This window comes from Ambystoma mexicanum, chromosome 5q, assembly GCF_040938575.1.
Source record: "Ambystoma mexicanum isolate Mex_15411 chromosome 5q, UKY_AmexF1_1, whole genome shotgun sequence".
NCBI classification, from domain to species: Eukaryota; Metazoa; Chordata; class Amphibia; order Caudata; family Ambystomatidae; genus Ambystoma; species Ambystoma mexicanum.
In genome coordinates this window covers 913,810,655-913,882,743 of record NC_090933.1, presented here as the reverse complement: position 1 = coordinate 913,882,743, position 72,089 = coordinate 913,810,655, and positions in this window count along the sequence as shown.

Genomic DNA, 72,089 nt, shown 5'->3' with positions numbered 1-72,089 from the left:
CCCACTCATGTCTCCCTGCACCCCCACCCCTCAGCCACCAGGGGCAGCCTCCACCAGGCCCCCACTCATGTCTCCCACCACCCCCACCCCCCAGCCACCAGGGGCAGCCTCCACCAGGCCCCCACTCATGTCTCCCATCACCCCCACCCCCCAGCAGTGCAGGGGCAGCCTCCACCAGGCCCCCACTCATGTCTCCCATCACCCCCACCCCCCAGCAGTGCAGGGGCAGCCTCCACCAGGCCCCCACTCATGTCTCCCATCACCCCCACCCTCCAGCAGTGCAGGGGCAGCCTCCACCAGGCCCCCACTCATGTCTCCCATCACCCCCACCCCCCAGCAGTGCAGGGGCAGCCTCCACCAGGCCCCCACTCATGTCCAACTCATGTCTCCCTGCACCCCCACCCCCCAGCCACCAGGGGCAGCCTCCACCAGGCCCCCACTCATGTCCCCTATCACCCCCACCCACCAGCAGTGCAGGGGCAGCCTCCACCAGGCCCCCACTCATGACCCCCATCACCCCCACCCCCCAGCAGTGCAGGGGCAGCCTCCACCAGGCCCCCACTCATGTCTCCCATCACCCCCATCCCCCAGCAGTGCAGGGGCAGCCTCCACCAGGCCCCCACTCATGTCTCCCATCACCCCCACCCTCCAGCAGTGCAGGGGCAGCCTCCACCAGGCCCCCACTCATGTCTCCCATCACCCCCACCCCCCAGCAGTGCAGGGGCAGCCTCCACCAGGCCCCCACTCATGTCTCCCATCACCCCCACCTCCCAGCAGTGCAGGGGCAGCCTCCACCAGGCCCCCACTCATGTCTCCCTGCACCCCCACCCCCCAGCCACCAGGGGCAGCCTCCACCAGGCCCCCACTCATGTCTCCCATCACCCCCACCCCCCAGCAGTGCAGGGGCAGCCTCCACCAGGCCCCAACTCATGTCCCCTATTGCCCCCACCCCCCAGCAGTGCAGGGGCAGCCTCCACCAGGCCCCCACTCATGTCTCCCTGCACCCCTACCCCCCAGCCACCAGGGGCAGCCTCCACCAGGCCCCCACTCATGTCCCCTATCACCCCCACCCCCCAGCAGTGCAGGGGCAGCCTCCACCAGGCCCCCACTCATGTCTCCCTGCACCCCCACCCCCCCAGCCACCAGGGGCAGCCTCCACCAAGCCCCCACTCATGTCTCCCATCACCCCCACCCCCCAGCAGTGCAGGGGCAGCCTCCACCAGGCCCCCACTCATGCCTCCCTGCACCCCCACCCCCCAGCCACCAGGGGCAGCCTCCACCAGGCCCCCACTCATGTCTCCCACCACCCCCACCCCCAGCCACCAGGGCCAGCCTCCACCAGGCCCCCACTCATGTCCCCTATCACCACCACCCCCCAGCAGTGCAGGGGCAGCCTCCACCAGGCCCCCACTCATGTCTCCCTGCACCCCCACCCCCCAGCCACCAAGGGCAGCCTCCACCAGGCCCCCACTCATGTCTCCCATCACCCCCACCCCCAGCAGTGCAGGGGCAGCCTCCACCAGGCCCCCACTCATGTCTCCCTGCACCCCCACCCCCCAGCCACCAGGGGCAGCCTCCACCAGGCCCCCACTCATGTCTCCCACCACCCCCACCCCCAGGCCAGCAGGGGCAGCCTCCACCAGGCCCCCACTCATGTCTCCCTGCACCCCCACCCCCCAGCCACCAGGGGCAGCCTCCACCAGGCCCCCACTCATGTCTCCCATCACCCCCACCCCCCCAGCAGTGCAGGGGCAGCCTCCACCAGGCCCCCACTCATGTCTCCCTGCACCCCCAACCCCCAGCCACCAGGGGCAGCCTCCACCAGGCCCCCACTCATGTCTCCCACTACCCCCACCCCCCAGCCAGCAGGGGCAGCCTCCACCAGGCCCCCACTCATGTCTCCCTGCACCCCCACCCCCCAGCCATCAGAGGCAGCCTCCACCAGGCCCCCACTCATGTCTCCCATCACCCCACCCCCCAGCAGTGCAGGGGCAGCCTCCACCAGGCCCCCACTCATGTCTCCCTGCACCCCCACCCCCCAGCCAACAGGGGCAGCCTCCACCAGGCCCCCACTCATGTCTCCCACCATCCCCACTCCCCAGCCACCAGGGGCAGCCTCCACCAGGCCCCCACTCATGTCTCCCATCACCCCCACCCCCCAGCAGTGCAGGGGCAGCCTCCACCAGGCCCCCACTCATGTCTCCCTGCACCCCCACCCCCCAGCCACCAGGGGCAGCCTCCACCAGGCCCCCACTCATGTCTCCCACCTCCCCCACCCCCCAGCCACCAGGGGCAGCCTCCACCAGGCCCCCACTCATGTCCCCTATCACCCCCACTCCCCAGCAGTGCAGGGGCAGCCTCCACCAGGCCCCCACGCATGTCTCCCTGCACCCCCACCCCCCAGCCACCAGGGGCAGCCTCCACCAGGCCCCCAATCATGTCTCCCACCACCCCCACCCCCCAGCCACCAGGGGCAGCCTCCACCAGGCCCCCACTCATGTCCCCTATCACCCCCACCCCCCAGCAGTGCAGGGGCAGCCTCCACCAGGCCCCCACTCATGTCTCCCTGCAGCCCCACCCCCCAGCCACCAGGGGCAGCCTCCACCAGGCCCCCACTCATGTCTCCCATCAGTGCAGGGGCAGCCTCCAACAGGCCCCCACTCATGTCTCCCTGCACCCCCACCCCCCAGCCACCAGGGGCAGCCTCCACCAGGCCCCCACTCATGTCTCCCACCACCCCCACCCCCCATCCAGCAGTGGCAGCCTCCACCAGGCCCCCACTCATGTCCCCTATCACCCCCACGCCCCAGCAGTGCAGGGGCAGCCTCCACCAGGCCCCCACTCATGTCTCTCTGCACCCCCACCCCCCCCAGCCACCAGGGGCAGCCTCCACCAGGCCCCCACTCATGTCTCCCATCACCCCCACCCCCCAGCAGTGCAGGGGCAGCCTCCACCAGGCCCCCACTCATGTCTCCCTGCACCCCCACTCCCCAGCCACCAGGGGCAGCCTCCACCAGGCCCCCACTCATGTCTCCCACCACCCCCAGCCACCAGGGGCAGCCTCCACCAGGCTCCCACTCATGTCCCCTATCACCCCCACGCCCCAGCAGTGCAGGGGCAGCCTCCACCAGGCCCCCACGCAGTCTCCCTGCACCCCCAGCCCCCAGCCACCAAGGGCAGCCTCCACCAGGCCCCCACTCATCTTCAACTCATGTCTCCCTGCACCCCCAGCCCCCAGCCACCAGGGGCAGCCTCCACCAGGCCCCCACTCATGTCCCCCAGCCAACATGTCACCACAATCTAGATCCCTGGCCCTTATGGTTAGCCTCCAAATGCCAAACACCCACCCGAGTATTGCATCCACCCACTTAGAAATGGCAAAAACATGATAGAACCACAATTGCAAGTTTGCAAATGAACACATGTCCCTCACATACACCCAATGGGTGTCAGTGGATGTCAAAACCCATATCATGATATGCATGATACCAATGAGATGATACTATACATTGAAGTTTGAAGAAAAAATATGTATTAAACGCAACATAAATTGAATCAAAAATAAAGAAACAATAATTGAAATTTTTAAAAAATAAACCAGCAGGTACGTGAAATAATGCAAAACCACAAATCATAATGCAAACGAAAGGTGTCCAAAGTCACAGTCCACAAAAGTTAATCCAATGGAAAATTAAAATCGAAAACCATTGCTCCATGGGGAAATCATAAAAAAAAAAAATGAAAATCCAAAAGTCAACTATATACAGATAAACAATCCAGGGTCCATGATCCCAACCGAAGAAATGAAACCTATCTAATAACACTACCTAAAAAGATAAACTATATACAAAATTGTGGGCCATTGTCCAAAAGGTCCAAAATAAATGATAAACCAAAGGAAACCTAACACTAACTACAGAACTATTTATAAGGGCAGCGGGCTAGTCCGACGGCTCACTTCGGGATGTTCCGGGCCAGGGCATCATCGAACTCCTGCTCAATGTCCCGGAGGCGCTCCTCCTCCATGGCCCCGAGGGTCCGCAGGGCCGTCCACATGTTCCCCTCAAACACCCTGCGGATTGCCTCAAGGCACTCGGCACGCCTCAAGGCCCTCCGCATGGAGTTCTCCGCCCTGACCATCGTGAGCCGTCCCTCTTCCGCCCGCTGCCGCTCCGCATCCATGGCGTGGCCCAACCGCTGCCACATGGAAGACACTTCCCGTCCTGGGTCCTCCTGCCCTCCGGCCGATGCCTGCCCCTCCGATGTCGAAGGCCCCGAGCCATCATGGCTCCCACCACGTTGCTGCTGCTGCTGCGCCTCTGCCCGTGCACTGCCTCCTGCTGCCTGCACATCCGCTCCTGGCTGGGGTGCAGTCGTTGATGTGGCCACCCCTGCTGGACGTCCGACTCCCGACTGTGGCAGGGATGCCTCCTCCACCAGCCTGGCCGCACCATCAGAGGCAGCTCCACAGGGCATCCAGGTGACTGATGGGTGGGAAGATGGCACGGAGGACGACTGGCGCATAGGGGGTTCAGTTGAGGAGGGTGTCTGAGCAAGCCCCATCAAACGGAGGAATCCTGCCTGGGTGACCTGTCCCAGTAGGCCGACGCGGTCAACGAGCCATTCGAGATGACGTGCAGTCTCCTCATGAAAAGACTGCAGGTCACCTCGCATGGCCCGTTGACGCAACGCCACACCAGTCAGGACAGGCTCAACCCGGACCCGGATAGCCACGTCCGCAGGCAGAGGAAGGCCAGTTGTCGTGAGCTCATCCCCTGCCTGAAAACCGGTCTGGACGTAGGCATCCCTGCTGGTGCAAGATGATGCAGTGACAGGATCGGGGACAGGATTGCACACAGGCACCTCCGCGGCGACCTGTGCTGCCTCCTGTCCCTGGTCCTGCACTGCACCACTAGCACCAGTGGAATCCCCACCTACAGACCCCGTCTCTGGTGCTTGCACGGCCTCCTCCTCCACCAAACCCCCCACCAACCTGGATGACCCAGCTGCCCCTTCTGCTGCCGAGGAGTCCAACTCCGACCTCCGCCTCTTGGACCTCCCCCCGGCAGCTGCGGCCTGGGACGCAGCACCGGACTCCTTACTCCCCGACGAGATCACAACCTGGGAGGGGAGCCGGGCCTTGCGTCTCCGGCTGGCGGTGCGATCCCCGCCGCTGTGCTCCACAGCACCTTCTCCGCCCTCTTCATCAGTTGACGCTGCAGACAGGGAGAAATGAAACACAGGCATCAGGGCACTGTACAATGGACACATACACACATGACAGTTGCACATGAGTGGCATTGGCAAACCTCAGACATGGCATCACAATCGGCAACACACATGTCATTTCAACTTGCACACATGAGCCATACCACAGCCACATCGCAACTGCCAGCACCATCCATACACATACAACAGCATGAGCAGGCAAAGGTGAGCCAGACCCAGACATCACATGCAACATAGGGAGTGCACTACACATGCACGCACACCACCACACTTGCATGCATGTGTACACCTCAACCAACTGTCGCAGTGTTCCGATGGGCATCCATGTCACATCTGCCAATCAGGCTTCCACATCCCGCTGTCACATGCATCCATGTTGCATCACTGTTGCACCCTTGTCAAATACACACACATGTACATGTACACAGTGCTGATACATGCTGCTGAAAACAACATACATGCGTGACATCACGACCATGCCCACTTACATACACATTCATCCAAACATGTGTGCCCACGCAACTGCATTTGGCATGCAAGCCTACACACACAAGCACCATCCATGTCTCACACATGACAGCCCTCGCATGTGTTAGCCGCACGGCCCTGTACACCCCCACCCATACTTGGCCCCATACAAACATATGTGCAACCGGCACAATACTGGCACATCACCACACGCACAGCTTACAATCATGATGCATGTACACTTACCGCTCGACTCCAGACGGGACTGCCTCTCAAGGACCTGGACGTGGAGCGCTGGGGATATGCGTTCCAGGACCCTCATCTGATCTTCCGACAAGTGGCCCCGGCGCCCCTTAGCATCCACTGCCTTCAAGAGGCGCCAGGCCTTGTTCAGGGTCCTGGACCTGAATTCCTCCCAGCGCTTCTTGACATGTTGGAAGTCGCGGACTGCCACCCCCTCCGCGTTGATGGCAGTCACGATGTCCGTCCAGATCCGAGTCCGTCCTTCCTTGTCGGCGCGCACACTTCCGTAGAGGGCATCATACTGCCCCAGGACTTGCTCCACCAGGACACCAACTTCCCTGGCACTGAAGCTGGTGCCCCTCTGCCTCTCTGGCCGGGGGTTGTCAGTGGTGCCAGATGTTGCAGTGCCCGACATGACAACTCCATAGGCAGGAGTGGGTGGGCAACTGGGTCCTGGGGCTGGGCTGTGAAGCGATGGAATCCCAGTCAGGAGTCTTCGGTTCCAGCAGGGGTGGTCACAGCAACAGCACCCCTGGCTGATGTGCAGGCAGCAAATGGCAGGGCACGTGGGCAGCAGGCAGTCAGGCAGCAGCAGATGGCAGGTGGGAGCGTGCTCGGGGCTCTGGGGGGCAGTAATTCAGCCTTGTGGGCAGGAGCGTGGTCTTCCGTGTGCTTACGCGTGGCAAGCTTGATACGGAGTGATTTTGCACGTGTAAATCGAGGAAAGGCCCTTAGCGCGTATGCACGTCAGCACGCATATGCGATTTCATTGGACCAAAGGCCCTTAGCGCGTAAGCGCGTCTGTGACGTGACGCGTGCGGGTGTTTCCCTCATTACACGTGATGACAGAGCCCACGTGGATTTCCACCAATCGCATGTGAAACTTCCTGCGCACCCCTGAAATACACGTACCCAGGCCAATCGCGTGTACGCTCACTTCCCTCCGATTACACGCGATGACACTCGGACGTGCAGTTTTACCACGTGTGCTCGCATATGCGATTTCATTGGCCCAAAGGCCACCATGCGCAGCTGTGACGTCACGCGCATGGCCGTAGAGAATGGCGCGTGTAAAAAAAAAAGAGATACACGTCCGAGTGTCAAAGCGCGTAATTGGTGGAAATGGCCTCATTGCGTATGCGTGTCTGTGACGTGTGTATAAAAGGTACGTGTAGAACGCCATTTCCTTGTACGTGCTTTTCGTGGAGAGTGAGTGGGTGAAATCTGTACTTCTTGTCGGTTCACACGCGATGTACTTCATGGCGTTTCCAGTTCGTACTCCCTGTTACCTCTGACAGCTTTTTCTCTTTTCCTCTTTTTCCTGGGCCTGTTTCCTCAAACAGCGTTCCCTTCTACTGTTGTCCTGTCACCTCAGACAGCGTACAATTCTTCTTTTGGCAGGGGTGTTGCCAATGCGCACACGTGCATATTTTTCACGCTTTTGTTCCTGGCAGACGGCGAGTCGCGCACGTATTTAACATCTGTGCTTGCCCCGTGTGTCGCGTACCCCTTCAGAGGTCATTCTAGGCTGCGTGTGACACGCATACTTTCATTCTTGTGTTTCTGGGTGCCACAGCATAGTGCAGGTTTATTTTTCCACGCACGTGGTCTAGGAGGGGTTTCTTGCACCTTACTTCCCTTTTTTGGGGTGCCTGTGCGTTGCATGACCCGTCATCTTTCCCCAGGGATGACATACAGCCTTGCTAGAGCACTAGGGTATGATTACCATGTGGTACCCAACCACTTTGACCCCCAATTGCCCAGGACAATAGTTCACATTGACTCCCATACGCACAATAACATCAGTGCCATGGCTGGGAGGCGAACAAGCCGTAAGGGTGGCAAAGGTGGCCGAGCCCCAAGTGGTGGCCGTGGTGGATCCGGTAGGGGACGTGGCCGTGACTTGCAGGGTGCCCCTAGCATACCCATGTGTGGAGGAGCAGTCAGGGACACCCATGCCCCCCCCGGTTGAGGTTAACGTGGCTGACACCATCCATGCTCAGCCCTTGTTGGACCCGTCCACTGTGGAACCAGACCTGGCACAGGGTGACTCCATGGCTGACTTCCACGTCAGCAGGTCTAGGCCACGTGCGCCGGTGAACGTTGGTGTCATCAGGCCACGTGGATCAGGGGCAGCTAGGTCATCTGCTGCCCCGCGTAGGCAGGCTGGGGAGGCTGCAGGGGCAGCTGCGGCTCCATCCACCCCACCTCTCACACACCCTGCCAGGACAGTGTCGGTCCAAGTCCATCATGCTGACATTCCCCCTGACACCATCACACTTGAGCTAATGCCTGCACCAACTCCCATGCTGAGTGTGCAATCCCATACTCCTAGTACAGAGTCCACCGGGGCTCCTGCCCCTAGTGTCCAGAGCGGTGTAGGACACTCAGGATCCCCACCACCTTCCAAGCGGAAGAGGAGAAGTGCTCGTCCAGTAGAGGCTGATGCCCCAGACACGGCTACACAGTCCGGTCCGTCAAGGAAGCCCAGCTTCAATGAGGCCGAACTGAATGCACTTGTAGAGTATGTGTCCGCACATGACCCCGAAATGGTGATTGTTGCAGGATCCAAGACCACACCTGCACAACGTCAGGCACACTGGCAGACCATTGCGGACATCATAAGTGCCCTTGGAATCGTGAGGCGCACAGCTACTGAATGCTACAAGCGCTGGAATGACCTGAAGCGCAGGGCAAAGAATAAGCTGGCCTCAAGTCATGCCGCAACTCTAGTAACTGGAGGTGGGTCTCCAGCAGACGACATAGAACTCACTCCACATGAGCAGGTTGCTGGGACCTACGTCACGCAGGAACAGATCCAAGGCGTGGGAGAACTGGCAGATTACGAGGCATTGTCCGGTGAGTGCACATGCATGTGTGTGTCATCCATGTGCATGGTGTGTGTGGGAGGGCTTCTGTTTGGGTGCCAGGTGAGGGTGTGTGTGCCTGAGTGGTTTGGGTCACTCATGTGCCTCTTCCTATACATTCTGCGCACCAGCATTTGGGTATAGCAGCATCCCTTCTGCCAACATTAGACATCCAGCCCAACACCACGCCAGTTGCCCTTGGAGTGTCATCTTGCCACAACATTGTTGCTTATTTACCTCTGTTTATTCAGGCAGATTGTTTGCATACCACCACTTTTACTTGGGCTTTCTCAGTCCTATGGTCACATGTCTGACATGGCTATGGTACAGTGGACTGGCTTAGTTTCCTGGACATGATTTGTTTAGACATGTCCCTGTGCTATAGGACCATTTTGGACTGGCAGCTGCAGGTTAAACATTCAAACCATTTCAATGAAAAAAATCAATTACATTAGCAAACTGGACTGAATGAACAATTGGTGACCTCCTCTCCCTCTTCACTTCATGGATAGGGTACATGCCATCTGTGTGATGGCATGTGTATTTGACCTGCCAATCACTGGCCAATGTGTGATGCCACTGCTAGGCAGCATGGAGCAAATGTGTTCATCTTCCATCCTGGTGTCAGCAATGTGTGCCATCTGCCTCCCCTTCACACGCAGTGACGGTGCATGCATGGGAGGGTTTTAATCATGTGGGACATGTGTCAATCAAGTACTGTTTCTGTAGCCTCTCAGCCCTAATTGTGTGCCATAGTGCTAATGCCTGTTTCCATTTGTTTTCTTTTATGTCTTTGCAGGGGATGACGCACTTGATACTGCTGGGGTTGTGGAGATGGTGCAGACCCAGGAGGGGTCTGAGGGCCGACCGACCACCAGTGAGGGACGCGGTGTGGTGGTGGGTGAGAACCCACAACTGCTGCAGGTCGTGCTCTCAAGGGGTGTCTCTGGCTGCACCTCCCCCGAGCTGTATTCAGGTGTCGATTCAGATGATGAGACCTATGTGCCGTCGCAGGTGAGTGTTCCTGGGAGGGATTCTGTTCTGTCCGACCCACCTGCACCAGGGTTAGAACCCTCAATGGGGATGTCAGTGTTGGCAGGTACGCCTTTGGTGGTTACGGATGCAGGGTCACACTCCGCGACATCTGATCCTGTTCCTGGGCCAGCAGATCAGAGGGGGAATGCAGTCCTGCAGCCTCAGGCAGTGCCGGCACAGCAAGGCGCAGTTCGCCTTGCCCCAGACAGGTGTGGTGCCCGCCGACGTGGTGGCCGTCAGCCACCTGGCAATACCGCATGGGAGCAATCCATATACGGTATGGCAACCCAACAGGCAGCATCATCAGAGATGATGGCTCAGGCCATGGATAGGGTGGCCACTTCCATTGTCCCCTCCGAAAGGCTGATGGAGCGACTACAGCAGGCAACCGACTCCATCTGCCAGTCACACAGGGAGGACATGTTGGCGTCCGAAAGGGACAGGCGGACGGCACTGGCAACTCTGCAGGAAGCCATTTCCATAGAGTCCCAGGGCCACAGGGAAGCCCTGAGGGTGGAACTCCTTCACCTCAGGACGACTCTTGTTGAGCTTGAGGCTTCAACAAACAGAAGGACAGAACAGCAGCTGGAGCGTCTCACACGTACGCTCTCAGCTGAGATGCAGGCAACTAGGGCGGAGGTCCCGGCAGCCCGTGAGTTGTTGCATGGGGACCTCCGCACACTTATCCTCCAGGTCGAGACCTACCACAACCGCATGCTTGCAGCCATGGAGGACCAGACTAGGGCTTTGCGTGGGCTGCCTCCCATAGTGCCACCACCTCCTGATGCAGCTGCAGAGGGTGAGGAGAGCGACAGCAGTGATACTCCCACAATAGGGTATCCGTGTAGGCCATGAGCCCATGGAGGTGTTTTTTTTCCGCAAGATCCACACAGGTGGGTTTTGGTGTGCACCTTGTCCTCGGACCTCCTGCGTGGCCTCCCCCACCCCCCCGGGCCCATTAATGGCCATTTTTTCTTTTTTTTTTTTCGGGACAGTGTGTTGCCTTGTGTGGCTCCCGTGGGCATACGCTGCATTGTGGCTGGGCACATGCAGGCTTGTCATGAATTTGGTTCAGATGCTTGGGTTTTTGTGACACACACCCCTCCTGCTTCCCGTTTCCATGGGCTTGCAAAGGGTGTGCCCAAGTGACATGGTGACATTGGACTCCCATGAGCTGTGTGGGCAGTCTGTAGTCAATACTGTGTATACATTCATAGTGCATATTGTTGTTGTATTGCACACTGCATGGTGTATTGATATGTGCCTCTGCATCCATCTCATCCTCCTAATTTGCAGGTCCATTCCTCATGTCTTCACAATGCGGTCTACCTTGGAACTGGAGTCCATGTTGTAAGCAGTGCACCTACACTCTTGTGTGGCGCTAACACTGTATACTTCAAAGTGTTCGGAGGGCTGGCATCATCAGGTAGTGAGGCTAGCAAATTTTTAAGTCTGTAATGTCATGTTTAAGGTAGGTTGGAGGTTGTGTAGGTGATTGGTATTCTTGGTAAGTATTTGGTAATGTGTGTTGTAGGTCCTGCATTTCTGTGAGCATTTCATGTGTGGCCATGTTTCCATTAGGGACACTGTAGCTGGTGACACTTGGGGCATGTTGTGGGGATCAATTTGTTTCCTCTCACATTGCATGACACGACATGATGTGTTGTGTGGCCGTGCCGGGGAGGGGTTGGGTGACATGGCACTGTTTTCATGTAGTATTTTGCGAGTGGGTATTCATTTCCGCAGCATGGAAGTGTCTTTTGATGACACTGCATTGGTGGTGTTTGTGTAGGTAGGGATGCACACATTGTGACACTTCCACATGAACAATCTCAGGCTGCTATGGTTCTGACAGTTGACTGTCCCTTTGTTCGTCTTAATTGTCAGGTCGAGTCATCATTGCTTATCAGATGGTATGTGCCAGGGCTGTGTGCACTCCACTGGGGTGTGATTTCTGTGTGAAGTAATAAGCCACCAGCTGCGTACGGGCTGCCTCACCCCGTGCTCTCTCCCCTCCCACGCGCAGCGGGCGTGCATGTGGTTGGGTATGTGGGGGCACCACCATGTCCACAGCCAGGCCCCGGCGTGTTGCAACATTGTGCAGGACACATGCTGCCACTATGATCCTGCACACTACTGGGGGTGCATATAACAGCTGCCCGCCAGAACGGTCAAGGGAGCGAAAGCATGACTTGAGCACTCCAAATGTGCGCTCCACTATGCCCCGGGTTGCAATATGGGCTGTGTTGTATCGTACCTCTGGAGGCGTGATGGGGTTCCGAATTGGCGACATCATGTGGGTGCTCAGAGGGTAGGCACTGTCCCCTGGTGAGGAGGTGATTGGTATCATTAGTGGGGTAGTGACATAACTCTGCATCTGACATGCATGCATGTGCAGTGGCATTCATACTCACCAAGCAGCCATGTATCGCCATGCCGCCCAGCTTCTAGGTCCCGGCTTAGGGTAGACATTCGGTAAATGAAGCTGTCGTGGGTGGACCCTGGATAGTTGGCATATACTGAGGTGATGATTCCCTTAGCATTACATACTACCTGCACGTTGATGGAATGCCAGTGCTTGCGGTTCCTATAGATATGCTCAGATGCCCTGGGGGGACGTAGTGCCACATGGGTGCAGTCAATGGCACCTAGCACTTTTGGGAATTGTGCCACACCGTAGAAATCGAGGGTGGCAGCCTGCCTTTCTGCAGGTGTCCTGGGCAGGTATATGTGCCTACGGACTGATGGGCGTGCAGTGATGATGTTCAAGACCTGGTGTAGGCAGCGTGACTGCGTGGCCTGTGACACCCCACCCACTATGGCACTTGTCCGCTGAAATGATCCTGTGGCCAAGAAGTGCAGTACATTGAGGACCTTCTCCAGGGGGCTGAGTGCTTGGGGGCACAGGGTGGGTGATGTGAGGTCATTCTCCCACTCACTGACCAGGTCCAGTATTATGTGTGGTGGAAACCTGTACCTCCCATACACCTGGTCATCGGGCATCCCAAAAAGGCTGGTTCTGGGAGTGAAAATTCTGGCCCTCACTATCCTCCTCCTCCTCCTTTGGTAACCCACGGCCACTGCTGCTAGGAACGGTATATTCATCCTGGCGTCTGAGCTTGTTTGTTGTTTGCGTGCACTTTTATGCTGCGCGGGTCGACGTACGCCTGCTTCATGCTGGCGTACGTGTTTCCGGATTGGACCATTTATTTTTCGGCGCGTCGTAGGCAAACGTGTGAATCTTCCCGCCCACCCCAGGTATACACGTAGCATGCTCTCCCAGGCCCATTCGCGAGTAAATATTCCCGCCCACCCCTGGAATACACGTACCCCACTCTCACAGGCCCAGTCGCGTGTGGAAGTTCACGCGCACCCTGAAATACACGTACCCAGGCCAATCGCGTGTGGAACTTCCCGCGCACCCCGTAGTACACGTACCCAGGCCAATCGCGTGTGGAACTTCCCGCGCACCCCGAAGTACACGTACCCAGGACAATCGCGTGTGGAACTTCCCGCGCACCCCGTAGTACACGTACCCAGGCTAATCGCGTGTGGAACTTCCCGCGCACCCCGAAGTACACGTACCCAGGCAAATCGCATGGCTGGGGGTTGGGGGTGATAGGGGACATGAGTGGGGGCCTGGTGGAGGCTGCCCCTGGTGGCTGGGGGGTGGGGGTGCAGGGGGACATGTGTGGGGGCCTGGTGGAGGCTGCCCCTGGTGGCTGGGGGGAGGGGGTGGTGGGAGACATGAGTGGGGGCCTGGTGGAGGCTGCCCCTGGTGGCTGGGGGGTGGGGGTGCAGGGGGACATGTGTGGGGGCCTAGTGGAGGGTGCCCCTGGTGGAGAGTGCCCCTGCACTGCTGAGGCATGGGGGTGGTGGGAGACATGAGTGGGGGCCTGGTGGAGGCTGCCCCTGGTGGCTGGGGGGTGGGGGTGGTGGGAGACATGAGTGGGGGCCTGGTGGAGGCTGCCCCTGGTGGCTGGGGGGTGGGGGTGCAGGGGGACATGTGTGGGGGCCTGGTGGAGGGTGCCCCTGCACTGCTGGGGGGTGGGGGTGGTGGGAGACATGAGTGGGGGCTTGGTGGAGGGTGCCCCTGGTGGCTGGGGGGTGGGGGTGCAGGGGGACATGTGTGGGGGCCTGTTGGGGGGTGGGGGCGGTGGTAGACATGTGTGGGGGCCTGGTGGAGGCTGCCCCTGGTGGCTGGGGGGTGGGGGTGGTGGGAGACGAGTGGGGGCCTGGTGGAGGCTGCCCCTGGTGGCTGGGGGTGGGGGTGGTGGGAGACATGAGTGGGGGCCTGGTGGAGGCTGCCCCTGGTGGCTGGGGGGTAGGGGTGGTGGGAGACATGAGTGGGGGCCTGGTGGAGGGTGCCCCTGGTGGCTGGGGTGTGGGGGTGCAGGGGGACATGTGTGGGGGCCTGGTGGAGGGTGCCCCTGCACTGCTAGGGGGTGGGGGTGGTGGTAGACATGTGTGGGGGCCTGGTGGAGGCTGCCCCTGGTGGCTGGGGGGTGTGTGTGATGGGAGACATGAGTGGGGGCCTGGTGGAGGCTGCCCCTGAACTGCTGGGGGGTGGGGGTGGTGGGAGACATGAGTGGGGGCCTGGTGGAGGCTGCCCCTGGTGGCTGGGGGGTGGGGGTGGTGGGAGACATGAGTGGGGGCCTGGTGGAGGCTGCCCCTGGTGGCTGAGGGGTGGGGGTGGTGGGAGACATGAGTGGGGGCCTGGTGGAGGCTGCCCCTGGTGGCTGGGGGGTGGGGGTGGTGGGAGACATGAGTGGGGGCCTGGTGGAGGGTGCCCCTGGTGGCTGGGGGTGGTGGGAGACATGAGTGGGGGCCTGGTGGAGGGTGCCCCTGGTGGCTGGGGGGTGAGGGTGGTGGGAGACATGAGTGGGGGCCTGGTGGAGGCTGCCCCTGCACTGCTGGGGGGTGGGGGTGGTGGGAGACATGAGTGGGGGCCTGGTGGAGGCTGCCCCTGGTGGCTGGGGGGTGGGGGTGGTGGGAGACATGAGTGGGGGCCTGGTGGAGGCTGCCCCTGCACTGCTGGGGGGTGGGGGTGGTGGGAGACATGATCGGGGGCCTGGTGGAGGCTGCCCCTAGTGGCTGGGGGGTGGGAGACATGAGTGGGGGCCTGGTGGAGGGTGCCCCTGGTGGCTGGGGGGTGGGGGTGTAGGGGGACATGTGTGGGGGCCTGGTGGAGGGTGCCTCTGGTGGCTGGGGGGTGGTGGGAGACATGAGTGGGGGCCTGGTGGAGGCTGCCCCTGGTGGCTGGGGGGTGGGGGTGGTGGGAGACATGAGTGGGGGCCTGGTGGAGGCTGCCCCTAGTGGCTGGGGGGTGCGGGTGCAGGGGGACATGTGTGGGGGCCTGGTGGAGGGTGCCCCTGCACTGCTGGGGGGTGGGGGTGGTGGTAGACATGTGTGGGGGCCTGGTGGAGGCTGCCCCTGGTGGCTGGGGGGTGGGGGTGGTGGGAGACATGAGTGGGGGCCTGGTGGAGGCTGCCCCTGCACTGCTGGGAGGTGGGGAGGTGGGAGACATGAGTGGGGGCCTGGTGGAGGCTGCCCCTGGTGGCTGGGGGGTGGGGGTGGTGGGAGACATGGGTGTGGACCTGGTGGAGGCTGCCCCTGCACTACTGGGGGGTGGGGGTGGTGGGAGACATGAGCGGGGGCCTGGTGGAGGCTGCCCCTGGTGGTTGGGGGGTGGGGGTGGTGGGAGACATGAGTGGGGGCCTGGTGGAGGGTGCCCCTGGTGGCTGGGGGGTTGGGGTGCAGGGGGACATGTGTGGGGGCCTGGTGGAGGGTGCCCCTGGTGGCTGGGGGGTGGGGGTGTTGGGAGACATGAGTGGGGGCCTGATGGAGGCTGCCCCTGGTGGCTGGGGGTGTTGGGAGACATGAGTGGGGGCCTGATGGAGGCTGCCCCTGGTGGCTGGGGGTGGGGGTGGTGGGAGACATGAGTGGGGGCCTGGTGGAGGCTGCCCCTGGTGGCTGGGGGTGGTGGGAGACATGAGTGGGGGCCTGGTGGAGGCTGCCCCTGGTGGCTGGGGTGTGGGGGTGGTGGGAGACATGAGTGGGGGCCTGGTGGAGGGTGCCCCTGGTGGCTGGGGTGGGGGAGCAGGGGGACATGTGTGGGGCCCTGGTGGAGGGTGGCCCTGTACTGCTGGGGGGTGGGGGTGGTGGGAGACATGAGTGGGGGCCTGGTGGAGGCTGCCTCTGGTGGCTGGGGGGTGGGGGTGGGGGTGGTGGGAGACATGAGTGGGGGCCTGGTGGAGGCTGCCCCTGGTGGCTGGGGGGTGGTGGGAGACATGAGTGGGGGCCTGGTGGAGGGTGCGCCTGGTGGCTGGGGGGTGGGGGTGCAGGGGAACATGCGTGGGGGCCTGGTGGAGGGTGCTCCTGCACTGCTGGCGGGTGGGGGCAGTGGGAGACATGAGTGGGGGCTTGGTGGAGGGTGCCCCTGGTGGCTGGGGGGTGGGGGTGCAGGGGGACATGTGTGGGGACCTGCTGGGGGGTGGGGCTGGTGCTAGACATGTGTGGGGGCCTGGTGGAGGCTGCCCCTGGTGGCTGGTGGCTGGGGGGTGGCGGGAGACATGAGTGGGGGCCTGGTGGAGGCTGCCCCTGCACTGCTGGGGGGTGGGGGTGGTGGGAGACATGAGTGGGGGCCTGGTGGAGGCTGCCCCTGGTGGCTGGGGGGTGGGGTGGTGGGAGACATGAGTGGGGGCCTGGTGGAGGCTGCCCCTGGTGGCTGGGGGTGGTGGGAGACATGAGTGGGGGCTTGTTGGAGGGTGCCCCTGGTGGCTGGGGGGTGGGGGTGCAGGGGGACATGTGTGGGGGCCTGCTGGGGGGTGGGGGTGGTGGTAGACATGTGTGGGGGCCTGGTGGAGGCTGCCCCTGGTGGCTGGGGGGTGGGGGTGATGGGACACATGAGTGGGGGCCTGGTGGAGGCTGCCCCTGGTGGCTGGGGGGTGGGGGTGGTGGGAGACATGAGTGGGGGCATGGTGGAGGCTGCCCCTGGTGGCTGGGGGGTGGGGGTGGTGGGAGACATGAGTGGGGGCCTGGTGGAGGGTGCCCCTGGTGGCTGGGGGGTGGTGGGAGACATGAGTGGGAGCCCTGGTGGAGGCTGCCCCTGGTGGCTGGGGGTGGGGGTGGTGGGAGACATGAGTGGGGGCCTGGTGGAGGGTGCCCCTTGTGGCTGGGGGTGCAGGGGGACGTGTGGGGGCCTGGTGGAGGGTGCCCCTGCACTGCTGGGGGGTGGGGGTGGTGGTAGACATGTGTGGGGGCCTGGTGGAGGCTGCCCCTGGTGGCTGGAGGGTGGGGGTGATGGGAGACATAAGTGGGGGCCTGGTGGAGGCTGCCCCTGGTGGCTGGGGGGTGGGGGTGGTGGGAGACATGAGTGGGGGCCTGGGGGAGGCTGCCCTTGCACTGCTGGGGGGTGGGGGTGGTGGGAGACATGAGTGGGGGCCTGGTGGAGGCTGCCCCTGGTGGCTGGGGGGTGGGGGTGGTGGGAGACATGAGTGGGGCCTGGTGGAGGCTGCCCCTGGTGGCTGGGGGGTGAGGGTGGTGGGAGACATGAGTGGGAGCCCTGGTGGAGGCTGCCCCTGGTGGCTGGGGGTGGGGGTGGTGGGAGACATGAGTGGGGGCCTGGTGGAGGGTGCCCCTTGTGGCTGGGGGTGCAGGGGGACATGTGTGGGGGCCTGGTGGAGGGTGCCCCTGCACTGCTGGGGGGTGGGGGTGGTGGTAGACATGTGTGGGGGCCTGGTGGAGGCTGCCCCTGGTGGCTGGGGGGTGGGGGTGGTGGGGGACATGGGTGGGGGCCTGGCGGAGGCTGCCCCTGCACTGCTGGGGGGTGGGGGTGGTGGGAGACATGAGTGGGGGGCTGGTGGAGGCTGCCCCTGGTGGCTGGGGGGTGGAGGTGGTGGGAGACATGAGTGGGGGCCTGGTGGAGGCTGCCCCTGGTGGCTGGGGGGTGAGGGTGGTGGGAGACATGAGTGGGGGCCTGGTAGAGGCAGCCCTTGGTGGCTGGGGGGTGGGGGTGGTGGGAGACATGAGTGGGGGCCTGGTGGAGGGTGCCCCTGGTGGCTGGGGGGTGGGGGTGGTGGGAGACATGAGTGGGGGCCTGGTGGCGGCTGCCCCTGCACTGCTGGGGGGTGGGGGTGGTGGGAGACATGAGTGGGGGCCTGGTGGCGGCTGCCCCTGCACTGCTGGGGGGTGGGGGTGGTGGGAGACATGAGTGGGGGCCTGGTGGAGGCTGCCCCTGGTGGCCGGGTGGTGGGGGTGGTGGGAGACATGAGTGGGGGCCTGGTGGAGCCTGCCCCTGCACTTCTGGGGGGTGGGGGTGGTGGGAGACATGAGTGGGGGCCTGGTGGAGGCTGCCCCTGGTGGCTGGGGGTGGGGGTGGTGGGAGACATGAGTGGGGGCCTGGTGGAGGCTGCCCTGATGGCTGGGGGTGGGGGTAGTGGGAGACATGAGTGGGGGCCTGGTGGAGGGAGCCCCTGGTGGCTGGGGGGTGGGGGTGCAGGGGGACATGTGTGGGGGCCTGGTGGAGGGTGCCCCTGCACTGCTGGGGGGTGGGGGTGGTGGTAGACATGTGTGGGGGCCTGGTGGAGGCTGCCCCTGGTGGCTGGGGGGGGTGGGAGACATGAGTGGGGGCCTGGTGGAGGCTGCCCCTGGTGGCTGGGGGTGGTGGGAGACATGAGTGGGGGCCTGGTGGAGGCTGTCCCTGGTGGCTGGGGGGTGGGGGTGGTGGGAGACATGAGTGGGGGCCTGGTGGAGGCTGCCCCTTGTGGCTGGGGGGTGGGGGTGCAGGGAGACATGGGTTGGACATGTTTGGGGGCCTGGTGGAGGGTGCCCCTTCACTGCTGGGGGGTGGGGGTGATGGGAGACATGTGTTGGTGATCAGTAGTGCAAGGTGACATGTGGGTTGGCTGGTGGGCATGGCCATGGTGGATGGGTTGCCTGTGGGACATGAGCAGGGGTGCAGGGTAGTCCCCTGTGGTGTGGGCTGCCTGCAGGGGCCGTGGAGGGTGTAGAGGGAACACCTGGGAGGACCCACATGGCCAAATCACGTGTAGCATTCCCCGGCACCACCGAAATACACGTACCCTGCTGAAATCACGTGTGAATCTTCCCGCGCACCTCGGAATACACATACCCAGGCCAATCGCGTGTGGAACTTCCCGTGCACCCCGAAGTACACATACCCAGGACAATCGCGTGTGGAACTTCCGGCGCACCCCAAAATACACGTACCCAGGCCAATTGCGTGTGGAACTTCCCGCGCACCCCGTAGTACACGTACCCAGGCTAATCGCGTGTGGAACTTCCCGTGCACCCCGAAGTACACGTACCCAGGACAATCGCGTGTGGAACTTCCCGCGCAACCAGGAACACACGCACACGCTATTTTTCACACAGCGGTTGTCCGCGTTTGTCGGTACCCCTTTGCACCTCATTTGTCCTAGAGGGCCACTGTATGGCCCATTCATCATGGCTGTATATGGGTGCTTTTTGTTAGCGCACATTTTGGTGCACATTTTTTTCAGTCGCAGGGGCGCTACCGCCTGCTTTCTTGTGGCGTACTTGTTTGGCCCTGTGCGCCTCTTTGATCGTGCGCTGGTTTGCCCTATTCGATTCCATGAATACGGGTTGTAGGCGAGCGTGTGGGCGTTCCGCGCACTTGCCTCCTGTACTTCCCCCGTGATGCCCATATTTTCACGCTTTGTTCCCCATTCCGAGTGTTACGCCCCGTGTTCCGCCTACTTTTGTGATGTGTGCCGCGCTATGTGCGATTTCGCAGTGGTCGTGGCGCACGCTGTTGGATGACCTCTGCGCCGGCACGTTTTGGCACCTCTGCGCGGGAATTTTCGACGCACATTATTTCCATGAATCGACCCCTTAGTTGGTTCTGTTAGGGCTAACAGCATATCGTCGGTGAAGACCATAGTTTTGTGTTCAAGTCCCCCCATCTGGATGCCTTTAATTTGATGCCTAAAACGTATCCTCACCAGGAGAGGTTCCAGAAATAAAGCATATAGGAGAGGGGAAAGCGGGCACCCCTGTTTTGTTCCTCTCATCTGAGCAACAGTCTGGGACAAACCATTAATCGAAATTCTCAGGATGGGGCTGTTGTAATTGGACTTCAACATTTTCAGATAGGGTTCTCCAAATCCCATGTGATCCATCGTGTGGAAAAGCTGCGACCATTTGACGAGGTCAAACGCTTTTTCGGCGTCCAACGCCACCAATATTGCTCTAGTATTAGTGCGCTCTGCCTTTTCTATTAAGTGGCAAACTCGCCTGGTGTTGTCCGCTGTTTGTCTCATGGGGACAAAGCCTGCCTGATCCACGTCTATTAGAGATGCCAGGTGCTCCGTCAGCCTGTTGGCGAGGACTTTTGTAAAGAGCTTTGTGTCCAAATTTATCAGAGAAATTGGCCTATACGATCTTTGGAGGACGGGGTCTTTACCCGGCTTTAGGAATAGCACTAGTTTCACCTCATTCATAGAGGGCGTGATGTTCCCCCGAGACTTGAAGGTATCAAAGAGCGCCGTAAGCCTGGGAATTAGCGAGGTTCGGAATTATTTATAGAAGGCCTCAGTGTAACCATCTGGTCCCGGCGCCTTGTTCTTTGGGAGTTGTTTGATGGCCTGCAGAACTTCTTCCGGTTCGATGTCTTGGTCGAGTGTCTCTCTGGCTTCTCTCGATAGTCGGGGAGAGCTAGGTTCTGAAGGAATTTCTTCTGTTCTCCTTCATTTGGGTTGCTAGTGCAGTATAGGTCTTGGTAGAAGGTTCTCATGATCTCACCCATTTCGCCGTCAGTAGTTTTCCGGTTACCACTGGAGTCCTCCAGTGTTAGAATCGTCCTCTCCCTGACAGTCTCCCCAAGCTGGCGGGCGAGCAATTTATCTGCCTTATTGGCGAGTATATAATACCTTTGCTTTGTTCGTAGGAGTGATTTTTCCACTTTCAAGTGTGGAGGAGTTCCAATTGACCCTGAATGTGTTGCATTGCCCGTTTCTTGGCCCTACTAGGGTTAGCCGTCGCCTCTTTCTGGGCTGCTTGCAGTTGTGTCTCCAGGTCATGTTCCCACTGCGCCATTTGTTTATCTCTCCTAGCTCTGAGAGCAATTAATTTGCCTCGCAGGACCACCTTGAAGGCATCCCACACAGTCTCTTGCGAGGTATCCCCACTGTCATTTTCGGTGAAGTACCTGTCTATCTTCTCCTTTATTTCTTCTACGGTTGCTTTGTCTTGGAATAGATCAGACGGAAACCTCCAAGACCACGCACGCCTTTCCCAATTCCTGAAGGCTATAGATGCTGTAATTGGGGCGTGGTCCGAAAGGGAAATGGGACCTACTGCCACCTCCTCAACTTTTCCTATCAGGTCTGTAGATGCCCATATGTAGTCTATTCTAGAGAGTGAATTATAGACGTGGGAGTAGTGTGTAAAGCCCTGCCTCTCTCCATTCTTTGCCCGCCATATGTCATGAAGGCAAAGGGATTCAAATGCTTTCTTCAATGTACCTGAAGGGGCTTTCGATTCTTTATTGGCTTTGTGCTGCTGTCTTGAGTGGGGTTCCATGCCAGGTTCAGGTCTCCCCCCAGGATAATGTCTACTGTCGCGAACTCCTCCAACTCATCCAGCATATGTAATATAAAGGATTCTTGTCCCACATTCGGGGCGTAGACGGACGCCAGGATTATTTGTCTCCCTTCAAGTGTAATGTTCAGGAAAACATATCTCCCCTCCTTATCAGCTCTGTGGTTATGGATCTGTGCTTTCAGTGAGTCTTTCACAGGCACCCGGACTGCTGCCCTCTTACCCTCGGCATTAGACTGAAAGATATGTCTCGACCCTTTTATACTGATCCTGATTTTCTTGCTTCTTTTTATATGTGTTTCCTGATACAGTAAAATGTCCGTCTTCTGTTTCCAGGCTGGCCTTTCCAGTTTGGCCCTTTTCATGGGGGTATTCATACCCTTAACATTCTGAGAGAGTACTGTTACTAGAGCCATATTTGTCCTATCCACTGCCTGGTCACTAACTGTGCACCTTGTGTCGCCTTAGTTCCCCCTTTTTGGTGTATTTGATACCATGCTTATATGCTGTCCCCCTGTTCCATTCCCATATGCCCTCCCAATTCTTCACGCCTTGGTCCCCTGAGGTCAGAACCGGGTTGCTACTTGCCCTGGAGCAGAGTGCCCAGCGCTCCCGGTCCATGTGTCCCCTCGTTAACCCTTCATGGGGAGTCCTAAACCCCACTGTAGATTCCATTCGTACCGTTTTGACCCTTCTCCCTGGCCTGCTAAAGGCCGGTTGGGCGAGTCCATCAGTTCGTTTGCTAGTCATGGCGCGCTTCACTTGATAGAACCGAACTCGGGAGGGGGGAATCTGGGCAGGCTTGCATTTCATTTAATCTTCCTCTCTCTGCCCTTCCTGTGGACCGCTGACCAGCCGTCTTGTGGATTCGGTCCCCGGATCTTCCTCTGGGGCTTAGGATGTGTAGCCTCCCCTCCACTCATTATTCCTAGAATCTTTTCCCCTTCTTCAGAGGTCGTAATCGTGAGCTGCGCTCCTTCCCAGGTGAACAAGAGTCCGAATGGCAATATCCACCTGTAATTCACTTGGATTGATTGCAAATGGCAGACCACTGGTCCCATCCTCTGCCTCTTGAGAAGGGTGGACTGAGCCAGGTCTTGGTACAGCAGTACCTCCTGGCCATTTACTCTCATCCGAGAGGCTTGCCTGGCCTTCCGGATGATCTGCTCTTTCTGTACCTAGGAGGTTACCGCTGCCAGAACGTCCCTGGGTCTAGCTCATGGTTCAGCCGCTCTTTTTAGGCCCACCCTGTGAAGTCCATCAGTCCCCACCCTTGGTTCCGCATCATCTGCCAGTACTTCAGTGAACTGCTGTGTCACCGTCGCCATCAGGTCTGGATTCTCTATGGACTCCGGCAGATTTTTAGTCCTGATTTTTGATCTCCTTGACCTGTTTTCCAGGTCCTCGCACTGCTGTTCCAGGTACATGGTTGTCTGAGCTAACCTGTCCATGGTTTCGTCCGAATTTATGGAGTCGTCTTCTACCTGCTGAAGCTTTCTCTCTACTGTGTCTGTCCTCTCCTACAGCTTGGCCACATCCTGCCTGATTTCCTGAATGGCCTACTTCATTTCGTCCCTAAGGATTTTGAACTGTTCTTGCATCGAGTTGATGAGTTGTGACTGAAGCTCTTTAGAACAGGTTTGTATGTCCTCTTTGCTCATTGAGCCCCCTTCCATGTTGCTTTGAGATGAGTTGTGACTGAGCGGGGGGAACTCTTCCGACTTGGAGTTAGTCTTCTTGTGCACCCCAAAGCTGCCATAAATTCCTGCCTTGTTCTCTCTGCGGGGGGGGGGACTGTGCTGGAGTCTTCGCCCTCGGTTTAGATATTAATGCACACTATTAAGCCTGGAGGGGCTGAGTCATGAAAGGGCGGGGAGTCTGGTTTCGGGTTCTCCCCATTGTAGCTTGAATAGCGCGTGAATGAGACCGTTTTTGCCCTTGGTAGATCTATTCGAGCAGTTCACCATGCCGGTTTTGACCTTACTCCAGAGTTTAGCATGTTCGCCTCTGGAGATGGCGTTTTTTTTTAGAGTTTAATGGATATGGCCAAGGCGCACTATGGAGGAGGGATATTTGGTTTGGGGGGGGGGCCCTGCTCTACGGCTGTCAGTCGTTGTGCGGTAAATGTTAGGAGCCTCCCCTCTTGGGAGCCCTTGCTGATATTACTATCAAAGTGCACTCTCACCTGAAACATGGAGGCTACTGTGGGGAAGACCTTGAGGACGTGCGCCAGCTCCCGGGAGTTGATGGCAGCACCCCTAGGCGTTCGGGTGGGGGCCGCTGCAGGTCCGGGTAGGGATTTCCGTGCCACTAATGTGTTGCTTTTCCTCTCATGGGCCCGCTTCCGTGGCCTTTGAGTGCGGGCTCGGTCCCTTTTAAAGGAGTTTGTTAGGTGAGACGACGGTGAAAATAGAAAGCGAGTCGGCGATGGTGAAAATAGTGAAGCGAGTCGGCGTACCTGCTATGGAAGGGAGACCGTGATGCTGGACACCCCCAAAGCGCTGTGCTGCAGAAGGAAGCCCGGGTCTTGGAGAGGGGGGTGCAGGGGGACAGCAGCGAGCAAACAAGCTCCACAGTGTGGACCCATTGGGCTGGAGGATGTGCTCTGGAGCCCCCGGACCTGGCTGGTGGAAGCGCCCGGGTGGAGGACCACCCCCGACACGGAGGCAAGACGGGACGCTGTCGGGGTGCCAGATTGGGCCACATAATACACGGCGGAACGAAGCAGCTCTGGTGTGGCGTTGCCGTCTGGGAGCCGACACCCCCCCCCTCCTACCTCGCGGCCCGCGACGGGCGACACTGTAAGAGGCCAGGGGCAATCGCGCGGGCGTGCAGCGGCCAGGTGGAGGGGTCCAGCGGAAGAAGGTAAAACCCCAGAGACGCCGAGTCCCGACCCGGACCTGCGGTGGGCAATATTTAGGCCCCAATGCGCGCTACTATCGGCCCAGGAGCACAGGCATATAAATATACTGCAAGATACTTCTGCTGCGGCCCGGCTGCCTCCCTGCATAATAGGAGAAAGCATACCCTGCATGTACCCCCACGGAGGTACCCAGAGGAGGGGGCCACTATATTAGCCAGCGAAGATTGGCATCCATGCAGCAGAGCCTTCATCACACCACATTGTTTTATAATCTTTTAATAATAATTCAAATTTAACCTATGTCTTTCCACAGGCATAGTTAAAAGTTAAGACTATGAATCTAAAAATTAAAACTATGAATTTCTCTTCTACCCTTTTTCACCAAAATTCTTGAATGGGCCGTCTACACCCAGGTAACCCGTTACTTGAGTCTTCATTCACTTCTTCTTCCCTTGCAGTCTGGTTTCCACACGTCTCACTCTATGGAAACTGCTCTTCTTCATGTTTCTAATTCTCTTCTCACAGCCAGCCACTCCAGGCTTTCTTCTATTCTTATTCTTCTTGAGCTGTCTGCAGCATTTGACACATTTGCTGCCCACGCAAGGAGAGGGCAGGAGCCCACCTCCCTTCCTCCAGACACGAAGCTGTAGGAGCAGCCGACCGCCCTTTAAACGGACCGGCACAAGCGCATCACACTTCACGCTAAATCAGGTGGGAGAACCCGATCCTGGTATCTACGTGCTAATATTCAGCACATCCACTGCATACATCTAACTTTGCCGTCAACGGCAGCCGAGTTTTATTGTTTTTGAAATGGCTGCCTAATCAGCTGTGAATATTTCTGTGTGTTTCTGCCGGCAGGCGGAACGAGCCGGCTGTAGCACTTCCTGCGAAGGGCTTCAGCAAAGGGCCTGTTCTGCACCTGTTTGACGATTTGTGGCGTGGTCTACCTCTCTACGCTTCTTTCTACACCCTCCAGAAGAGCCATAGCCCTGACAGAACCAACCCGTGCTGCAGGCGCTGCTCCCTTCTCATCCGTCACCCTGCTGGCCTATAAGGTAAGCCTTGGGCATACTCTTGAGTAGCCCTAGCCCCTTAGGCTCGCACAGCATCCCGCCACCCATCTACTCGCTCTCATCATCACCTACTGCTTACAAGTATTGCAGCTCACCTACCCTCGCAGAGCTCCGAAGCTGCGCGCCTATCGGCGCTTTTGGTATTCACCCATCATTGCACCACATGATGTGCACTCCTCTCCAAAATGGCCGCCCTCACTCAGGTGAGCGCCAGCCCACGGAAGATGGCACTGAAATAAGGCAGTTGTCATGCTGCATGATGCTCCAGGACCTTTTTAACCTTCATTGCCTCATCAACCCTTGCATCTATACTCTCTCTCCAGCACATATGATTGCTAACCCAGCCCAGACCCCTGGCTCTCCAAAGTATTTTAGGTGAGACCCCAAAGTACCCATACCACAACAGCCACTATAGTACTAGACACCTAGATGTCTTTGCACCCTATCTGCCTAGTGCCACATGCCTTTACCTGCATTGTAGCGCTCTGAACTGCATTACGTGCACTAGCCTGCTTTGTGTACTAGCCTGCCTTGAACTTCATAACATGTACTAACCTTGCCTGCCTGCCATGAACTTCCCAATGTGCACTAGCCTTTTTTGCCTGCCCTGAACTGCATAACGTGTACTAGCCTACTCTACCAGCAAGCCCATCTTGCTTGCCCTGAACTGCAAAATATGTACTAGCCTGTTTTGCATGCCCTGAACTGCATATCGTACACTACCCTAGATTGCCTGCCCTGAACTGCCCACTGTGTACTAGCCCATCTTTCTTGCCTGCCCTGAACTGCATAATGTGCACTAGCCTGGTCTACCTGCCCCGAGCTGCCTAATGTGTTCTAGCCTGCTTTGCCTGCCTTGAGCTGCCTAATGTGTAATAGCCTGCTTTGCCTGCCCTGAACTGCCCACTGTGTACTAGCCCATCTTTCATGCTTGCCCTGAACTGCATAACATGTACTAGCCTAGTCTACATGCCCTGAGCTGCCTAATGTGTACTAGCTTGCTTTGCCTGCCCTGAACTGCATAATATGTACTAGCCTGTTTTGCATGCCCTGAACTGCATATCGTACACTAGCCTAGATTGCCTGCCCAGAACTGCCCACTGTGTACTAGCCCATCTTGCCTGCCCTGAACTGCACAACGTGTACTAGCCTAGTTTGCATAACATGTACTAGCCGATTCCGCACACCGTGGACTGCCCACTGCAGGACTAGCCCACATGCACGGATTCCTCGCCCCCCTGACACCTCGCCCCATCCCAGCACACCGCACCACTGGCAAACAAATTGAACCACCTTATTGCAAACATGAATTTAAGAAACCTCGCCCAAACTTCCTTAACAGTTACCATTATAATAATCATCCACCAGACTACCTTTACCAACTACCTAGCAGTAAACCACGTTCTGACGACAATGACCAGTACCAAATCCATACCCTGCCCAGTCACAGAAAGAAATATCAAACTCTGAGCTAGGCTACCCCGCCTCCATGATATACGAGACAATGTCCTATCGAAACAGGACCACCACCCAAGTAATAACTGCTCCAAGTGCAAACTACTCCACTATCCCGATAAAATAGCCTCAGCTACCCTGCAGAAACTAGCCAAACCCAGAGCCAGCCCTCGCAAATCCAGCAAAACACAGTCTCCTATAGTCCAGTCCGCCAACCTCTATATGGCCTTAATAAACGCCAGACCCTTGGTAGCACACGCTATAGACATAGCCGACCTGATCACCTCAAATAACCTCGACCTCGTAGCAGTCACTGAGACGTGGCTACATGACGCAGCAGGCCCTGCTCTAGCCTTAGCAATCCCTGAAAACGACCAAATCCTCAGAGCAGATAGAACTAACGCTAAAGGTGGAGGTATCGCCATCATAGCCAAAACCCAGCTAGCAATCAGACTTGTGCCATCACCACCAAACATGTCCTGCGAAATGCTCATAGCAAAAATACCAATATTCAGCTCTAAGACGCCAACAACCTACCTAGTGTATAGGCCTGCGGGACCCATTGGATCCTTTGAGGATGACATCTCAAGCATCCTCTCCAATGACACAAAGACCACCTCTCAAGGACTCATCCTAGGGGACTTCAACCTTGGCTTTAATGACCAAACATACAATGACGCCAAAGCTATCACTAATATGAAAAACACAGGTTTGGCAGAAAAAGTCACAAAACCACAGCGCTTGTATGAATAAATATAAAGAGTGCACATAGGCTGCAGGTGCCTGAGAGGTGTGGGAGTACTGCCAAGTACAACCCACTGTTGTGGAAACAATTAGAGCACGGGCAATTCTCAGTCGCACTGCGCCCAAGAGTGCAATATAGACATGTGTTGCAAGTAATTGAAGAGAGTTGTGGTTATAAATCCGATAGATTTATTTGCAAAGCAGCCTGACGCGTGTTTCGAGTCTAAACTGACTCTTCATCCGAGGCTAAACATAATACACAACAAAATCATAGACAATTATGCACCAATAAACAAATAATGTTGGTATAAAAACCATGCATTGTGTAAATTCAAAAACAAGGCAAGAGGCATAAAACACAGAGGCAAACAAGAGGTATAGGTAGATAATTTTGTCATATGGCATAATAATTTTTTTTTAAAAAAGGGTCACAACATAAAAGAAAATAAGGATTGAAGGGTCACATTATATCAAAGGCCATGATAAAAATAAGGGAAACCACAGCATCAGTGGTAGATAATAAAAAAAGACACAATACCACATATTGGATGATGTTGAAATGAATGGAGAATCCATGATGCCGGGATGCAAGAAATACACAGGAAGCAAGGCAAAACAGTACAAAAAATTAACATGCATCCACAGGAGTCACTGTAACAGCGCATTCAAAGAGGCAAGGTTGACCAAAAAGCCCAATAATGGGTACTTCTTATGTAAGTTAAATTACAAGCAGAGATATATACCAGAATTAATTCCAAAAAGGTGCCAATTACAACAGTACCTGTAAATGGGAGATGGGACCTAAGATAAATTAAATGAAGGACAGTGCCAGAAAACTCTCTGAAATTGTAAAGAAAAGAGAGATTATGAAAGGATGTAACCAAATTGAGTGAAAAAATGTGATGTAGACTAAAAAGCTATTTAAAAAGGAAAATTGTACCTCACGGCTTCGCAATTCCGGTAATTTCTGTAGGAAACACAACATTTCTAAGCACCAGGAATTGCAAAAGCAATTGTAAGATACCAACTAAGTTATGTAATAACAATGTGATTAGGAAGCAAACACATCAAGCATTACGCAATCTAATTCCAGAGAGTAATTGACTGGTACTAGAGAGAATCAAGTATTGCTGAATTGAGACATGCAAGTGCACTAATTGCAAGTGTCAGTGGGGCCATGAAAAACCATTTTACCAGCACAGCAGGAAAAGCCAAAGTGATGTGAAAGGAAGCAGCCCGGGCTGCGAAGATAGAAACAGGACTAAAATAGAAAGCTGTTGCTAAGCACGGGAAGGCTGAGGGATTCAAACATGGCCATGTTGCATTGAAAATAAATCCGCCATATTGGACTTGCTGAATTCAATGGAAACAATACTGGGGAAACTAACCCCGACTTCATAAACGGATTGATTGCATGTCAAGGAGGCAATTAAAACATATTGGATTTCCAATTAGAAAAAATAAGTGTATCCGGTGAAGAAAAAAAAATAAAAAGTTACAAAAACGAAATTGAAAGGGAGCCATATCACACTAAGCTGCGTGCACCTGGTGCTATTGTGTGAATCATTCCCAGGAGTGAACTGAATGCAATTCAGTGCGGTCGCTAGCCAATTGCAAGCGGTAGTAAGAACCCTGAATTTGAGTAATATATTTACAATTGCTGTCTGTGAGTGCGCTGCTGGTGAGTCATAAACAATAGGAGAACCTGATACAATCAGTTGTGGAGAAACGAGTTAACACAATCATGATTACATATAAACAACAAAATAAACATATATAAGAAAACTTGTGTCACTATGTCACAAAGCCTGTAAGAACAACAGGAAATGAATTAGGTACACACGTGTCCACAGAAAAATGGGAATTATGAAGCCTGAATAAAAGCATGAACAATAGACAAATCAATGTACACAAGAAGGTTGCAAATTCATGTTCAGAGTTTAACCCATTAAAACACAAGATGAAGATAGTAAAGCTCTGTTTGCTCCACGAGGTTCTACATTGAACCCATTCAAAAGACTCAATAGTGATAAAACTGATTTGAGATCCTTATTTTTCAAATTAGAAAAACTGAGTATTAAAGAAATTAATACATTTTGGGAAAAAACGACTCTGAAACACTATCTACAGGAAAACAAAATACCCCGTGGTCTAAGAATTCTTATCCTTCCGGATTTCGAGGACCCATTGGACATAGACCTTTTGTCTGATTGGGAAACTAAACTCACCACAAGCTCCAACAAAATGTTGGAACTTTTGGTTGAACACGCTACACGCGAGCATTCCCGCACAGTTGTTGAAATTGATAAAGTCAAAGAACAAATTAATCTTTTCAATGCACAATCGATAAGAACTTTAAAACATTGTATGAAATACTACGCAAACATCAAGATGAGGTCAAAATGCGCAAATCAAGAAAATTCTTTCGTGATGATCGTGACTATAGAGATAATCAAATCTATACGTACCAGGCAAAATATGATGAGGTCTCTAGATCTCGTTCTAGCAGCCTTGCTTCTACTCCAGCAAGTTCAGAAGTAGATAGTGACTCAGAGCCTCAGACTGCGTCGACATCTAACCTTGAGAATGTTACTCCTTCCGATTCCATTTCACATGACCTTGATCAAGATGAATTAATAGACTCCGAATCTATCTCCTCGGCTCCTGCAGGCCCTTCACCTTTTTTGGAGCAGCTCAGGAGCTTCAAAAAGGGAATCGTATTGCAGCAGCGAAAAAAGTGTGTTTTCAAACACCACTCACCACAAATATATCAATCAGGGGCACAAGGGTTGGTAGGCCAAGGCAGCGGAAATGCACCACCCAAACGAAGACTGACCAGAGCAATGTTCAGTCCCAGCAACAATTACCCAGTCTGTACCCATCAACCTAATCACTAATCTAAGTTCATATCCGCTATCCTCAGCTGAAACAACTGTTCTCAATAAGGCACTTTCCTTTGTTCCATCAACTACCAACAATTTTGTGGACATCCACATTGACCTTTTCAAGTTCACACGCAAACTCAAACTCAAAAAATTCTTTGCAACTCAAGTTCGTAATTATAAACCTCCACCTCCCACTCCTATTCCGTCCCAGATCTCCATGCAAACACTCCTTACTACCCATGTCCTAATGACACTTGATGACATAGCACCAACTACACAAACCAGTATTTCAGAAGTACTAAAGGAACTAGATATTGTGCAACAAAATGTTAGCATCAAGGAATTAACCAAGAAATTATGTTTTCTCCCACTTTTCCTTCTAACAATGTTATTGATACTTTTTATCAGGCAGTTATCAAGGACATGCACTTATTGGAAGACTTTATTAAGATTCTGCTTATGAGTGGGTTTATGTGTTGAAACAAAGATGAGTTTCAAACAATGAAACATCTGTCTGGTAATCCTGATTTGATCATCAAAGAGGCCGACAAGGGTGGTAAGGTTGTCATGAATCGTGTTGATTATATAACTATGGGCATGCAACATATGAACTCAGTTGGTTGTTATTCTATTCTTCCTAACAACCCCCTTAAGACCATTCATGCGACAGCTAATGATCTTATTTCCAAATTGCACAAAACAGGCCTTCTCATGGATGTAGAAAGGCAATTTCTCACCGTAGAGGGCCCTATTATGCACATCCTCTATTTCCTCCCAAAAATTCACAAACAATTCACAAACATACCAGAAGGGAGACCAATAGTGAGTGGTGATGGTGGTATATTGGAACCAATCTCTATCTATATAAATGAATTATTGTTACCAGTGGTGCTCAACACTCCTACATACATTAGAGATACCATGCATACACTTGAAATTCTTGACAATCTGGATTTCCTAAACAATTGCTGGCTAGTTACACTAGATGTCAAAGCATTATACACTTCCATAGATCATTAGAAAGTGTTGATTTTCTATTCCGTGGTTTTCTGCATCCTTTTTTTCGATCATATCGCAATGGTGAAGGAGTTTTTGTTATTTACTTTACAGAACAATGTTTTTGTTTTCAACAATGTATATTTTAAGCAATTAATTGGGGTGGCTATGGGTGCCAGTTTTGCACCAGCACTGGCCAATGCATTCATGCATTCGTTTGAACAAAAATTTGTATTTGTCAATGCTGCCTACCTTCCCTATTTGAAATTGTGGAAAAGATATATAGATGATGTTCTACTAATTTGGTCTGGTAAACAAGAATTACTGCTAGAATTTGTGGCTTATCTTAATCACAATGATTGGGGTATACAATTTACGTCCACTATAAGTCAAACTCACAATCATTTCTTGGATCTTTCAATTGATCTCACCCCTAAAGGGTTGGTGACAAAAACTTTCCGTAAGTCTACTTCTGTTAATTCAATATTGCATGCGGACAGCTGTCACAAAAATCATGTCAAATTCAATATCCCTAAAGGAGAGTATATTCGCGCCAAGAGGAACTGCTCTGATCCTAAGGATTTTGACCATGAAAGCATTTCCATTAAATCACAGTTTCTTGAGAGTGGCGATCACCATAGCTGTCTCGACAAAGCGCTTGCCTCAGTACGACAGCTGAATAGAGCAGATTTGTTAGTCCCTAAAACCCGAGAGAAGTCATCCATGACTCAAAAAATCAGGTTTATCACTAGATTCAACTCAGACAGTCACAAGACCCACAGAATTCTGGAGAAACATTGGCACCTGCTACACCTTGATTCCTACATTGCCAACTGGTTTGATCCCTTTGCAAGCATCACATTTAGCAAAGGCAAATCACTTAAAAACAAACTCTGGCCTTCATTTATGAGCTCACCCACTCCCAAAACTATGTGGTTAGACTCTGCCCGTGCTGCGGGTTTCCACAAATATGGATTCTGCAGCATGTGCAAGTATACCCTGGAAACTTCACAGGTCTCCTTTGGGGCTAGAGGAGACCACATCATTCATTCATTCATTTCTGAACTGCAATTCCAAATTTGTTGTCTATTGTATAATCTGTATTTGTGGATTGAAATATATTGGTAGCACCATCCGACCCTTGAAGATTCGTATCAGAGAACATCTCACCACAATTGGCAGTCAGGAATCCAAATATCCACTAGCCAATCATTGGCAAAAATTGCACCAATTAGATAGTAAGGATGACATCTGATTTGGATGTCTATGTAAAGTGTCATTGTCGCCCAGAGGGGGCAATTTAACACTGAAGTTACGTCAATCGGAAGCAAGACTTATCTGCAAATATCGCACTGTGTTTAATGGGTTAAACTCTGATCATGAATTTGCAACCTTCTTGTGAACATTAATTTGTCTATTGTTCATGCTTTTATACAGATTTCATAATTCCCATTTTTCTGTGGACATGCGTGTACCTAATTCATTTCCTGTTGTTCTTACAGGCTTTGTGACATAGTGACACAAGTTTTCTTATATATGTTTATTTTGTTGTTTATATGTAATCATGAGTGTGTTCATTTGTTTCTCCACAACTGATTGTATCAGGTTCTCCTATTGTTTATGACTCACCAGCAGCGCACTCACAGACAGCAATTGTAAATATATTACTCAAATTCAGGGTTCTTACTACCGCTTGCAATTGGCTAGCGACCGCACTGAATTGCATTCAGTTCACTCCTGGAAATGATTCACACAATAGCACCAGGCGCACGCAGCTTAGCGCGATATCGCTCCCTTTCAATTTCGTTTTTGTATCATGGTTGTTTTTTATTTTTTTTGAGGTTTTTTTTTTTGTTTTTTTTCACCGGATATACATATTTTTCTAATTGGAAATCCAATATGTTTTAATTGCCTCCTTGACACGCAATCAATCTGTTTATGAAGTCGGGGTTAGTTTCCCTAGTATTGTTTCCATTGAATTCAGCAAGTCCAATATGGTGGATTTATTTTCAATGCAACATGGCCATGTTTGAATCCCTCAGCCTTTCCCTGCTTAGCTACAGCTTTCTATTTTAGTCCTGTTTCTATCTTTGCAGCCCGGGCTGCTTCCTTTCACATCCCTTTGGCTTTTCCTGCTGTGCTGGTAAAACGGTTTTTCATGGCCCCACTGACACTTGCAATTAGTGCACTTGCATGTCTCAATTCAGCAATACTTGATTCTCTCTAGTACCAGTCAATTACTCTCTGGAATTAGATTGTGTAATGCTTGAAGTGTTTGCTTCCTAATCACATTGTCATTAGATAACTTAGTTGGTACGTTACAATTGCTTTTGCAATTCATTATGCTTAAAAATGTTGTGTTTCCTACAGAAATTACCGCAATTGCGAAGCCGTGAGGTACAATATTCCTTTTTAAATAGCTTTTTAGTCTACATCACATCTTTTCACACAATTTAGTTACATCCTTTCATAATCTCTATTTTCTTTACGATTTCAGAGAGTTTTCTGGCACTGTCCTTCATTCAATTTATCTTAGATCCCATCTCCCATTTACAGGTACTGTTGTAATTGGGACCTTTTTGGAAATAATTCTGGTATATATCTCTGCTTGTAATTTAATTTACATAAGAAGTACCCATTATTAGGCTCTTTGGCAACCTTGCCTCTTTGAATGCGCTGTTACAGTGACTCCCGTGGATGCATGTTAATTTTTTGTACTTTTTTGTTTGCCTTGCTTCCTGTGTATTTCTTGCATCCTGGCACCATGGATTCTCCATTCATTTCAACATCATCCAATATGTGGTACTGTGTCTTTTTTTATTACCTACCACTGATGCTGTGGTTTCCCTTATTTTTATCATGACCTTTGATATAATGTGACCCTTCAATCCTTCTTTTCTTTTATGTTGTGACCCTTCTTTTTTTATTTTTTATTATGCCATATGACAAAATTATCTACCTATACCTCTTGTTTGCCTCTGTGTTTTATGCCTCTTGCCTTGTTTTTGAATTTACACAATGCATGGTTTTTATACCAACATTATTTGTTTATTGGTGCATAATTGTCTATGATTTTGTTGTGTATTATGTTTAGCCTCGGATGAAGAGTCGGTTTAGACTCGAAACACGTGTCAGACTACTTTGCAAATAAATCCAACACTTATAACCACATCTCTCTTCAATTACTTGCAACACATGCCTATATTGCACTCTTGGGCGCAGTGCGACTGAGAATGCCTGTGCCCTATCACTAAAATGCTCTCAGAACAAGGACTTGTCCAAAAAGTAAACCTACAAACACACTCAAAAGGCAGTACCCTTGACTGGGTGGCCGACATAAATTGCAACCTATCTATCAACTCCATCTCTCCACTGCCGTGGACTGACCACCACCTGATTACCTTCACCATGGTAATAGACAAACAGACACAAACAAACACAACCACAGCTCCTCCTCAACCCACCAGGAACAAAAAAGATATCAGTATGGACAGACTCTCACCACTTAATTTGCCAGCATTAAGCAGCCTATCTGCATCCTCAGACCCCAACATACTAGTCGACACCTACAATACAACTATGTCCACAGCACTGGACTCCATTGCACCTCTTAAACTGCGCAAAAGCAAATCACAAGCACACCTAAACGCCTGGTTCACCCCACACTTAAAAGAACTCAGGCAAAAAAAAGTAAACTAGAAGCCCTATGGCAACACACACCATCAACAGAAAATAAAACTAATCTAACTAAATTTGCCGACCACTACAAAAAAGAAATAATTAACACTAAGAAATACCTATACAATGATAGGATCGCCAAATCCAGCTCTAACACAAAAGAACTCCTTACCATACTACAAGAAATGGAGGCACCGATCCCACCAGCTGACAATATAACCAAAGACGAAGCCTAGTGCACTAACATTCAGAATACCATAGCCAACAAAATTGTACTCCTCAAAAGGAAAGATTGCGAACAAGAAATCCTCCCTCACAAATCACGATCCTCTCTCCCAAACTACCGACACACCAACCAATAAACCAGACCAATTTAAATTCTCCAAAGTTTCCATCCTTGAAGTAGAGAAAATCATCAGCTTCATGAAGCCAACTAGATGCCAGGGCGACACCTGCCCAGCACAACTAATCAAAGGTGCTGCAAGAGACCTGTCACCATTCATCACCAAACCCATCAATGCATCCTTTTTAACTAACACTGTCCCAAGTAACTTGAAAGTATCCTGGGTCTTACCCCTGCTGGAAAAACAAACCTTAGATCCAGCCATTCCAACAAACTACAGGGCCATCTCTACGGTTCTCTTTCTTTTAAAGGTACTTGACAGAGTGTCTTACATCCAGATACAACAATATCTGGAAACTAATAATCTCCTCGGCACCCACCAATCAGGTTTCAGGCCACAACATGGCACCGAAACTGCACTGATCGTTTTAAAAACACAAATTGAGACACTCACCGACAAAGGGAAAACTGCCATGCTGCTCCTCCTTGACCTGTCAGCTGCCTTTGACTTGGTGGACCACAATATCCTTTGCGAACACCTTGCCTCAGCAGCTCACTTTTCCAAGGAAGCAGTAGCATGGGTTCAATCATTCCTCAACAACAGAACCATAACTCAGCTGATCCTATCTCAATAACATGTGGCGTGCCACAAGTTTCATGCATCTCACCCACCATGTACAATATCATCACAAAGCCACTGTTTGACAAATTGGACAATCTGGGTGTCATCTACACCAATTATGCAGATGACACACAGATCCTCATACCCCTTTCGGGTAATTACATCACTGACACGGCTCTCGTGAAGAAAATCTACCTCCTCATTCAGGCATGGATGGCCACGCACAGCCTTTACCTGAATGACGACAAGACCGAACTCCTAATACTAGGTACCCCGACCAACATTAAAAAATTCAACTACGAGTATTCCTCCTTCAACATTGATGGCAATACCATCAAGGTTGTAAAGGAAGTAAAAACACTTGGATTCTACCTCGACTCCACCCTAACCATGAGGAAACAAGTCAACTCCCTAGCGTCCACATCAGCATACACATGCAAACTAATCAGGGCCTGCAGACCCTACCTATCCCCAGCTAGCTGCATTACCCTCGCTAATGCCCTTATACTCTCAATATTGGACTACTGTAATGCCCTCTACATAATAACGCACTGAGAAAAGCATTAAACATCCCAAACAGAGATCACATATCTGCGATCAGAAAACAAAACCACTGGCTGTCAATTAAAGACAGATTCATGCTAAAAACAACTTCCCTGATCCACAAATGCCTAAACAATGGTGCACCACAGTACCTCTCCGACCGAATAGCCTAGAGAAATACTAATCGCCTGACTAAATCCTCCAATTCTTGCTACCTTAGCGTTCCACGTTTCAACCTGGCCAAATCTGGCGGAAGAAGCTTCCCAGTCATGGCATCCCAAACATGGAACTCACTCCCCTACTCACTCCGAGCTGATCAAACCTACCCCAGTTTCAGATGAAACATACAGAAATGGATTAGAACCAAAGACGCTCACCCAACAACTTAGCATCAAACAGATCAAGCCAGCACCTGCGACCATAGAAGTTGACACTGAAATTTCACCTCTTGCTGCCTTACCTAATGCGACTGTATATATAAAACTTCCCCTCCTGCTGCCTTACTTAATGCAACTGTATATATTGAAATGTATTGTATATATCCTCTAACCACCTGCCTGCAATTCTTTGACTGTAATTTTATACCTGTAACTCTATGTACCATTAAGCCTAAAGCCTCCTTGTACTGCTTGCGCCCAGTTACCTTTGGGTTTGGTGCACCATATAAAAAAAAAAACCTCTCTTCTTATTGCCTCTCTTTCCACTTAAGGTATTTCTGGGTCTGCTCTTGAATGGTTTTGCGCCTATCTTCCGCAACAGACGTATTCTGTTACCTGGACTGAGCACTCTTCTTCTTCACTCCCTCTTCTTTATGGTGGCCCCCAAGGCTCGGCACTTTGCCCTCTTCTTGTTTCTCTCTATACTACTCCTCTCTCTGCTCTTATTTCCTCCTTTCACCTTTCTTTCCACCTTTACGCTGATGACACCCAGATCTTTCTTTCTCTTCCTTTGACTCTGCTCTCCACTCCACTGTTTCTAATTGTCTTCTAGCTGTTCAGAGCTGGATGTCTTCCCATTTTCTACATCTTAATCCCTAAAAAAATGAGGTTTTGTTCTTTCCCTCTTCAACTATCTCTTCTGCCCCATCTCCACCCTCTTGAATCTTTCCCCATACTCTTTCCTTTTCACGTTCAGCGCATAACCTAGGCATTTACTTTGATCCTTCCCTTTCCTTTTCACTTCATATCTCTATTGCCCACTCTTGTCGCTTTGTTTAACATTCACTGTGCTCGCACTTCTCTTTCTTCTCTAGCCACTAAACCACTTATTTCCCCTGTCTTTTCCCATATTGACTACTGTTCATCTTTATTGCTTGGTGTCCCTGCTTGCCACCTTTTCCCTCTCTATTCCATCTATAATTCTTCTGTTTGTCTCCTTTTTTCTTTTCCTCCTCAGCCCCCTATTACATCCTCCCTGCTTTCCATATCCTTACTTCCTTTTTAATCTCGGCTTTTGTATCACTTTCTCTCGATAGTCTTCAAATGCACTCATGGTCTGGCCCCGTCCTACCTTTCTTCCCTACTCTCATTCTATGTCCCTTCATGTCCTTTACGTTCTCAGAATCTATTTCTCTTAACTGTTCCTAAGCACCTCTGTGCCTCATCTCGTTTACACTCTTTTACTCTTCTGGCTCCTAAACATTGGAATGCTCTTCGTTGTTCCCTTCGCACCTCTTCTTCTCTTCGTCTCTTCCAAACAAATGTTAAACTATAACTTCTTTTGTTTCTTGCTTCTTATAAAACAAGATATAATCTCTACTCATTTGTATCATTTTGATTGTACCGTTTTTTGAATTCTTATATTGTTCAGCGCCTTTGGCCAGAGGCGCTTTATAAATGTAATAAATACAAATAAAAATCAGTTAGGAAGTTTCATAATTTAGCAGTGAGTCATTGATCATTTGCAGCAGCTGGAGGCCTTTTTTAGATAAACTAAATTCGGAAATGAGAGCAAGTTTAAATGAGTCATTTCCATTCCCATAAAAACTGTGAAATTAAATCCTTTGCAACTCCTCATTCTGAAATTACATAATGAGATTTATATGTGATGTGAAAGGGGAGGGGTTTATTATATATGTTCAATGCAAACTGAAAACCATTTTGTTTGGTTGTTTGGGTGAGTCAAAACAGTCTCTGCACTCTAAATTGAAAACATTATTCCTCTAACCTAAAACCTGTGGAATTCAAATGTAAGCTATTGTAAGCCTATTTTAAACTGTAAACACATTAGTAGCCCGCAGAACCAGACCTATAGAGGAAATACAAGACACGTCACAGTTCTCTGCAACGTATTTGCATTATTCGCAAATGTAACTTCATGTGCAATTTGGAAATGCTTTGAAGTGAAGTCATGGATTTTGATATATTGACCGACAATGTGATTAGAATGTGTAATGTTATTCAGAACTTAATATATGTATGGAATTGATCATGAAAATGGGTGCTTGGGTGTGACAAATGGTGAGATTCATACAGGCAGGCCATTTTTATTTCTGTAGACAAGCTGTCTGTGATTGTGTAAGAACGTGGTGAGTGCCCCTGCATAAATATGGAGGCCACCTTCGTTTTGATTTCCCCTTTTAATTGATTTATTTAAATACATTGTAGTGTTGCGCGAACCACCTGTTTCTTGCCCAGAATTGTGGGTGGACTGCATTTGAGAGGGTATGAACTTTGGGTTGCTCATTAATGGACACCCCAATATTGACATATTAATCAAAATATATTTTGCAGTGTTGCCTGTCTGTGGTGATAGACAGGCTACTCCAGGCAGGAACCCCAACCCCGGAAATAGCATTGCTCAATATTATGCACAGTTGGTGTCTGAGCCCTGGCAGCAGACGTGTCAGATCTATGAATAAAGGCAAGACCAGAAAAGGGAATACACTGCTACCAGAAGGCCTCCTGCCAACTGCAGGGATCAATGTGAGAATTATGGAAAACAAATCTCGAAGCCCAAAATACCCAATGTTATTTTTACCCCATTTCAATGCATATATATGCTGGGGAGACCCCCACAGTCCCCATTCCCTTCCACCTTTTTTATTAACTTTAATCCCTCTGCTATCTATATCACTAAGAAAAAACATTGTTAAAGGGACGTTATGGTTAAGTTGATCTACTCAAAACATTTCCCCTTTATTGAAAAAAATTGCCTGAAGCAACGTTATGGTTAATAGTTTTTTGATGAAAGGTTATAGGGTTTCAGTTGCACAAGTGAACCATAGAGTCCCTGTAATAATGTGTCTTTCAGTGAATTGCATTAGATTTGTACAGGATACGCTTGGTTTGTAAAGATGTACTGTACAACATACTGAAGCCGGTGACTCTATAGTAATAGGCACAAAGGTTGGAAATACAGCGTCCGTTTGTGGCGATTGGGTAGTAGCCAACGTGCCCAGAAAGGGGGGGTTGTCATAAAAAGTAATAACATGCAGCAAAGACAAGAAACATGTACAAACAGCAGCAGGTGCGTGAATAGGAAGGGAAAATGCTGTAGCTGTACAAAATCTGTACTTTCGCAACAAAGTTACCCACTGCACAGGGAAAATGGAAAGAGTTACTGCTGGGTAAGCACCCAGAAATGGCTGGAGAATTTCCTGCATGACTAAATGAGTGAGCATAGTAACCCCATAAGTAGGGAACGCGGTAGCAACATGAACAGAATCACATTGTAATACTTCATGTGAATTAACCACATGTGTTGTCTTTTAACAGAACATACCGGAATTCAAAGCAGTACACCAAAAGCGGCACCTTTTCCACAGGAACATACGGCCACCGAAACAGAAATGAATGTTGGGCATATACAAGTTGACCGCCTGGACACCAAAATCTATCAGTTGCTCCTCCAAATTTACGCTTTGAGAAGGTTTGTAGAAGAACATATAATGGGGAAAATAAGATATCACTGCCCAACTTGCGCATGCCCGCCTTCTCCATTTCCTAGCCCCCCCTTCCCTGCAAATTGAGTGTCATGAGAGACGCTTTGATGAGACCTCAATGCCTTCTTCCCCTCACCAGCAGCTTGTTGAAATGGGAAAATCCCCAATATATGTATCTGTTTCTTGTGCCCCTTCCATTTCCGAACAGTCGCTATGAATGTGTGCTAATAAAGATTGATATGTTAATTAATTTGTACTAATTGTGTATGTCCCTTTTTTTTCGTTTAACAAGGCCATTGTAAATGTGAAGGGCACAGCACTAGTGGGGATGATTGCAAGTAAGAAAAATGGAGGAGGCGGACGACCGCCGCACCTGGGTTCCCTGTACGCAATCAGAATGAAACCATCCGGAGGACGCCACTATGGGCCGCATGTTTGCATGCACACAACCGCCTGTAAATAGTTGCATGAGCGTCCGTTTATCTGTGGCACACCTGCGCACATGCGTATATCGTCCTGTGACACCTGGTAACACTGTCTGTGGTGAACATATGTGAATAGACGCGTGATGTAGTTGTACTAGCTGGAAGCATGCACACACGTCCTGCGAGTATTTGTGCACATAAACAATCCACCTACTGTATCGTGCTCACAGCAAGCGTAGGTAGAAATGTGCGTGTGCCATAAGTTTAAGTAGTCCGGGGATGGCAAGAGTATAGATAGAACTATACACGTGGCCACAAAGTATACCGGGCAATGTACGTCCGGCAGACAAGCTTGCAAATGGAGAACAATAGCGATGTCAGCATGGTAACGGATCAACGGTGCGCGTGGTCCCTTATTTGGCAGACACGATCCAGATCCATACACATCAAAATAGGGCATTTTTCTGCACTGTATGGAGTGTTACAGTGATAATGCACCCTTACAGATATCCTCCACTCTTCCTTCTACATTTAGATATTGTAGGGAAAGAGTTAGTGCCACTCTGCGCTGTCAAGTGCTCCACATTAACTCTATAAAAGGGCACACCCCACAAGTGTTCTGTTTGGCTTTTTAAAGAAGAGCACCGGTGCACATTGGTTGGGGCAGAAATGGCTTTCTCACCCATTGTGTGCCTGCAAAATACTTATGCAAGTAATGGCCACCAGAGATTCTGCTACTACCTCTGACACAGGAGCACCCACACCTCACCACCAACACCTCCTTCTGAAAGTCCTGAGCAAGGGGGCAGCCGTCCTAATGTGGAGGGACATTGAAAAGGAAATGAAAATAAAGTAGAAGGAATCCCCATTGCCTACTGCCAGCGTCAATCCTGGGTGTGGAAACTATTTAGGACCGTTGGAGATGTGCCAAAATCTCGTGCAAACCAGGTGCAGTACACTGAGTGCTCAGTCGCGGAAAACATGGCTTGTACAGCTATGGCACCACCTCCATGCGGCTGCACCGGAAAACTAACCACCAGGCAGCTATTCAGAGGGTAGGACCCTTCCAAGCAGGCAGTAGGTTATTGTCCTCTACAGCATCCTCCACATCTGCTCCTGCCACCACTAGGGACAGTCCAGTGGGCCACCGCATTCCACAAGCAGCCTTGGATGACATACGGAGGGCAACAGACCCCTACCTTTCAAAGGTCACTGTATTGTGCAAATACTGCGACGCAGTACTGTGTGGGGGAGAACATTTACAAAGTGCTTTTGAGGCTTCTGTCTAGGAGCATGGCAATTCTGACTCTACCCAAGTAAGGTACACCCCACATCTTCTCTTCCCCACATACGATTTCTTATCCCTGTGGTTGGTACCCTTTGCCAAATCTCCCTTCAACTGCTGGCTTTTCTGACGTGTCTTATAACAACAGGAAAAATGCTACAGAGCCAGAAGGTGGGGGGAACAAAAAGGCTCTTTTCTGAGCCACCTTCCACCGTTCAAAAATAGAAGCTGAATTCAAGCATGCAGGCGGTGACCCTATAAGCGCTGCGTACAGAGATGGCAACAATGGGCGGTGGGACGCCATCAAAAACATTGTACGCATTTGCTAAAAGAATTGGGGGCTCTTAAAAGAGTCTTTTTGTGCTGGTTGTATTTTCAACGGTAAAAGTAGTGAACAACCATGGGGAAAATGCTTCCTACACTTGCAGGTTGCGCTGCACAGCATTTTGGATATTACGCAGAAAGATCTCATTGCCAGCATCAGTCAGAGGAACTCCACCTGAACGAAAAAAGGTCCTACTACTAAACGTAATGTTTTCATTGTGGAAGGAGAGCATGCCAACATCACGCAACAGCCTGGTTCACATTTCGCCGCGCTTTCTCCATTTGTGGGCCACAGAAGGAAGAACGCAGACACATCTGGCTCTGCGCAATGCGAGAAAGAATTCTGTGTGATTTTGGAAACATTTCCATGAGTTGCCGGAATGTCTCCTTCATTGCAAACTGCAGTGGAATGCCAGTAACACGCCCTAAACTGTTCCCTCCACAATGAACAACAATAATGTCTGGATGAGCAAGCGTCACCAAACTGGCACAAAGAGGACCCACATGGAACCACTGCATCCCACGTATTCCGTACCAGTGCACATCGACATTATGGAACCCAAGGTGTTCTGCTAGTGCACAACGTTTTGCGTACACTTGTACCCAATATATCCACGAGTCGCCCAACGGCCATGTAGTTCGCTTACTTAATGGCACACCCTTCCCCGTACCCATGTCCACTCCTATTGGCAAACAGACGTTCTGGCACAATCTGTTGATACACACCACACCCCCAAATTCATATTGACCAATCCCAAATCCTGCACAGTCCCATTTCCATTGCAGCCACCCTCAAAAGACCCAGATGTGGAATGTGCATGCCCCCAAAAGGCATGGCATTCGCCAACATATTGCCCTGTGTACAGAGCAGCACAAACACATTTTAAGCATCATAGAAAGTGGCGTCTTCGTAGAAGTTGTGCAAAGTGTTTTTTCTAATTTTGCTAAAGGGACATGTAAATTAACATCTTTTTGTGTGCTCCTTGTTAAGGGTTGCTCTTGGCTTGTCCTCCGTACATTACTACACGTGTGTCTGCAGCGTACATTGCACATAGTGCAACAGATTACTTATTGCAATAGGGGAAAAAGAATTTCACTGCCACAGACAAACATCACACTACAAGCACTAGCATTGTTATGGGCACGAAACATCCTACCATGGAACACAAAAGCAGACACACACATGAATCGCTAAACCGTAGTCCCATTTCCATAGCAAGCACATTACGAAGGACAGCATGTAGTATGTGCAATTGTTACAATGCTTTCCCCCATAACGACAGTTTCCACCCACACGTTATACATAACAACAGCAGTTAAGCAGAAAAAAGGGTATCGCCACATTCACAAGAGTAACAGTCGTAAATGTGCGTAACGAAATTAAAACCCAAATGCTCTCATGTACTAAGCATACATATGCAAGGAACTGCATGCAAATGGATGCCCGAAATCATTGTGTTTTGCACTCTGCATCTTTCCGCACCTTTTGTCTCATCCTTCCACAATGTGCACTACTGCATTTGTGAAGTAAATAGGCCTACACTAATACACACATGTTTTTCATAACAAGTGATATACTAAACTCCCAAATAGCCCACCTACTTCCTTAACAAACATGCATATGCTCCCAAGCGCCCTCCATATTGTACACCTTCCATTCATAGATGCACACTTCATCTTCCTGCCAAGACATCACCCTATAGTTTTGAAAAATGTAATTTACAAATGTAAGCACTATGTTATTAGCCAACATATTTTCTTACTATCTTACTTATGAAGGAGCAGTAACCACCTGTCTCTGGGAAGCCACTGGAGTGTGCACTTCAAAATACAGCCTACAATAAACCTACTCCTTGCAATCAGCAAAGTACAATACCAGCATACTCTTGTATGTCTTACTAAATGAGTGCACTACTGTTGTACTGCAGCATATAAATGTGTGTCCATCCAGCAGTATGTACTTCATTGTAACTAATACAGTCAAGCGTTACAAATCTCTTGGCAAACATGTGTGGTACGAAAGAGTACTGGTACCGATGGCACACAGATATACGGTGTATGCTATGCCAACCTTGGCCCTCCCACATGGTTTGCACTTTAAGTTGTGCTGATTATGCATGGGAAGACTTGCACACTTTCCTACGCATAGCAAACAAAAACAAAACGGGTGTAGGCATGAAAACACCGGGAGAGCTGTGCTCTCTCGATCCAGTAAATGTTTCACGCAACTTTCATCATCGCTTCCTTGCCATGCTGCACTTCATTTGCAATAAAGCACTTCCTCCCCTCGGAGAGGTTGAACACTTCTTTTGGAAAAAAGAATATCAAGCCAGAGGAGCACCACACAGCCACATGCTTTTGTGGATTAAAAATGCTCCTATATTTGGTGAGGAAAGTGATGAACTGTTTTGCAGTTCATTCAAAATATGTCACTTGCGAAATCCCTTCTGAAAGTACCCATAGTGACCTACGAGCACACATTTTGCAATTCCAATGAAACAAGTGTGCCAAGTATTGTCGATGCAAATATAAGAACAAAGGCAAATACTACACCAAATGTTGCTTTGGTTTCCCTAGACCAGTTTCAACAATAGGCCAATTAAACAGCTTCATGTCTTCGGTTCAACACAGTGTGAAAGGAAAATCTCCTAAAAACACATACTGCATGAATAGGAGCAAAGCATCAAAGTACATCAATGATTAAAAAGCAATTATTGCCCTCTTATGGAATGCCAATGTTGATGTACAGTACATTGCAGTCAGTTCCACTGCTTTTGCATGATATGTCACCGCCTACTTAACCACAGCAGGGAAAACAGAGCTCAAAGACCTCTGGGATGACATATCCTCTGACAAAAAACTGGCACAAAAAGTGTACAGGTTTGGCATTAAAATGCTGTCCCATAGAGAATGTGGCAGCTACGAAGCCGCTGACCGCTTAACCGGCATAGCCTTATATGGAAAATCAGACAACATAGTGTAGCTAAGCCTTGGGGATGCTGCATCCAGAAGAACAGTACTTAAATCGTACGAAGACATACAGATAATAGCCAAAAGCGATCCCAATAGCAAGGACATTTTGAAGAACAACTTATTGGACACATACTACCCAAACAGAAGTAGTACTTTAGAAGCCTTGTGCTTTTACCAGGTAGTCCAAAACAGCCACCTTCAAAACTTTCCACTCTGTATCTACCTTTTTCCTCATTTGGTGTAATGTTGTTTTTGTATGAGAAGTTTTGGGCTACCTGGTAGAAGCACAAGGCTTCTAAAGTACTACTTCTGTTTGGGTAGTATGTGGTGAGACTTACAAAATGCAGCCTAATCAATCATATGACGCTGTCCTTAAAAAACCCTCAACACAAAGAATTGTACTACATGGCTCTACTGCAACTTTTTAAACCATGGAGAAAAGAAGTTGATTTATTAGCCACCTACACCTCCTATGAAGATGCTTTCAAAGTCACTGAAAGTACAATTACAGATGAAAACTTTACACAGTACAAAACCATATTGGACAGTAAATGCCAACAAGAAGAACTTCAAGTACAACTAACTGTAGGCACTTCTGAGAGCAGTGAACCTTCGTAAACAGACAGCCAAGAACCACTTGGAGAGCCACTCATATCAAATGAGCCAGAATTAGCCATGATGGGGTAACCAACACTATGCTTCAGTATGAGCACTCTACAGAGGAGTTGGAAGTACTCAAATCCCAACTAAACGATGAGCAGCATACCGTTTTTGTAGAAGTAAGTAAAACCATTGTACATGGTATACAGCACGAAAGTAAAACCTGTGACAACTACAAACCTGTACTGCTGTATGTAGGTGGTGAAGCTGGATCAGGTAAAACATTCTTAATAAAAATTATCCGTAAGTACCTCCAACAATTAACCAACAACAACCTTTCTGCGGTTATAACCGCCTTCACAGGTTTGGTTATTTACAACATAGTTGGAGTCACTCTACACCAATTGCTACTCCTTCCAGTAGAACACCGAAATAAATTTGAGTACTATTAACTTTCAGCAGAATATGCTATGGAGCAACGCAGAAACTAATGAAAATGTTCCTGATAGATGAGGTGAGCATGGTCTCCAACCTAATGTTGGCTTTGATTCACAGCAGATTGCAAGAGGTACTCAAAACAGACTACGAAGACCTCTTTGGAGGAAAGCATGTAATTGTTTTTGGAGATTTCCTTCAATTGACACCAGTGAAAGGTGAACCTATCTTCAAAACCTTAGGACAGAAACAGTCCCGTAAATGTCTTGGAAGCATCGGAAATGTAAATCTTTGGCAACATTTCCAATACAGAGAACTAACTCAAAATATGCGTCAGTCTGCAGACCTCACCTATGCCAACATTTAAAAAAACATACAGTGTACTATCAAAGGAGGCGCTGTCTAGCCTCAATAGTAGACGCATTCATGAGCTGTACAGGCGTAACACATGTGCTACAGATGTCATGGAACAATTAGCTCAGAAAAGTGTCAGCTGTATGGCCTTAATGCCAACTCTAGCAAGCTGTGCACAATTTGATGCAACAATGCTGCAAAAAGAAAAACAACCACTAGTGCAAATCCATGCCACAGACAAACTAGGCATACACGGTATGACAATACCTATGTGTCAACAAGTCATAGCACGACTACAAGCTTTGGAGAACTCCATCTCCAACACAGCTGGTTTGGAGAATATTTTTACTTTGTGTCAACTGTAGAGTTATGCCAAAGCGTACATTAACATTGACGTAGAGCAAGGTTTAGTTAATGGAGCACTTGGTACAGTTGTTAGCTTCCAGACATACCCACGGGACAACAGCATTCACCTTGTAAACATCAAGTTTGATAAACTTTCAGAAATCAAAAATATAGGATGCACAACTGCGAGATTCCTTCTTTTCAAAGACATGCATGTACGCAGAGAACAGTTTTCTCTCTCGCTAGCTTATGCAGTAACTATTCATAAATCTCAAGGTCTAACCTTAGATGAAGCATTGATTGATATTGGCAAAACAGTCTTCAAAGAAGGCATGAGTTACATAGCACTGTCACAGCTATGTACACTGTAAGAACTATATCTAGTTAATTTTGATGCAACTGTAGTCAGTGCAGAAATTCCTTGCATCATAGAGTACAATAGACTACGTGCACTGTACACACCCCATCTAAAAATGTACCCTATTCCTCAAAAACCAAAAGGTTTGAAAAGAAGGCTCATTCCAGCAGAAGTACTAAATGATTTCGCCACACTACCATCAAAGAAATTGAAAGAAACTCGTACTACAGCAACAACCAAAAGCACATACAAAAGGAGTAAAATAGAAAAACCATACCCAACTCCACCCACAATAAAAAAAATGCCTCTGCAAAGAAACCATGTACCCTTCCATTAACCCTTTAAGTGCCAAGGACGAGGTATCTCGTCCTTGGAAGTGCACACGCAGTGCCAAGGACGAGATAGCTCGTCCTTTTTGGCACCTTGTTTTGAGCGATCCCTGCAAAGCAGGGATCGCTCAAAACTGTAATCCAACCCCCGGGCTATGTGAGGGGGAGGTCCCCCCTCACTGCCCGGGGGTTGGATTTCCTTCAGTTTCACGCCGACGTGCGTGACGCACGTCGGCGTGAAACTGAAAGTAATTCCAACGCAGCAGCCATTTTCGGCTGCTGCGTTGGAGAGAGAAGGTGAGTCCCCTTCTTCTTCCGCCTCGATCTCCGGCTGTATTTCAAGCCGGAGATCGAGGCGGGTACCGTTGGAAAGGGGAGATTCTCCCCTTTCCAACGGTACCCATTGTGTGGCTTTGCTGCCCGCGGATCGGGCGCAGGGCGCCTCGATCCGCGGGCAGCAACGTCACGGATCAAAGCAGATCCTTTTGTGACGCGTGGGGGAGGGGGGGCTGCTTACTAGGTAAGCGGCCCCCTTCCCCCGTGGCCCCAAAGCATGGGGCCACAGCGCCAGGGACCCCTGGGGGCAGATGATCACTGCCCCCAGGGGTGGGGGAAAAAAAAAAAATCGAGGGAAGGAGGGAGGTGGGAGGGGGTTTTGGGCCCTGGGGCCCACTGGGCCACCAGGGATTGAGCTAAAAGTGGTGTCCCTGGAAAGGGGACTTTCTCCCCTTTCCAGGGACACCACTCATATGCCGCATTGCTGGTCACGGATCAGCGCAGAGCGCTGATCCGTGACCAGCAACCCACTGAACCACCATGGATCTGTTTGTGAGTTGGGGAGGAGGGGGGCTGCTTCAGGTAAGCAGCCCTCTCCCCCCCCCCCGGCCCCCAAAGCATGGGGACACATGAAAATGTACCCTGGGGGCAGATGGCTGGCCATCTGCCCCCAGGGAAATATATAAAAAAAATTAAATAATAATCTGAGGGATGGGGGGAGGTGGGAGGGGGTTTGGGGTCCTGGGGCCCACTAGGCCACCAGGGATTGAACAGAAAGTGGTGTCCCTGGAAAGGGGACTTTCTCCCCTTTCCAAGGACACCACATATGAGGCATTGCTGGTCACGGATCGGCGCAGAGCGCTCGATCCGTGACCAGCAACCCACTAGACTACCATGGATCTCTTTGTGAGGTGGGGGGGGAAGGGGGCTGCTTCAAGTCAGCAGCCCTCTCCCCCCTCCCGACCCCAAAGCATGGGGGCACGTGCATGTGAACCCTGGGGCAGATGGCTGACCATCTGCCCCAAGGGAATGTAAAATGAAAAAAAAAAATTTGAGATGATGGGAAACAGGGGTGGGGGAAGGGGTGGGGGCCACTAGCCACCATGGATTTTTTTACTGAATGAAAGGGGGGTGTCCCCCCATGGGAGGGTGCCCCCCCAACCGAAGTAGAAAGGGGGCACCCCTTGTAACCCTCCCTGGGGGCAGATATCTGCTCCTAGGAAGGGGCATCTGACCCCAGGGAGGGATGCATGAGGTGGGCCCCCCTATCTGCCCCCAGGGAGGGTTGCATGAGGTGGGGCCCTCCATTTGGGGTGGGGGGGGTTGAGGGTCACCCCCCGTTGCGGTACATCAGACGCTGCCAATTTAGGGTGGCCCCCAGCCCCCCCTAAAAAGCAGCCTGTGATTTTGCATTTTGTTTTTTGTTTACCCAACTTGGCTTGGTGCAGATGGCCACATTAGTGTGGCTATCTGCCCCCAGGGTGCCCAAACCCTACTGGCCCATCTATTGGGGGTCCTGCCCCACCTTTTGGGGTGGCCCTCTCCCCCCTCACCCCAAATGGAGGTGGGGTGTACCTCACGCAGCCGTTTGGAGGAGGCCCAGGGAGGCCTGCATGAGGTGTGTCCCCCAGCCATTGGGGGTGGGGTGGGGGGGGCACCCCAAAAGGTGGGGCAGGACCCCCAATAGATGGGGCAGTAAGGTTTGGGCACCCTGGGGGCAGATAGCCACACTAATGGGCCCATCTGCACCAAGCCAAGTTGGGTAAACAAAAAAAAATATACAAAATCACAGGCTGCTTTTTAGGGGGGGCTGAGGGCCACCCTAAATTGGCAGCGCCTGATGTACCGCAACGGGGGGTGACCCTCAACCCCCCCCCACCCCAAATGGAGGGCCCCACCTCATGCAACCCTCCCTGGGGGCAGATAGGGGGGGCACCACCTCATGCATCCCTCCCTGGGGTCAGATGCCCCTTCCTAGGAGCAGATATCTGCCCCCAGGGAGGGTTGCATGAGGTGGGGCCCTCCATTTGGGGTGGGGGGGTTGAGGGTCACCCCCCGTTGCGGTACATCAGGCGCTGCCAATTTAGGGTGGCCCCCAGCCCCCCCTAAAAAGCAGCCTGTGATTTAGCATTTTGTTTTTTGTTTACCCAACTTTGCTTGCTGCAGATGGGCCCATTAGTGTGGCTATCTGCCCCCAGGGTGCCCAAACCCTACTGGCCCATCTATTGGGGGTCCTGCCCCACCTTTTGGGGTGGCCCTCTCCCCCCTCACCCCAAATGGAGGTGGGGTGTACCTCACGCAGCCGTTTGGAGGAGGCCCAGGGAGGCCTGCATGAGGTGTGTCCCCCAGCCATTGGGGGTGGGGCGGGGGGGCACCCCAAAAGGTGGGGCAGGACCCCCAATAGATGGGGCAGTAAGGTTTGGGCACCCTGGGGGCAGATAGCCACACTAATGGGCCCATCTGCACCAAGCCAAGTTGGGTAAACAAAAAAAAATATACAAAATCACAGGCTGCTTTTTAGGGGGGGCTGAGGGCCACCCTAAATTGGCAGCGCCTGATGTACCGCAACGGGGGGTGACCCTCAACCCCCCCCACCCCAAATGGAGGGCCCCACCTCATGCAACCCTCCCTGGGGGCAGATATCTGCTCCTAGGAAGGGGCATCTGACCCCAGGGAGGGATGCATGAGGTGGTGCCCCCCCTATCTGCCCCCAGGGAGGGTTGCATGAGGTGGGGCCCTCCATTTGGGGTGGGGGGGGGTTGAGGGTCACCCCCCGTTGCGGTACATCAGGCGCTGCCAATTTAGGGTGGCCCCCAGCCCCCCCTAAAAAGCAGCCTGTGATTTAGCATTTTGTTTTTTGTTTACCCAACTTTGCTTGCTGCAGATGGGCCCATTAGTGTGCCTATCTGCCCCCAGGGTGCCCAAACCCTACTGGCCCATCTATTGGGGGTCCTGCCCCACCGTTTGGGGTGGCCCTCTCCCCCCTCACCCCAAATGGAGGTGGGGTGTACCTCACGCAGCCGTTTGGAGGAGGCCCAGGGAGGCCTGCATGAGGTGTGTCCCCCAGCCATTGGGGGTGGGGCGGGGGGGGCACCCCAAAAGGTGGGGCAGGACCCCCAATAGATGGGGCAGTAAGGTTTGGGCACCCTGGGGGCAGATAGCCACACTAATGGGCCCATCTGCACCAAGCCAAGTTGGGTAAACAAAAAAAAATATACAAAATCACAGGCTGCTTTTTAGGGGGGGCTGAGGGCCACCCTAAATTGGCAGCGCCTGATGTACTGCAACGGGGGGTGACCCTCAACCCCCCCCCCACCCCAAATGGAGGGCCCCACCTCATGCAACCCTCCCTGGGGGCAGATAGGGGGGGCACCACCTCATGCATCCCTCCCTGGGGTCAGATGCCCCTTCCTAGGAGCAGATATCTGCCCCCAGGGAGGGTTGCATGAGGTGGGGCCCTCCATTTGGGGTGGGGGGGGTTGAGGGTCACCCCCCGTTGCGGTACATCAGGCGCTGCCAATTTAGGGTGGCCCCCAGCCCCCCCTAAAAAGCAGCCTGTGATTTAGCATTTTGTTTTTTGTTTACCCAACTTTGCTTGCTGCAGATGGGCCCATTAGTGTGGCTATCTGCCCCCAGGGTGCCCAAACCCTACTGGCCCATCTATTGGGGGTCCTGCCCCACCTTTTGGGGTGACCCTCTCCCCCCTCACCCCAAATGGAGGTGGGGTGTACCTCACGCAGCCGTTTGGAGGAGGCCCAGGGAGGCCTGCATGAGGTGTGTCCCCCAGCCATTGGGGGTGGGGCGGGGGGGCACCCCAAAAGGTGGGGCAGGACCCCCAATAGATGGGGCAGTAAGGTTTGGGCACCCTGGGGGCAGATAGCCACACTAATGGGCCCAACTGCACCAAGCCAAGTTGGGTAAACAAAAAATAATATACAAAATCACAGGCTGCTTTTTAGGGGGGGCTGAGGGCCACCCTAAATTGGCAGCGCCTGATGTACCGCAACGGGGGGTGACCCTCAACCCCCCCCACCCCAAATGGAGGGCCCCACCTCATGCAACCCTCCCTGGGGGCAGATAGGGGGGGCACCACCTCATGCATCCCTCCCTGGGGTCAGATGCCCCTTCCTAGGAGCAGATATCTGCCCCCAGGGAGGGTTGCATGAGGTGGGGCCCTCCATTTGGGGTGGGGGGGGGGTTGAGGGTCACCCCCCGTTGCGGTACATCAGGCGCTGCCAATTTAGGGTGGCCCCCAGCCCCCCCTAAAAAGCAGCCTGTGATTTAGCATTTTGTTTTTTGTTTACCCAACTTTGCTTGCTGCAGATGGGCCCATTAGTGTGGCTATCTGCCCCCAGGGTGCCCAAACCCTACTGGCCCATCTATTGGGGGTCCTGCCCCACCTTTTGGGGTGGCCCTCTCCCCCCTCACCCCAAATGGAGGTGGGGTGTACCTCACGCAGCCGTTTGGAGGAGGCCCAGGGAGGCCTGCATGAGGTGTGTCCCCCAGCCATTGGGGGTGGGGTGGGGGGGGGCACCCCAAAAGGTGGGGCAGGACCCCCAATAGATGGGGCAGTAAGGTTTGGGCACCCTGGGGGCAGATAGCCACACTAATGGGCCCATCTGCACCAAGCCAAGTTGGGTAAACAAAAAAAATATACAAAATCACAGGCTGCTTTTTAGGGGGGGCTGAGGGCCACCCTAAATTGGCAGCGCCTGATGTACCGCAACGGGGGGTGACCTGCAACCCCCCCCACCCCAAATGGAGGGCCCCACCTCATGCAACCCTCCCTGGGGGCAGATAGGGGGGGCACCACCTCATGCATCCCTCCCTGGGGTCAGATGCCCCTTCCTAGGAGCAGATATCTGCCCCCAGGGAGGGTTGCATGAGGTGGGGCCCTCCATTTGGGGTGGGGGGGGTTGAGGGTCACCCCCCGTTGCGGTACATTAGGCGCTGCCAATTTAGGGTGGCCCCCAGCCCCCCCTAAAAAGCAGCCTGTGATTTAGCATTTTGTTTTTTGTTTACCCAACTTTGCTTGCTGCAGATGGGCCCATTAGTGTGGCTATCTGCCCCCAGGGTGCCCAAACCCTACTGGCCCATCTATTGGGGGTCCTGCCCCACCTTTTGGGGTGGCCCTCTCCCCCCTCACCCCAAATGGAGGTGGGGTGTACCTCACGCAGCCGTTTGGAGGAGGCCCAGGGAGGCCTGCATGAGGTGTGTCCCCCAGCCATTGGGGGTGGGGTGGGGGGGGGCGCCCCAAAAGGTGGGGCAGGACCCCCAATAGATGGGGCAGTAAGGTTTGGGCACCCTGGGGGCAGATAGCCACACTAATGGGCCCATCTGCACCAAGCCAAGTTGGGTAAACAAAAAAAAATATACAAAATCACAGGCTGCTTTTTAGGGGGGGCTGAGGGCCACCCTAAATTGGCAGCGCCTGATGTACCGCAACGGGGGGTGACCCTCAACCCCCCCCACCCCAAATGGAGGGCCCCACCTCATGCAACCCTCCCTGGGGGCAGATAGGGGGGGCACCACCTCATGCATCCCTCCCTGGGGTCAGATGCCCCTTCCTAGGAGCAGATATCTGCCCCCAGGGAGGGTTGCATGAGGTGGGGCCCTCCATTTGGGGTGGGGGGGGGTTGAGGGCCACCCCCCGTTGCGGTACATCAGGCGCTGCCAATTTAGGGTGGCCCCCAGCCCCCCCTAAAAAGCAGCCTGTGAATTTGCATTTTGTTTTTTGTTTACCCAACTTTGCTTGCTGCAGATGGGCCCATTAGTGTGGCTATCTGCCCCCAGGGTGCCCAAACCCTACTGGCCCATCTATTGGGGGTCCTGCCCCACCTTTTGGGGTGGCCCTCTCCCCCCTCACCCCAAATGGAGGTGGGGTGTACCTCACGCAGCCGTTTGGAGGAGGCCCAGGGAGGCCTGCATGAGGTGTGTCCCCCAGCCATTGGGGGTGGGGCGGGGGGGGCACCCCAAAAGGTGGGGCAGGACCCCCAATAGATGGGGCAGTAAGGTTTGGGCACCCTGGGGGCAGATAGCCACACTAATGGGCCCATCTGCACCAAGCCAAGTTGGGTAAACAAAAAAAAATATACAAAATCACAGGCTGCTTTTTAGGGGGGGCTGAGGGCCACCCTAAATTGGCAGCGCCTGATGTACCGCAACGGGGGGTGACCCTCAACCCCCCCCACCCCAAATGGAGGGCCCCACCTCATGCAACCCTCCCTGGGGGCAGATAGGGGGGCACCACCTCATGCATCCCTCCCTGGGGTCAGATGCCCCTTCCTAGGAGCAGATATCTGCCCCCAGGGAGGGTTGCATGAGGTGGGGCCCTCCATTTGGGGTGGGGGGGGTTGAGGGTCACCCCCCGTTGCGGTACATCAGGCGCTGCCAATTTAGGGTGGCCCCCAGCCCCCCCTAAAAAGCAGCCTGTGATTTAGCATTTTGTTTTTTGTTTACCCAACTTTGCTTGCTGCAGATGGGCCCATTAGTGTGGCTATCTGCCCCCAGGGTGCCCAAACCCTACTGGCCCATCTATTGGGGGTCCTGCCCCACCTTTTGGGGTGGCCCTCTCCCCCCTCACCCCAAATGGAGGTGGGGTGTACCTCACGCAGCCGTTTGGAGGAGGCCCAGGGAGGCCTGCATGAGGTGTGTCCCCCAGCCATTGGGGGTGGGGCGGGGGGGGCACCCCAAAAGGTGGGGCAGGACCCCCAATAGATGGGGCAGTAAGGTTTGGGCACCCTGGGGGCAGATAGCCACACTAATGGGCCCATCTGCACCAAGCCAAGTTGGGTAAACAGAAAAAAATATACAAAATCACAGGCTGCTTTTTAGGGGGGGCTGAGGGCCACCCTAAATTGGCAGCGCCTGATGTACTGCAACGGGGGGTGACCCTCAACCCCCCCCCACCCCAAATGGAGGGCCCCACCTCATGCAACCCTCCCTGGGGGCAGATAGGGGGGGCACCACCTCATGCATCCCTCCCTGGGGTCAGATGCCCCTTCCTAGGAGCAGATATCTGCCCCCAGGGAGGGTTGCATGAGGTGGGGCCCTCCATTTGGGGTGGGGGGGGTTGAGGGCCACCCCCCGTTGCGGTACATCAGGCGCTGCCAATTTAGGGTGGCCCCCAGCCCCCCCTAAAAAGCAGCCTGTGAATTTGCATTTTGTTTTTTGTTTACCCAACTTTGCTTGCTGCAGATGGGCCCATTAGTGTGGCTATCTGCCCCCAGGGTGCCCAAACCCTACTGGCCCATCTATTGGGGGTCCTGCCCCACCTTTTGGGGTGGCCCTCTCCCCCCTCACCCCAAATGGAGGTGGGGTGTACCTCACGCAGCCGTTTGGAGGAGGCCCAGGGAGGCCTGCATGAGGTGTGTCCCCCAGCCATTGGGGGTGGGGCGGGGGGGGCACCCCAAAAGGTGGGGCAGGACCCCCAATAGATGGGGCAGTAGTGTTTGGGCACTCCGGCGCCAGATTGGCACACCAATGTGCCCCTGTGCACAAAGGGGAGTTGGGTTACCAAAGGAAAACAGTGAAATTGTTGGAAGGTTTTTTAGGGGGGGCGGTGGAGCACCCCAAAGGGTTGGGAAAGCTGAATGGGGCGTTAACCCCCCCCCCTGCCCACAATGGAGTGGGTGCCATGTCATGCAGCCCTCCCTGGGACCAGATATCTGCTCCTAGGAACGGACGCCTGAGCCCAGGGAGGAGTGCAGGACAGCCTTCCCCCTTATCTGCCCCTTGGGAGGGCTACATGAGATGGGCCGCCCCTCAAATTGGGGTGGTGGTGGAGAGGTGCAACCCCCCTCACGTTAGAAAATTCCACAGCGGTGTAGGGGGCCCCTCCGCCCTCACAAAAGGGCAGCCTGCCATTTTGACTTGGGTTCTTCGTTTACTATACCTGCCTTTGCGTAGAGGGGCACATTGGTGTGCCAGTCTGGCGCCGGGGTGCCCAAAACGTACAGGCCAATGCTACAGTGGGGCCAATATGGGTGGTCTGGTATGTGGGTGGGCTGACACAGATAATATATGTTTTGTTCTTCCCTTTACAGGTCTTGAGCAGTTCAAGCTTCTCCCTTGTTATGTACGTATGAAATTTTGCTTATTCCAACATTTGATAGTGGGTGGAGGGCACATTGCTATTGGGGTGGGGGTGAACAGGGCCTGTAGTGTTCTGTTGTGAAGGAAGTGGGTGCTCTGGGGAGGTATTGGGGTGGCCAGGAACACACTTGTCCAGGTTGCGGACAAAACGCCCCCCAGTGCAGCTGAACAGTGCTGTTTCCCTGGGAGGGAAGTTTGCCAATTAGCCATCTGTGCAATGTTTGTTTTGTGTGCTGGGGGTTGCCATACACCCATTGGTCTTAGGCCAGTTTACTATCACTGTGCAGTCCAGCCTTCTGTGGAGGTAGATGACAGAGAAGTTTCATGTATGTGGTGGAAGGAGCTGAAAAATGTACAGATATATGCCAGACAGTTCGGATGTGTTATTGGTAGGCAAAGCACTGAATGTAAATCTTTTATGTTTCTGTTGCAGTTGCGGCTACTGAAAAGCTTATGCTGACTTATGTAAGTACCACATATATTACTTGGTAATGTGCGGGTGGAGGGTTACTGTGGTGGGAGAAACTGTGGCTGCAGTGTCAGTGGTATGGGGGAGAAAGGGTAGGAGGGCGGTTCGGGGGCCAGTGATGGGAGTGCCTTGCATTGAGGAAGGTGGCTGCTTTGCAGAAGGAAAAATTGGGCAACATAAGTAGCAGCTCCTTTTCAAAAATGTTGCCGGTAGTAATGCAGATGGTCATTTTGTTATGAGCATGGTACGCGTACTTGATACAGAGAACACTACTTTTACTGCAACGATCACCATTTCTGTGGTCCTTTTCCAGCAGTCGTCCCAGTGAGCCCCGCCTGGCTCCCCATCCTTTTGCAGGGGGAAAACCTGTAACGCAGGGTAGCTAGAGGGGCAGGAGGTGTGGGGGATTAAGTCATTGCCCTTGGGCGTCCATCTCCCAGATGGATATTTTGTCCCTCAAAAGCAGCAGTGGGTGCAGGGTGCCCCGGCACGGTCCCCATCCCGTCCTAGAGGGGAAAGCTGCAGTGCTGGCCAGGCAGAGATGTAGTGTGGTGGTGGTTGATGTGTGTAACCTTGGCTGCCTCTCTGCCTTGGTAGTTGAATGGCCCCAAGTTCACCAGTACTTTAGGAGCTGCGCCCCAATTTCTCACAATCAAAGAGTCCAAATGTGCATGCATGTGTAATGAAAGGGGCACATTCTGTCAGAGGAACTATATTCGGAGAGGTTACAAAACACCCTTGCTGCACAGGTCATATCCTCTGTCAGACTAGTCACCCTGCCAAAGTGTAATGGTGTAGCATGTGGAAGTCACTTTACTACCGTGCAGTGCAGGCGGTGGGCCACAGGAGCAGACAACCTTTACTGATTACAATTGCCCCAGCAGAACTGTGTTATTGGCACAAGGTGACATACTGTCTTCCTCACCTCCTTCCCCTAAAACACAAGTGCCAATTACGTAATGACCTACTGTAAATTCACATGAGAGGTGCATGTCCGAATAGGTGAAGTGTGTGTCTGGGAGTGTTACAAGAGCCATGTGTTCACACAATCATTCAGCTAGTTGGTAAACTGTATGTATAGGCATATTCATGGGGGTTCACTTGTTTCCATATCATAGTGACGATGAGGGTTGTGTAGATAATTGCCTACTCTTTCACCCAAAGGGCTGCACGATTTTCCGAGGGCCAACCACATCTGGCTCTCAAAGGGATGCCCTCCTGGTACATTGGTTTGGGGTTAGGGGGAAGTGCTTTCACCAGCTCAGAGGAGCCATCAGCGATGTCCATGCAAAAGGAGATGCAAACCCAACACCCTACAGTGGTGCACCTGGGAGGAAAAGATTTAGCGTCTGTGGGAGGGGAAGGGATACATGAGCTGCTAATGGAGGAACTGGAATGGATAGCACAGATGTTTCCAAACAGTGATGGGTTGGTGCCAGATTTCCGGGATTTATTTATTTTTATGTTTTTTCTGCAGGATGCCATATGCCCACTTGTCTTATTTCCATTTCCAATCCGTCTGCAGTCTAGCCTTCCGTAGTGGTAGATGACTGAGAAGTGTCATGGAAGTGGTGGAAGGAAGTGAAAAATGTACAGATAGTTGCCAGACAGTTTGGATGTGTAATTGGTAGGCAAAGCATTGAATTTAAATCTTTTATGTTTCCTTTGCAGTTTCGGCTACTGAAAAGCTATTGCTGACTTATGTAAGTACAACATTTATTACTTGGTAATGTGGGGGTGGAGGGTTACTGTGGTGGAAGGAATTGTGGGTGCATTGTCAGTGATAAGGGTGGGAAAGGGTAGTGGGGAGGGTCGGGGGCCAGTGATGGGTGTGCCTTGCATTGAGTAAGGCAGCTGCTTTGCAGAAGGAAAGGTTTGGCAGCAAATTTTAAACATTTTTTTCCAGTAGTTATATAGTGGTCATTTTTTCTGAGCATGCTATGCACACTTGTTACAGAGCTCATTCCTTTCACTGCAAAGTTCACCATTTCTGTGGTCCAATTTCAGCAGTGGTCCCAGTGTGCCCTGTCAGGGTCCCCATCCTTTTGCAGGGGGGAAAAACTGTAACGCAAGGTAGCTAGAGAGGGGGGTGTCATTGGCCTTGGTCGTCCGTCCCCCAGGTGGATATTTTGTCCCCCAAATTCAGCAGTGTGTGCAGGGTCCAATCCCTTCCAGGAGAGGAAAGCTGTAGTGCTGACCAGGAAGCTATGTAGGGTAGTGGTGGGTGATGGGTGTGACCTTGTCCACCTCCCTTCCTTGGTAGTGAAGTGGCCCCAAGGTCACTAGTGGTCCTGGAGCTATGGCCGAAACACTCACATTGAAAGTGTCTGAAGGTTGTAAGGATATTTAGCAAACAGCACAGAGTACAGCGCTACTGCACAAGTAGCAAAATTTTTTTTGCAGCACCACCACCACAAGGGTGCGGTGCATTGCTATATGGGTTAGCAGATTAACAAGGAAAGACAGGCTATTCAGTCAAAAACGATTTTAACATATAAGATGCAAATCTATTTTTACAGTTAAAAGCACACGTGTTCATTTAAAAATGCACACTATTTTTCACCTGAAATGCCTATGGTGCGAGAGACACATTTGAAAATTAACAGCTAACCTATTAACCATTAACCTGACTAATAAAACCTTATTTAATATAACCCACTAATAAAATGTGTTCTCCACTGCAGAATTAGGCATACTCTGAAAACCATTTAAATGTGTGTGCAGATTTTTTTCTCTTCTCTTCTCTGCCTGATTCTCCGTGTTTTTGTGCACAGTAACTGCAGGAGAAGGAAGTCAGATTTGCAACAATTGCAAATGTATAAGCGAAGCTATTGTTGAAGAGTAGGAGGATGAGAGATGATGGATTTCATTGGGACACGTCATACAGAGGGCTGAGAGGAAAGTTTTAGTGGGCAGTATCAGGGAAAAAAGACAGGCAGACATCTTTCTGCACTACTGGGGAGAAGACCTGGCTGTGGGGTCCTGACTGAATGCAGATTCCTGTGTCCTGCTGCAGTCGAGATTGGGGAGAGCTGAAAGAAAAACCTTTCCACTGGCTGAGGCATTCCTATCTGAAAAAGCTGAGAATTCCAGGCAATGACCCCGGCTTGAGAAGGCAAGCGTTCCTTTTTGTTGGAGTTAATCCAAGAGAGCCACATTCACAAAGAGAACAACTAAAAAGATAAGGTAATGAGAAGTGTGGGAGCTGAGTGTGTACGGTAATATGCAGTCAGTGTAGGATTCCTGTGCGTGTCTTAATCAAATACCAATGTTGCAATTTGAGTTCTGTTCTCCGCCACGCTCTTTGCAGTGTGTCATAGACAATGCTTTGACTGTACCATTTTATTTATTTCTGTAAAGAATGAGATCGTGTCTAAATGCAGCTTTTATAATACAGAAAATATTTGAAAACAGACGGGTGTTTTATTTTCTATTTACCATTACAATGCCGATGATGTGGGGAGATTTTTAAACAGTGCAATGGTCATTTTAAGACAGATGTGTGCATGTCAGAATCAGTATGAATAATTGTGAGTGACTGTAGCATAGCTTGTTGGAGGTACATGAGCCAACGGGAAGAGAGACTCTCTGAACATAGCTCCCTACCGTATATAAGGTAGTGGAAATTACCACAAGACTACCACATATAGCTCTCTGTCGTAAATAAGTCAGTGAGTTCGCCCATGGTGGCACACCAACACTATCACTGGAAATGTGGTATTCCTAGAATGCAGGTCTGAGGTCTCTCTAGTGATCACACGAAAAATCTAAGCAAAGATAAGGGATTCTGGACATTGGGGCCACAAATAAAACAAGGGAATTATGCTCACCAAAATACCACCAACCACGTATACCAAATATGCAGGTCTGGGTGCTGAAATAATGCATGTCCATTGTATTATTGTTGCACATGGCCAAATCTGAATACAAAGAGTGATTATTGCTAAGTTATTTTTCGGCGGTAATAAAATACCGTCAGGCCCCAAATCTCCACAAAATACCCTACATATTTATGGTGCGTTGCAGGCCGGGAAAGTGATCATAGAGTACCTACTGGGCGTGGCAAGCGTGTCTCACACTGCCATTTGCACATTAAAGGGAACCCATTTTATAATAGCAGTGTGCCACTAAAAACGAATTTCAGAATGTCACAAAGGGAAACCACATTCTCAGATCTAGTGCAATATTTAGAGGCAAAGTTATTTGCACATGGGAATTGGTCTTCGAATAGCACGTTAGACTGGAGTAACCGCATTCAGGGTGAGGTACAGAAAGAAAAACTAGACAATATTTTTGCAGAAGGCAGCATAATTCAGGTCTGCCTTACAAGATTATTGAATGCAGCCGATAAAAGTGCAGAGAAAGACTGTTTAATACGGCTATGCGGCAAAATATGGTTTATTTTAAACAAGTCCCTGCGAATGCAAGAGAATGATACTCAGCTAATTAACAGGTTAAAGACTGAATTAGATGGGGCAAGTAAAAATCAGGAAATGTTGAGAGCAGAATTGGATGTATGCCAAAAAGACATGCAATTAAAATGCAGAGACTTTGATACTCAGTTATCCAAAAGCAAGAAACAATTTGAAGATAGTGAGCAAGAATTGACACACTTAAAAGCCTTAGTGGATCACATTAGGCAGGATAAAGATGAGGTTGTTTCAGAAATGCAGATTTTACAAAAAGAACATTGTGAAAAAGAAGGTGATCTCCAGAGTGCAGAACAAGAAATGATTAAAATGATTCAAGAAAGAGACAAAAGAAATAAAGAGTTCAATGAATGCCAAATGCAAATGTGCGACATGCAGGAGGCGATTAATAAAATGAGCGATGAAAATAATTATTTGCAGAATGAAGCAACTAGACTCCTTAAAAAGTGTAAGGACTTAGAACAGCAAATGTGCATTCCCAGGTCCCAGGAGAGGCGGCAGGGTACCACATTCAATGGAGTGGAGGTGAATTCTAGCTCTGCCCAAAGAGCTAGTGCCCCAGTGACTGGGCCGGTGACTGAACTTGGTTGCAGCGCCCTTGGGGGATTTGATACTCCCATTGGGGGCAGTCACCAATCTCATACACCTGAAAACAGGATTGACTCACAAAATAGTGCAATTCCATGTATTGCAACAAGTAGCCCCATAAAAATAATGAAATCCATTAAAGCCCTGATCAAACCATTTAAAAAGGGAGGTGAATGCTGCATTGAGGATCACTTAGAAGCGGTGCATGACATTTTTAAAGCACTCCAGATACCTAAGGAACAGTACAGACAATATTTTCATTTAACTTTAGATGCCCCGACGGCCAGCATCATAAGGGGATTAAATGAACAGCAGAATATGACATGGCTGGAGTTTGAAAAAGAAATTAGGCGTCATTTTTCTCCTTTTCAGTCATTGCAGGAGGCAAAGAAAGTCGCGTACACTATTACTGCTGGACCTAATACATCCCCTCGCCAATTTTTACAAGACTTAAAAAGAGCATTCTCTCGCTTTGATGTATCTTTTGACTCAAATTCCAATGAGTTTAAAACCGCATACTTCTATGGGCTACAGAAAGACATCATATCCCAATTGGTCCGTGAATTTGACCGTGACAAGTCCCTTGAATGGATTGTACATCAAAGCACCAAGCTATATGAGGTACTCTATTGTCAGGGTAGAGAAAGTGATAAAATGAAAGATACTAGGCCTAAATCTAAAGAACCCTCAGCCACAGTAATGGAAATCAGGTCAGCCAAAATGTCCCTTGAGTCTGCTCAAAGCCAAGGTAAAAATAATGTGACACCTGAACAAAGGGGTAATCAACAAAGATCGCCATTTCCTGTACCAATGTTCCAAACACATGATCCTAGTAATAGAGAGAGCTACATCAGCCCTAGATATTTAGGGGATAGACCCCGGGTAAGATATCGGCCTGATATGGCAGGTATGAACAATAACCAGAGACAAAATCAAGATCAAAGAAATGATGGTCCCTACCAGTCATTGGGGACACAGAGTAGGTTTGATCCCAACACCATGATATATGGTAATCAGGATAGGCCCCGATATGTGGATCGATTTACTGATAATGGAAATCAACATAGGGGCCAGTACCCACAATCTGAGAGACAGGACATGAGGCAAAACGTGAACTACAGTCCACGCCAGTACAATGATTCCCCACCAGGGGACTATAATCAAAGGATGGGTGCAACCCGCTCCCCTCCACAAATGAATCAAGAGTTCAGAAACCATCCCAACCGGTATCAATCACCTGAGAGGTATCAGAATAGATCCAATCAGGGGGAAAACAACCAATATCGACCTAGGCCACAGAAAGAGGATCCTAGAGAGATGGAAAGGTTCCAGTGCCTTGAGGCCCAAGTGAAAATGTTAGCTGAGCAAATAGGAAAGCTCTATACAGCGCAAAAACAACCTTCCAAAGAGGGGGCTGATGGCCATAGCAATGACCGGGGGGCTTCCGAAAAGTGACTAAGTACTCATGATAATCGCAGTGCCAAAATGACAGATTGCTCTGATATAATTTTGCATGACAACTCTGAGGTGACTAATGGATTAAAAATGAAAGTACCAGTAAATGAAATTGTGATAGAAAGTGCAAATACTTCTAAAAAAGAGGTACGGTTTAACTTAGAGCTAAATAAAACAGTAAAGATTTGCACAAATGAAAAAGAAACATTAGGAATTCCAAAAGAACAAAGGGACAGATTTAAGAAAAATGACTCATGCATGGGGAATACCAGTGAACAGGGAGTAAGTGGGGATGCCATAGCTCCTTCCCTGGGCAAGCAAAACAATGACCAAACACAGACAGAAAAAGGAAATACTCACAAGGAGGGTACAAGTCAATCACCTGAAGAATTCTTTGAGCCACATATTCTTGAAGAGGCTGCAAGGGCTGGTATTACACTAAATGATCACAAATGCACAGAATTAAAAAATGACAAATTGCTGAATGATGTTGTTACACATGTTCAGTTGGAAGGTTGTAATGTGGTCTCTGATGTTACCCAGATGGATGGGCGAACAGTGGCCACACTCCAAAAAACTTCTGATCATGGAGAAATGAATAAAATATCTCGCACAGAAATGGGTAAAAAGGAGGGAAAAATGTCTTTTCATTTACCAATGTGCTTAGCCAAAAGTGAAAAAGACCTGAGAAAGGTGAGCCCTGAAATCAGTAAGAATTCACATTTCTTATGTGTATTAGAGGAAGTTGAGGACAGATATTATGCACCCATCACTGTAGAAGAAAAATGCCACACCTTCGCTATGATTGACACTGGCGCACAGGCTACAATTATGTCCAAGGAGCTGGTAAAGAGTATCAATGAAGGGAGGCCTCCACAGAGTCAGATCACAGTGAAGGCAAATCAAGGCCCAGTGCATAACTTTAATGGGGAGGAGGTGCCCATCATAGGTGTAACTGAGGTTGACATAAAAATAGGAAAGCACAGAATGAAACAAGAGGTATTGATCACATCTATTTGTGAAATTCCATTTCTGATGGGGACAGATTGCCTGAAAAGATTGTCTCCTCTCATAGATGGGGTGAATGGAGTGCTGTGGTCCTTAACCAAAAAACCATTGAGGCCTAAGAAACTAAAATCACAAAACAGCAATATAAAAGAATGTCACACCGTTGCCAAAACAAATGATGCTGTGGAGGTATATCTCCAGAATAGCTGCATACCTAGTGTCACTGTTATATTAATGTGTCAAGACAAAGATCAGAGCGACAATGAAAAACTACCTGTACAAATATACTTGGACCCAAGGAAAGATTGGCAGACTGCTATAGATGAGCACACATTACGTTTTTACTTAAAAGAGAATACATGCAAACAGAATATTGTTCCTAAAACAGATTCAGAAAAACACATTACCACTCTGGCAGAAATACACATGGAAGATGAGCAACCATGGGTTCACGTTGGTATAAATGATTATCTTAAAACAATAAAAGCCACTTTAGCGCTTGAACATGAAAGGAGTTTCATTAATGAGAAATTGTTGCAAAAAATTATGGAGAGGGAAGAAATCCCGAAATTTAGGATTAAAAACCAATATGTTTCTGGGTTGGACAGTCCAGACTTTGAAAACCGAATTGCAGGCAGATGCATGCTTAAAATTAGCATTGGGCAGAAAATAATTTACCATAATGTATGGATAGTGAGTGGAGCACAAAATGAATTTTACATGGGCAATGACATCATGCACAGAATGTGTATGGTGTTAGATTTCCTTAATCAAAAAATATGGTCACGCCTAGGTGGTCCGGCACCTGAATTTGAAGACAAAAGAAGGGCTTATTATTGTGCACAACTAGTTCCTTATGCAGTCGAATTACAAATGAGGAAAAATACTATTGTTCCTGCATTTACAAAACAGTTTGCAATAACACTGAAATGCAAAAATGGACAGCAGATGAAAGGCTCTGATGCATTTGTATGCCTGAATGAATCCATAAAACAGCAAGGCCTGGATTATGAATACATTCCATTGGTAGACATTGGTGAGGGATCTGTAAAAATCATGGTAAATAATAAAGGTTGTCAGGATATTCATTTAGAGGAAAACTCCCCATTAGGAATGGCCATACAAAAATCACATTATACGGCAGATTTAAATAACATGGTGATTGGGAATATTCCTGAAAAATATGTAGATGCCAAGGGCGAGTTGCCAGAACACCTGGACTCTCAGCCCAAAGGAATATTTAAAATTCATTCTGTGTATCCTTATGATTCAAATGAGACAGTGTGCTGCCATCAAGAGGATTGCATAATATTTAATTTAAATGAAAATGAAACAGGAAATCAGCCCATTGAAGTGGAAGCTGATATGCCAAAATATTTGAAAGTGGCAGCTCTACAAAAAGACACAGCCACACAGTTAGAGGAAAGCGCTGAGATTCCTTTACCAGAAGAGTTTCCAGAATTTTCCAGAATGGTAGAAGAGCAGATCTCCTTAGCGGATGCATGTGACAGCGATGGGGATCGAAACGACCTGAGGGAAATATTTATGGAGTTTAAGGATGTATTTGCAAAAGATGCTTATGATTGTGGTTTAACTGATTTACATGTGGCCACACTACCAGAAGGTTGTAGCAGAAATCCAGTGTTTGTACGCCAGTATAGACTACCGCTGGCATGTTTAGAATCATTGGCAGAGATTATTAAAAATTTGGAATCACGGGGAATAATTAGGCCCATTCATAGCACATCCAATACACCTATTTTAGGTGTGTTAAAGCCAAATGGTCAATGGCGGCTGTGTGCAGACTTAAGAGAGTTAAATAAAAGAGTACCAGTATCTAGATGGCCACTACCATTCATTGATCAGGGCCTAGCTCAGATACATGGTTCAAATGTATTTACCACATTAGATCTCACATCTGGATATTGGTGTGTGCCATTGGCAGAGGAGATACAACACCTATTTTCCTTTACATTTGACAGGACTCAATATGCCTGGCTTAGAGCTCCGTTCGGGTACATCAATAGTGGGAGTGAATTTGGCATATTTTTGAGAAAGGCCATGCCAGATGCAGCGGAAAGAGGAACAATAGTTTATGTGGATGATGTCCTGATAAAAAATGAAAACCTTAAAAGTCATTTTGATGAAATAAGACATGTGCTTGGCCAATTGCAGAAAGCAGGCGCCAAAGTATCTTTGCAAAAAGCACAATGGTGCAAGAAAAAAGTGAACTTTCTAGGGCATGAAGTGACTGAACATGGGCTAAATCCACAAAGGAAGAAAATAGAGGCCATACAAAGATTAAAAGATCCTAAAAATGTGAAAGGAGTAAAAAGTTTATTAGGGATGACAGGCTATAACAGAAAGTTCATTGAGAATTATGCAGAAATCACTCAACCATTGACTAAACTGCTTAAACTAAATACTCCCTGGAGATGGGAAAGAGAGCAGTCTGATGCAGTGGCTAGATTGAAGGAATGTCTTGTAAAGGCACCATGTTTAGCATACCCCATAAAGGACAGGGATTTCTTTATAGAAATAGGTTTTTCTGAACATTGTATGTCAGCAGTATTATCACAAAAACACGATTTGAATCACAAAACCATTGCATATGCAAGTAAGGCATTTTCCCAAGTTGAAATGAAATTTAATGAATGTGAAAAGGCCCTATTAACCACTGTGTGGGCGCTACAACATTTCCGCCCCATTGTTCAGGGAGAAAAGGTGATTATTGAAACAAATCATCAACCGTTGCAATTTTTAGAGAGTAAAAGAATTAGATCAGGCAATCTAGCGCAATCCAGAATCACTTCATGGACGCTGGCATTACAAGGTTTTCCCGTAGAAGTAAGATATGGACAAAATAAAAAGAGCCCAATTGCTCAAGGGTTAGCTGACTTACATGACTGTGCAGCTGAACAAATACCAAATGAAATGGATGTGGAAGCTAGTTTACAGGAATTTGAACAATCACCACACAAAGCTTTTGATGAAAAAACATGCAAGGATTTGCCAACTGTATATGTGGACGGTTGTGCTTTTCACATTGAAAATGACAATAATAAACAATTAGTGGCAGGAATAGGAAATGTCTGGTTGAAATGTGAAGGCGTTCCTAGTATAGGGATGAGGATTGGAGATAGGAGCAGTCAGGTGGCGGAATTGGCAGCCATCTATAAAGCAATTGTACTGCAGTTGATAAAAAGTTCAGTGAAATTGTCGTGGTGACTGATTCTGACTATGCACGGAATAGCTTTGTGGAGTATTTGCCTGGTTGGAAAGCAAGAGGCATGGTTACATACAACAAAAAGCCACTTAAACATGGAAAAATGATACAAGCCATAGACAAATTGGTGTCAGAAAATAATTTAACAATATACTGGAGAAAAATTTGTGGGCATTTAAAAACACCAGGAGAGGATAAGGAGGGAAATGATAAGGCAGACCATCTGGCTAAGATTGGGGCTGTGATGGGAGAATTGCTACCTATTGATTATTTAATGGGTGAAATACAAATTGATGCAGTCACACGTTCTAAAGCACCAAAGGAGGTAGATCAACCGGTGGTGCAGTGGAGTCATGACACGCCAGACCAAGATTTGATTGAGGCACAAAAGAATGATCAAATTTTGGGAATCTATTATAATCATTTGATAGATCCTGAACAAAATCCTGTAACAGAAAAAGATTGTATGGGAAAAGAAGAGTTGAGGGTGTTATTAAAGAACAAAACACGAATTAGATTACAGGATGGGCTCATGATTAGAGAGTCCATAACAGGGCAAATACAGTGGGTAGTACCCCTTTCATTCAGAGGACTAATGCTACACCATGCACATGATGCCATAACTGCAGGCCATAGAGGTTCACAAAAAACATTAGAAATACTAAAAGATTATGCTTACTGGCCTCATATGTCCCAAGATGTGGAATTATATACTAGAGGATGTCTAGTATGCGCCCAATTTAAACCTGCTTCACCAATGCATAGAGCACCATTGATGAAAAGAGGCCTAACTCTCCCATGGTCAGATTTGCAAATAGACTATGTAGGTCCTTTAAAAAGGTCGAGCAGGGGACACCGTTATATTTTGAGTGTGGTATGTTTGATGTCAAAGTGGATTGAGTGCATTCCTGCACCAGATTGTAGTGCGCAAACAGCAGCCACATTGCTGGTGAACCATGTGTTCTCAAGGTTTGGGTTGCCGCAAAGAATTGAGTCAGACAGAGGAAGTCATTTCACAAGTACTCTAATGAGCAAGGTATGGCAAATACTAGGTGTGAAAAGGAAACTACATATCGCATATCGGGCGGCGTCTTCAGGTACAGTTGAAAGAAGCAATAGGTCTGTTGTGGATATTTTAAAGAAATTTGTGGCAGAAGCAGGTTCCAGCTGGGATTTGCGTTTACCATTGGTTTTGATGGCAATCAGGTCGACTCCTGCCAAAGCAACAGGTGTTAGCCCCCATGAGGTCTTAACAGGTAGGAAAATGGTGTTACCACAACACCTACTATACAGAACACATGAGCAAACTCTAGTGAGTGCATCCACAGTTCATGAATATATTGATGAACTGAGGAGGCATTTGCAACATGCATTTGCTTTTGTGCAGAGAAATCTGGAAAGAGCTGCTGACAGTGCAAAGTCATATTATGATAAAAAGACATCAGTAAAGGAATACAGTGTAGGGGATCAGGTGTACAAGTTTCATTTTGGAAAAAGTAAACAGAAAAATTCTAAATTTCTAGCAGCCTGGCAGGGGCCATTTCGAATTATAGATAAGGTTTCTCCTGTAGTGTATAAAATTTTGAAAAATGAAGGTGAAACAGCAATAGAGCAGTTTGTCCATGTAAATCAAATCAAACCATGCCATCCCAGGCATGAGATCAGGCAGCTTGAGCATGTAGAAACAGATAGAGTCCCTTGAGAAAATAAATGGGTGTAATCAGGAGGCAGTGACAAAGAAGTTAAAAAATTGATTGTTATGATGGCACATAAACACTGTAGTATATGTAAAATATAATATAAAATAAATATAAATAAATAAATAAATAAATAAATAAATGCGCATATAATGGAAGCTCATGGTTGGTGTGCAGAGAGAAAGTGTATTAAATATTGAATGCTGTTTTATATGTGTTTGTTTTCTTTTAACTTGTGTTTAATTTCAGAAGAAAGAAAAAAAAAAAACGAAATATTTTTACCAAGCATGTTTTATTTTTGGCAAAAGGATGAAGTTAGTATTGTGCTATGTACTTAATCTGTTTATTTTCTATTTTGATTTAGACAATTAACATTATTTGGTCGGAGGTTCCGGGATCAGAGGCCACGGGAGACGATGGAGTCCTGGAGTCCCCTGGATGAAGACCAAAAGATGCCTGCCTCCAGGTGGAGGTGAAGACAAAATAACCGGAATGCCAAAAGAGATGACTACTGTGGATTCAAGATTGCCAAGATGAAAGAGTACTCGAATGAACTGAATAACATCGCTGGTCGGGACATACCAAAAGAGACAAAACAAAAGTTCCGGCATATGAAGTTCCACGTATTTATTATTTTAATTATTTATTTTAACTTGTTATATTACTTATTTGTTTTAGTTAGTTGTTTTATTTCATTGTTTTTAATTGACTTGGAAAATTTAAACTTAAAGTAATGCCACTTCCACTGAGAAGGCAAATGTGGAACATTTTATGAACTGATGGACTCAGATGAAATGTTGATTGCAAATTTTCATTGATGCACATGAATATTCATTTTGTTGGATTGCTATATTGTAAAAAAAAAAAGAAAGAACAAGTTGTTTTTAGGAATTGGCTTGGATTATAGCCAAGTTCTAAAAACAAAAGGAGGGTATATGTAAGGATATTTAGCAAACAGCACAGAGTACAGCGCTACTGCACAAGTAGCAAAATTTTTTTTGCAGCACCACCACCACAAGGGTGCGGTGCATTGCTATATGGGTTAGCAGATTAACAAGGAAAGACAGGCTATTCAGTCAAAAACGATTTTAACATATAAGATGCAAATCTATTTTTACAGTTAAAAGCACACGTGTTCATTTAAAAATGCACACTATTTTTCACCTGAAATGCCTATGGTGCGAGAGACACATTTGAAAATTAACAGCTAACCTATTAACCATTAACCTGACTAATAAAACCTTATTTAATATAACCCACTAATAAAATATGTTCTCCACTGCAGAATTAGGCATACTCTGAAAACCATTTAAATGTGTGTGCAGATTTTTTTCTCTTCTCTTCTCTGCCTGATTCTCCGTGTTTTTGTGCACAGTAACTGCAGGAGAAGGAAGTCAGATTTGCAACAATTGCAAATGTATAAGCGAAGCTATTGTTGAAGAGTAGGAGGATGAGAGATGATGGATTTCATTGGGACACGTCATACAGAGGGCTGAGAGGAAAGTTTTAGTGGGCAGTATCAGGGAAAAAAGACAGGCAGACATCTTTCTGCACTACTGGGGAGAAGACCTGGCTGTGGGGTCCTGACTGAATGCAGATTCCTGTGTCCTGCTGCAGTCGAGATTGGGGAGAGCTGAAAGAAAAACCTTTCCACTGGCTGAGGCATTCCTATCTGAAAAAGCTGAGAATTCCAGGCAATGACCCCGGCTTGAGAAGGCAAGCGTTCCTTTTTGTTGGAGTTAATCCAAGAGAGCCACATTCACAAAGAGAACAACTAAAAAGATAAGGTAATGAGAAGTGTGGGAGCTGAGTGTGTACGGTAATATGCAGTCAGTGTAGGATTCCTGTGCGTGTCTTAATCAAATACCAATGTTGCAATTTGAGTTCTGTTCTCCGCTACGCTCTTTGCAGTGTGTCATAGACAATGCTTTGACTGTACCATTTTATTTATTTCTGTAAAGAATGAGATCGTGTCTAAATGCAGCTTTTATAATACAGAAAATATTTGAAAACAGACGGGTGTTTTATTTTCTATTTACCATTACAATGCCGATGATGTGGGGAGATTTTTAAACAGTGCAATGGTCATTTTAAGACAGATGTGTGCATGTCAGAATCAGTATGAATAATTGTGAGTGACTGTAGCATAGCTTGTTGGAGGTACATGAGCCAACGGGAAGAGAGACTCTCTGAACATAGCTCCCTACCGTATATAAGGTAGTGGAAATTACCACAAGACTACCACATATAGCTCTCTGTCGTAAATAAGTCAGTGAGTTCGCCCATGGTGGCACACCAACACTATCACTGGAAATGTGGTATTCCTAGAATGCAGGTCTGAGGTCTCTCTAGTGATCACACGAAAAATCTAAGCAAAGATAAGGGATTCTGGACATTGGGGCCACAAATAAAACAAGGGAATTATGCTCACCAAAATACCACCAACCATGTATACCAAATATGCAGGTCTGGGTGCTGAAATAATGCATGTCCATTGTATTATTGTTGCACATGGCAAATCTGAATACAAAGAGTGATTATTGCTAAGTTATTTTTCGGCGGTAATAAAATACAGTCAGGCCCCAAATCTCCACAAAATACCCTACAAGGTGCACCCATTTGTGGTAAATGTGGCACATTCTGTCAGGGTACCTATATTCACAGAGCGTACAAAGCACACTTCCTGTGGACTTCATATCCTCCGTGAGACTAGTCACCCTGCCAAATTGTAACGATGTAGCATGTGGACGTCACCTTACCACCGTGCTGGGCAGGCGGTGGGCCACAGGAGCAGACAACTTTTACTGATTACAATTGCGCCAGCACAACTGTGTTATTGGCACAAGGTGACATACTATCTTCTTCACCTCCTTCCCCTGAAAATAATGTGGCAATTATGTGTCGA